At 43.2% G+C, this 72089-nt stretch overlaps 1 protein-coding gene and 1 long non-coding RNA gene across 4 annotated transcripts; one reads left to right on the top strand and one right to left on the bottom strand.

Moving 5' to 3' along the window:
* Positions 1-30559: 30559 nt before the first annotated feature.
* On the bottom strand, positions 30560-44884 carry YPEL5 (yippee like 5). 3 transcript variants are annotated; one of them, XM_032239202.1, is made up of 4 exons: positions 44734-44849; positions 43247-43542; positions 33993-34157; positions 30560-32459 (listed from the first exon to the last, which is right to left on the bottom strand). In XM_032239202.1, the coding sequence occupies exons 3-4, from the start codon at positions 34131-34133 to the stop codon at positions 32235-32237; spliced, it is 366 nt and encodes a 121-aa protein (XP_032095093.1). In that variant the 5' UTR covers positions 34134-34157; positions 43247-43542; positions 44734-44849; the 3' UTR covers positions 30560-32234. The 3 variants fall into 3 exon arrangements, with proteins under 3 accessions (XP_032095093.1, XP_032095092.1, XP_032095094.1); XM_032239201.1 differs by lacking the exon at positions 43247-43542 and having other exon boundaries at positions 44734-44884; XM_032239203.1 differs by lacking the exons at positions 43247-43542; positions 44734-44849 and adding an exon at positions 43697-43828.
* Positions 44885-46663: 1779 nt separating this feature from the next.
* LOC116524111 lies at positions 46664-48768 on the top strand. The gene is made up of 2 exons (XR_004257182.1): positions 46664-47507; positions 47755-48768. It is a non-coding gene; the product is annotated as an uncharacterized LOC116524111 (long non-coding RNA).
* Positions 48769-72089: the final 23321 nt, after the last annotated feature.

Genomic DNA, 72089 nt, shown 5'->3' with positions numbered 1-72089 from the left:
CCCTCTGGCTGGTGACAGAGGTCAGGAGAGCGCTCTACTTGAGCAGGATAGCTACAGTGAGTGCATCAGGGAAGCTGTCCCCGGTCACCCACACCGGGGCAGCAGTGGCCTCTGCTGGACACACAGGCAGGAGAGGCCACCTCTAGGTTGACCCAGGCTGCATATTGTGATGAACTCAGACCACTAGAAACAGCTAGAAGAACTGGGAGATGCATGATGGATCCAAAAACTCGAAATCACACCGGGCAAGAGATCAGGCGAGTCTGAAAGGGCTGCTGCCCTTTGTCTTAAGGAATTCGATTCAAGAAACGCTTCGGAAATGTTTGTGTTGTGCCGCGTATGGGGGTGAGGACTGATGCATGCGCAAGGCAAAGCTGTTTCATCCTTTGAGTAGATCGCATCTTTGCTGGGGAGCAAGGCCCACAAATGTGGATCCTTCTTTGGGGACAGGCTCCTGAGAGCTGGCCACGCCTTCTCCTCCCCATTATAAAGAAGATGAAACTGAGGCCCAAAGAGGTGAAGACCACTAGATCAAGAGCCAGACTGCATTAAGTGCCGTGGGCAGTGACAGGAAGAGGACACTGATGAAGGCCAGTGTGGGCTGGACAGAGGCAGAATCTAAGCCGGGCTTAGAAGAGAAACAGGAGGAAGGACGAGAGCACCATCCAGGTGGTACAGAGAGAAGGAAACAGGGCCTGGGGACCCTGGCGCTCACTGAAAGGTAGGAAGAGAGACCTGAGGGGAAGGCCTGGATATATAATTTGATGCAAATGCAAATAAATAAATACATACATACATACATACATAATACAGAGCCCCTGCTAGGTCAGAAAAGCATTTTCACCTTCCCATGGTGTGCCAGCTGCCACCCAAGCAAGAGAGGCCAGGTGATTCCCCCAAGGGATGACAACCTCCATGACTTGGTAACTGCATTGGGGTGGGGGGAGGTTCTGGCTAAGTCGCCTGTGCCAGCCCTGAAAGAGGACAGCTGCCGACTTGCCTGGTCCCAAGATGTCATGGCGTGTGTGTCTGACCCCAATCCTCCCATGACTGTGCCCAGAAACGTGGGTCTGTCCCTGCTGATGTGACCTGGTCACCACCCTGGGCAGAGGATAGCAGTGATGGCAGGACAGGAGCGTGGAGGGGAAGGCCAGGCAGGGCTGGAGACCAGGAAGTGGGGAGGAGGGACCAGGGGAGCCAGGACCCGGGAAGGCAGCAGTGAGAGGGACAGGGAATGAGACGAGGCTCCACTTACAAAGCACAAATTCAAAGAAAGAATTATTAAGAATCTCTAGATAGCCACTGCAGAGCATTAAGTCCCAAGCTCAGGGGGCCCCTAGGTGGCTGCTCTGGTCACACACACGTCCGTGAGGCTGGCCTTGCCTGGGGAGTGTCTCTCTTCCTGCCTTTCAGTGAGCATCAGGGTCCCCAGGTCCTATTTCCTTCTCTCTGTACCACCTGGATGGTGCTCTCGTCCTTCCTCCTGTTTCTCTTCTAAGCCCGGCTTAGATTCTGCCTGTAGCCCTGGCTCCATCCTGGGGGCCTCCCCTGCCAGCTTCTGGGAAGGCACAACTGGTTATAACCACAGTCACAGCCCAGTGAAGAGGGAACAGAGGCAGCGAAACCAGAGGCCAGCGCAGCCGTGCACAGAGGAGGTGCCCTTGCGGGAATGCAGTGGAGATGAACAGAAAATGAAGTGATGCACAATAGCCACCAGGAAGAAGAAAAAGTCTTTCTTCCCCTAATTGAATATCTTCCACAAGTGCTAAATGATTTTTTTTAAACAAAAATCTCTATTTTGATTTTCTGTCTCTACAGACTGTTATTTGAAGTTCAAAACTACATCAGTACCATAAATATGAATCTGCGGATGGTTTAAATAAATCTTTTTGGGGAACTGTAGAAACATTTTCTGTTGGTGAACATTCTTTGTAATCCTAGTCTGAAGAATATTTACAGGACTATAAATTTGTGATGTTTTCTTAGTTTTAAATGTCAACTTACAAAATAGCGGACTTTTTTATATATACAAAAGCTGCCTATATTTATAAAGTGCTATTTTCATTTTATTGTTTACAAATGCCTTGTCATTTGACAAATATATAGTGACATGTATCTACATGATGGCATCATACAGAATAGCTTCACAGCCTAGAAATTCTCTGCTCTGTATATAAATCCCTCCCGGGCAACCACTGACCTTTCCACTGTCTCCATAATTTGCCTTTTCTTATATCAGTCCTGTGAATGAAGGGGCAGGGAGGGAAGAAATGGCTGTAGAGAGCCCGCTGCACTGCAGACAGTGTACTGCACCCACATGCCTGGCTCTGTGACTTTGAGCATCAGACCTCTCTGCTCCACAGCTTCCTCATTTGCAAAATGGGAACCATTTAACCTCTCATAGACCGTTACTGGGCTTTGTATATGAAGTGAGATGGTGAGCATGGCTGGCACCAAAGAGGCATTTGAATGGCAGCTTTTAATGAAGTCTCTTAAATTCTCCCCCAAATCCTGCGCAAGAGCCATCATGTCTCTCTTCAACAGTCCAGTCAGGCCTGGGTGGGTAGAGGCATCGGGGCCTTGTCTGCTCCACCCTCAGCCAAGCCAGGGCTACCACCGCTACCCACACTCTCAGTGACTAGGGCAGGAGCTAACGTCCCCACCTCTCACGTAGGAATGGAGCCTCAGAGGGTCTAAGTGATAACTCAGGGTCCCACTGCTCTTAAAGAAGTGAGGTTATCTTCAGGCTGTCAGTCTAAAAGTAAGACATGCACATGAGAGGCTTAGCACAGCTCCTTGTAAGGTTACAAGGCAAACTTAGGTGGGTGATGAGGTGGGGACGATGGGGCAGAGAGACGTGTGGAGGCACCCCTTCAGCCCCAGCCCCTGCCACAGTTTTCCCTCCCTCTGGCTTTACCACCTCAAAGGCACAGGGAATTTTTCGGGGCCACTGCATTTCCCTCCTTTATTGCTGGTCAGTCTGCCATCCAGTTCCACAGCCTGGGATTACTGACTCTTCTATCCTCAGCAGGGTGTTCGGTGACCCTCTGGGCACTTTCATTTCAGGGTGACATTGCCACACAGATCTGCTCAAAGGAGTTCATGCTCTCCCATGTCAAGGAAGGCAAGCAGCAGTTCCTGTTCATGCCAACAAGCACGGCTCCTGCGGATCCCTTGTCAGACAAGACGCAGGGTGAGCATCTTTGTGTTTTCAAGCTAACAGGTGCCATGAAGCAGCCAGCATCGCCTCTCCACTGGCAACTCTTCTCCTACACCTGGCACTCAATGGAATCCAACTCACTGGACACTTTTTGCAGGAAACAGTTTGATGACCAGAGAGGGGGAGGCTAGCAGAGGCATTTTTCAATTTATTAATATCAAGAGATGAGCAAGTCCTCAAGCCAGGAATAGAACCTGGATCTTTTGGCTCAAACCAATGCCCTCTTATATCAGTGTCAGCCCAGTTTTCTGTAGCATTGTTGGCAGTGGAGGGTATCCAGGGTCTTGGAGTCTGGAACAAAGAATTGAACAAAATGCACAAACATAGCAAGGAAAGAATGAAGCAACAAAAGCAGAGATTTATTGAAAACGAATGTTCACTCCACAGGGTGGGAGTGGGCCCAAGCTTAGGGGCTCAAAGCCCCATTACAGAATTTTGGGGGATTTAAATACTCTGTAGAGGTTTTCATTGGTGTACTCTCTATGTAAATGAAGAGAATGAAGGAACATTACAAAGTCATTTACTTGGTATACGCCTTATGTGAATGGAGAGGACATTTCCTGTCGTAGCTGAAGCGTTTCCATTTGATTTGGTTCTAGGAAGTCAGTGTGAATCGGCCTTATGTTCCCTGCCTCCAGACCATATTCTCCTGCCACAGCATCACTCTCTAGACCATTAAGTTGTTATTAATGTCAGGGAGGGATAGGCGTCAGCCAACAGCATGGCTATTCTGCGGCATGCCAGCCATCACTGTCAGTTAACTGCAGCCAAAAAGATGAGTTGGCCAGCCTTGCTCCACATGGCATCATGAGGTTCAGGGGAAGAGGGACTCGGAGCCTGCTACCTTCCCCTAGCCCAGCCTGGTCCATTTCCTCTGCCAGAGTTCAGCAGAGGGTTTGGAGCTGGGTGCTCTCCATGAGTTACCATGTTTCATCCACACAGCAGCTGAGGTGCTGCTGTTATCCTTGTTCTATAGATAAGGAAGCCAAGGATCAAAGAAGTTTGTTGGCTTATCCAAGATCATCCGCCCTGTAAACCACAAAAACAAGATTTTACCCTAGATCTAAGAAACTCCAAGCCACGTATACTAGTTTCCAAAGGCTACTATAACAACGTACTACAAACTGCATGGCTTAAAGCAGTAGAAATGTATTATCGTACAGTTCTAGAGGCTAGAAGTCTCAGATCAAGGTGTCCACAGGTCGTGGCCTTCCAAAGGCTCTAGAGAAGAGTCCGTCCTTGCCTCTTCTAGCTCTGGTGGTTGCTGGCAGGCCTTGGTTCTCCTTGGCTTACAGACATACAGCATTCCATCTCTGCCTCCATCTACACCTGGCCGTCTCCCTTGTGTGTCTGTATCTCTGTGTCCACATTTCCCTCTTCTTATAAGGACACCAGTCATATTGGATTTAGGAAACACCCTAATCCAGTAAGACCTCATTTTAACTTCACTACATAGGCAAAGGCTCTACTTTTAAATCTGCTCACATACATGGGTTCCAGAAAGTAAGACTTTAATACGTCTTTTGAGGGGAGACAATTGAACCCATAGCACCACGTTTTCCCTATTGTATTTGCTGCTTCAGATGAAAGATGACTAAAACATCAAATGCTTCACGCTCAGATGTTATTTGTTCTCAGTTTTGCTCGAACACGCTATTTTATGGTGGACAGAAACGAGCCTAGTTCTTGTAGCTCAGCTCTGCTAACCACTGGAAGGGACTACAGGTATTGATCGACTTATGATCCATGCAACTTACGACCATTCGACTTTATGACCACAATCGCTAGCCACGACTGCTCTGCGTCTGGCAGCACAAACATTGCCCAGCTGGGCGTACGACAGCGCGGACCAGCTTCTGACAGCACTACCATCTTCGCGTGCACCATTTCAACTCTTATCCCAGACTCAGTCCAGCAATTTGTGTTTTGTGTCTTGGATATTTTTCATCAAACCCCTCCCAATAAACTTCTTATACATTTCAAAGCAATGGACCCAAACATCGAACGATTTGCAAGGATTGAACGGATGGCGCACGATGTGTTTCGTCCGTATTGTGAAATTTATGAAGAAAAAAAGAAACATACAATTCAGACAAAGCTCACCATGTTTATGAAAAAACCAACTCCAGTAACCCCAACTGCTGCCTCAGATGATGACATCAACGATCTGCAGCCAAGCACCAGCGCCCAATAAAATGTTTGTACATGTTTATATATTTTGATATGTTTTGCAATTGGGAAAATGTTTCCTATGGTATTTTTTACACCTGTATTTTGTATTTTTGTATGCACCTGTATTTTGTAATTTTGTATGTTTTGCAAATATTAAACCAGTTGTACTGGTAATGCAGTGTTTTACTTAAACCTGACGAATGTAAAAATAAGAAACAAAATGGTGTAGAGATGATACAAATGGCATAAAATAAACAAAGAAAATTATGATATATAACAATAATGAAAGAAAATTATGATAAAATATGACTTAAAGATTTTTATAACATCATTTCACAGTACTGTACATATAGCCTACTCAACTTACGACCAAATCGTGTTATGACCGGTCTGTCGGAACCAATCGTGGTCATAAGTCGAGCACTAGCTGTATGGAAGTTACACTAGATGGGTGATAAGGTCTCTTTCCAGCCCTAGATACTGATGTGATGGGCTACAAAGACTATAAAGACAAAATCTCATATAGCGCCTCTCTCTGTCCAAATTACAGCTATTTTAACCCCTTTTGATAGTATTTACTAAGCACTAGGCATCCATCTCTAATTATATTGCTTTTTTGATTTCTCAGGGGCAATGATCAAGCCTGGCACCTAGTGTGGCCTGAAGAAATGCTTGTTAAATAAACAATGTTAATAGAGTGACAGAAACTCAGGAGGTAGGAGATTGGAACATTGAATTATGTTGGTTTGCTCACTCAGTGCTGCAGGGTTTTGCCTTGTTTCCCCAAAGGGAGTGTAAGCTTCCGGCAAACAGCTGCCCTCTGTTCTTTACAATGCCTGAGATAGGGCTAGAGAAAGTAGAGGTGCAATACATAGTTAAATTCCCCACCCCTTATTCATTTTTACATAAACACATACATGTGATCCTATCATTCCTGCTAGCTGTTTTTCATGGTTTTCTTTGGTTGATTTCACCTTTCATCTCTCCTTCATCCTCATCAGCACCCACCACCACCCAAAATACTGCTGGGTAGCTGATGTTAGCAACCTGGTAGATTTCTTTCCATATTGTGCTTTGTACATGCAGACTCGTATGGGCACATATACATGTATGTAAGCATTCACATGCATAAGTGGAGGGTTGTTTGTCATTGTTTTATACAACAGGAGCATGTTGTAGATGCTCTAAAAGCTGAAGTATTTTGCTTTTCTTAATCAATACTACCTGGTGGAAATCCACCCAAGTCCATTGATGTAACTCTAATTTTACTTTTAATGGACACACAATATGTCATAGTGTGAGCGTACTGTAATTTATTCAGTGACTGCCTAGCAGATGGGCAGTATTTGATTTATTGATCACTTGTTCTTGAGAAAGAGAGTTGCTGAAAATTCGCTGATCCTATTGCCAAAGTACGCTCCTTGTCCCCATTTTCCTGCCATTCCTCTTCCCTCTTCCCCACTCAAGTGTTCGCATGGGCACTTGGAGTTCTGATTTCTCCCAACAAATCTAAATCCACTTGGTTCTCAATGTTTCATCTTTAATGGGATCTGAGCTTTTAAAAATGGAATCCAGACTTTCTGGGCTGTTTCCAAAGAAGATGACTTTTTACTTAATGATATCAACCCCAGTAATCCTGCCTGAAATCTAATCACACATCAGACAAGGGAAGAAAATGCTGCGTCTCGAGTGAAATCGAAGGCTCCTTCTATAATAAAATGTGCCTCCTCTTGATTAGGAGCCCTGAAAGGAGAGAACATTTTTCGAAGGTCCCTTCCTCATAGGGCAAGGTAGCAGAGCCAGCGACCAGAACCCCAGCCTGGGAGTCAGGGCTCTGAGCTGCAGCTGTCTGCCTGGGGTTCTGTCTAAAGCCTCCCATCTTCCAGGTCATCAAGAGAGCAGCAACTTCTAAGATTTTTATTTATTTTTAAATTTTTTTTTATTGTAAAGTATACCATAGATACATAAGAGTATAGTATTACATCACTTAACCATGGGGCTACATTCTGAGAAATGTGTCCCCAGGCAATTTCATCCTTGTGAAACATCAAAGTGTACTTACACAAACCCAGGTGGTGTAGCCTACTACACACCTAGGCTGCATGGGCTCAAATAAAAATTACATAAAAATATGTAATGCTTATAAAATTATCTGCACAAGGTCCAGATTCTGAGCCGTGTCCTGACCAGAAACATCCGCAACAACCAAAAGTTTATTTAGAGAAACTCAAGTTGGTCATTGCATTTTTTAAATCACATAAAGGATTTGTCTTAGAAAAGCCTTTATCTTGCGGCCGGGCGTGGTGCCTCATACCTGTAATCCCAGCACTTTGGGAGGATGAGATGGGTGGATCACTTCAAGTCAGAAGTTTGAGACCAACCTGGGCAACAGAGTGAGACTGTCTCAAAAAAAAGAAGAAAGAAGGAAAGAGAAAGAAAGAAAGAAAGAAAAAAAAAAGAAAGAAAGAAAGAAAGAAAGAAAGAGAGAAAGAAAGAAAGGGGGAAGGAAGGAGAGAGAGAGAAAGAAGGAAAATGTGAAACATGGTGAAATCCCTTCTCTCTACTAATGATACCAAAAAAATTAGCCAGGTGTGGTGGCACATGCCTGTAATCCCAGCTACTCAGGAGGCTGAGGCAGGAGAATTGCTACTAAAAATATAAAAAATTAGCTGAGCATGGTGATGTACCTGCAATCCCAGCTACTCAAGAGGCTAAGGCAGGGGAAATCACTTGAATCCGGGAGGTGGAGGCTGCAGTGAGCTGAGATCACGCCACTGCACTCCAGCCTTGACAACAGAGCAAGACTCTGTTGAAAGAAACAAAGAAAGAAAGAGAGAGAGCGAGAGAGAGAGAAGGAAGGAAGGAAGGAAGGAGAAAGAAAGAAAGAAGGAAGGAAAGAAAGAAAGAAAAAGAAAGAAAGAAGGAAGGAAAGAAAGAAAGAAGGAAGGAAGGAAGGAAGGAAGGAAGGAAGGAAGGAAGGAAGGAAGGAAGGAAGGAAGGAAGGAAGAAAAAAAGAAGAAAGAAAGAAGGAAAGAAAGAAAGAAAGAAATTCCTTTCTCTTGGCTCACACCTGACTCCACTTTGCTCCACACCTGAGCGGACCCGCATTTCCTCCTTCAAAATTCCCTGAAAAACTTCTCTCTCAGTGTGTGTCCTGGTTCCTCTTTTCTTTCTCTTGCTCATTCTCTCCTCCCCCACAGGAAAAGCTCCAGAAACTCCCTTGGCAAGGCTGGACCTCTCTGAGCTTCAGAAAGAGGAAGACAACTGGACAGGCAGGGCTCACATCTTCTTTAGAGGCAGTGGAGGCAGTGGAGGCAAGGGACAGCTGGTAACAGGATAGATCACAACCACCACCTTGAAGATAATGCGCCAAGTGCCAGCACTGCACAATACATGAATGATCTCACTTACAACTCCCATGCAAACCCTCTGCCACGGGTGCTATTATTATTCACGTTTACAGGATGAGGAAACTAATTCTCATGCCAGGTGAGTAGCTATGTTGGGGCACGTGTAATTTAAATAGCTAGTGTATCCAGAGACTAGGGTAAAACCTATGACATTAGGGAGATTCCTTCTCACATGCTAGTAGCTTTTGTCCAGTCCCGCTTTCCCTCTGTTGACTTTTCTATGGACCTTCCCAATGTCTAATGATGCCTCCTATTATATTTACAGGCCAAAGCCTCCTTTCCCTACATTATTGTCATCAGAGCATATTTAATTCCTCTCTGGGAGCACTCTGGGGACTCCTGGCTGGAGATGTGCCTAGGCTGGGGGTGACATGGCATCATGAGAGCTAAAGTCTTAAGCTCTTTTGATCCATATCTTCTTCAAATTTCAGCACCTTAGTTTTGTGAGGAAAAAGGAATATGGGAGCAACCTTAAATGCCCTTATTTGTCACTCTTTAATGACCCTATTTGTCAAAATCCATGTAACTATGAAGCCTATGGTTGTTTAAAAACAGGTCTACAAATTCTTTAACCTTCTCCCTTCAAATGATGGCAGCTATTTCTCTTCCTCTTAAATATGGGTAGGACTTAGTGTTATGCATTACAATGAACATAACGGGGCAGAAGTGATACTCTGTGACTCCCAAGGTCATAAAAAGGATGAAGTTTCTGCCTGGCTTTCTCTCGGGAGCCTGGCCCTTGGACAGCCACCATACTCTGCATAAGCCCAGGCTGCCTGGAGAGGCTGATGTTGGTGTCTGGCCACCTGTCCCTGCCGGCCCTTCAGCCTGTAGTCACATCAACAGTCATGTGTGTGAGCTAATGAGTCTTCAGATAATGCCAGCCCCAGCCTTTGCTTCTCCAGCCATGACCTCAGACATAGTAGAGCAAGGACAAGGCATCCTCACTGTGCTCTGCCCTGTCTGAATTTCTGAGCCATTGAAACTGTGAGATATAAATTATTATTGTTTTAAGCTACTAAGTATTGAGGCAATTTGTGAGGCAGCAATAGACAAGTAATACAAAGCTGTTGCCAACCTCTTGAGTGAATGACTGCAGCACAGTTTTCCCGTTTACTGTCTATTCTGCTAGATGGAAAGCAAATTATAGGCTCCTACTCAATGCTTGAGAGTCCTGGATCTTGGACTTGTCTATACCCATTGAGACCTGGAATATCAGAGACCTGCCTTGGTTTCAATGGAGGCCTGCCTGGACCCTTCAGATCGGAGCTCCATTTGTCACCTTGCTTCTTTCTGGCTACTAGAATTGCTTCTCTTTCTTCCTCAGCTCCCTGGTACTAATGGTAGATGATAGCTCAGCAGAACAATGAGAGCCAATACCTTGGTTTATTCACCTCTGCTGTGTACCATGTATTATGGTCTGAAGGTTCATGTCTACCTACAAATGTATTTGTTGAAATCCTAACACCTGGATGATGGTATTCGAAGGTGGGGCCATCGGGAGGTGATCGGGTCATAAGGTCAAAGGCTTTATGAATGAGATTGATGCCCTTACAGAAGAGAGCCAGGGGAGCTCTTTCACCCCTTCTACCATGTGAGTGCACAATGAGAAGACACCATCTGCAACCCAGAAGAAGCTCTTGCCAGGATCTGACCGTGTTGGCACCCTGATCTCAGACTTGCCAGCCTTCAGAATTGTGAGAAATAAATTCCTGCTATTGTGAGCCATCCAATTTGTGAATTTTGTTATAGCAGCATGAACTGGCTAAGAATCCATTGCAGCAGGAACTCAGTGAGGGCATGGGTGGACCTCCAAGCCTTGCTCGTAGGTCCCAGGCAGAAAGCACCCTCAATAGTTACAGGAGGTGTCAATGTTCCCCAAGTCCCTGCTGTAAGGTTATGAATTCAACGTATCAGCCCCAATTGCTATCTACATTGCCATATGCTCCTTTGAGAGTGGTAAGGGCGACCTGCCCAGAGATGCTCTCCCACGTGGCTCTGGGACTGGGACTGCCAGCTCCCCTTTGGGTGGGACCTTGTAAATGCTCATGTGGGCAGCAGTGTCTCTGCTTTGGAGCCTGTTCAGCCTCGTGCTATTTCTGGGGCATGTTCTAACCCCTTCCCAAACATTTTCTCTGTTCCCTAGCACAGGACTCGATGCTAATCCTTCTAATTTCCAGTGGAAAGCAATCTGTTCTGGTGCTTTCCAGGTGTTCGGTCCCACAGGAGCAGCTGAGTCCTCAAGGCAGCATCTGGTAGGCAGGCAGGTTGCCATCCTTGAACCAGCCTGACCATCCGACTCTGATTCCACAAGGGAGTCTTAGAGACTTCTCAATTGAGTGACTCACACTCGTCCTCCACTTGGAACATCCAGTTCTGAACCTTGCTGTCTCCCAGAAATTGTCATTCTAGCCTCAGCCTCATCTCTACAATGTCCTTTTGGCTTCCCAGTGATGTTCCAGGAAACTTGTTCCATGCCTTGTCATCTGTCTCCTCTTTCAGGCAGCCAGCATGGAAATGGAATTTTGGCTTCCATCCAGGGGCATGATTTCAATTCAGGATGCAACTGGGCACTGCCCTTTAACTCCAAAGCCACCCAAGTGGTACAGATATAGAGTGGAGTAAGGATTAATGAAATACAGTGTATCACTCTACTTCACTTAATTTAATGGCTGCATCATGTACCATGGATGTACCATAATTTGTTTAACTAATCCCCTATTGAAGAACATTAAGGTAATTATTATTGTCATTAGATGAGCAGCTGAACCTTGGAAACACACTCTTAAATGCTTTCCCTCTGAAGGAAATGAAGAAGCTGACTCTTTCTTATCAAGAGGATCATGCCCCTTGGAGATGATCATGCCCCAGCCTGAGACACACTGATATCCTCATAGGCTGTTTCCAACCAGAAGGGCCACTGAGGAGTACTGGGGTGGGAAAAGATTGGCTGTCACCACAGCCATTAAGGAATGGATTTTCAAACCAAGAATAGTGAAGGGCAAACCTCTAAAATGTCTACTAATGAAAGAGTAAACTATGGCGTTCTTTTATGTTCCTCTGATTATCACCCCCAGAACCTTCCTGTACCCTGCCATGGACTGTCTTCCTTGAAGTGCTTGTGGTTTGATGTTGCCTCCTTGCAGATGTTCAGAAAGGACTGCTTGCTGGAAAGGAGAGAAGCTGGGGGATGACCACATTCCTCCTGGATGAATTTGGGCTCTGGTGGCTCCTCCCTGTGATGTGCCATGCTCTGTCCCTTGGGACCTTGTTATATCATCAAAGGCAGCCACATTTATGCAGACATAAGAAAAGCCGGCGTCCATGAGAACCGTGCCTCCAGAGGGAAATACTCCATTGACCAGTGTCAAATGGCCCTCATTAGAACCTGGACTTGATGGGGGACCACAGAGAGACAGCCATGGAAGCATAGGGCAGCTGCCAGCAACTACTGCTGCCATGTATGCCAGACACGGTCCTTAACATCTCACATGTCTCAACTCTTTTAATCTCATAACAACCCTAGGGGGTGGGTACTATTGTCCCCATTTCACAGACAAAGGGACTGAGGCACAGCTAGGTTAGATGACAAGCCCAAAGCAAGAACCCGATGGCGCCGGATCTGAACCCAGGCACTGTGACTCAGGCTCCTACCACTGCACTGAGCATCTTTCAATGTGGTGGAAGCAGAGGTGGTCACAACAGAGAGCAGTCAAGAGGAGACAAAGAAAATGAGAGATGGGTTGGACGCGGTGGCTCACGCCTATAACCTCAGTACTTTGGGAAGCCAAGGCAGGCGGATCACCTGAGGTCGGAGTTTGAGACCCCCGTCTCTACCAAAAAATACAAAATTGGCTGCATGTGGTGGCTCATGCCTATAATCCCAGCTACTCAGGGAGGCTGAGGCAGGAGAATCGCTTGAACCTGGGAGGCGGAGGTTGTGGTGACCTGAGATCATGTCACTGCACTCCAGCCTGGGCAACAAGAGAGAAACTCAGTCTCAAAGAAAAAAGAAAGAAACTGAGAGATGGACACAGTTTCATCTTTGTGATCAGCAGGGGACTAATGACATCCACTTTTGAGGGGACAACAAAGCAACCAGGCCACCATAATAACCCTGAAGGACAAGAACCTTGTTCCTGTGCTCCAGCCGGTAGTCGGTTATCTGAATGGACGGCTTCCCAAGCTCTGCAGCCTCAGGTAGCAGGAACCAGTCTTTATTTCCAGTGGCTTGGAAGAGCCTAACTAACTAATTTTATTGTTAATTGTGCAGATAATCACTGAGTTAAATGGTCACAAAAGGCTGGGCATGGTGGCTTACCCCTGTAATGCCAGCACTTTGGGAGGCCGAGGTGGGCGGATCACGAGGTCAAGAGATCGAGACCATCCTGGCCAACATGGTGAAACCCCATGTCTACTAAAAATACAAAAAAATTAGCCAGGTGTGGTGGCACATGCCTGTGGTCCCAGCTACTCAGGAGGCTGAGGCAGAAGAATCGCTTGAACCCAGGAGGCAGAGGTTGCAGTGAGCCGAGATTGCGCCACTGCACTCCAGCCTGGAGACAGAGCCCCTAAAAGAAAAGAAAAAAATGGTCACAAAAGGAAGAGCAAAATATTAGGGTAAGTAAACCAAGAGCTCCAGGGCCCAGCTGAATAGCAGATCAAAAGACAAAGGAATTCCATATCCCGGGACTTTTAAGATTGGTAACTATAGTAGTAGTCTGTGCATCAACAACTATCAATTATTTTCATTGTGTTTTGCAGTTTCAATAATTGTTCATGTCCTATATTTATTTGATTGTCGCATCAGCCCAATAAGTCATACCAGGTAGGTATTGCTGTCTTCATTTTACAAATAAAGAAGCTGAGGCCCAGGGAAGATGTGAATTGCAAAGGGTCTTGCAACTAGAGATCAACCAAGCCGGAAAGAGAACCAACGCAGCATTTTCGTTCTTAGTTCCAAAGTACCAGTAGGACCAATGGGAGCCGGGTTATGCTGGCTCATGAGACGCAAGTGTGCACACCATTCCCAGCTCCACATTTAGGGATATCACTTTGGTAGGTTGAAATCAGTCATGGTAAGATTATTTACACCATGGGAATTGTCGAGTGCTACAAATCAGGGTTCCCCAGCTCCCCCTGCTACACCCACACCACTGAGAATATTCCCAATAATTTCTTTCTTTCTTTTTTAGATGGAGTCTCACTCTGTTGCCCAGGCTGGAGTGCAGTGGTGCGATTTTGGCATACCACAACCTCTGCCTCCCAGGTTCAAGCGATTTTCTTGCCTCAGCCTCCCGGGTAGCCGGAACTACAGGTGCCCGCCACCCTGCCCAGCTAATTTTTGTATTTTTAGTAGAGACAGGGTTTCACTATGTTGGCCAGGCTGATCTCAAACTCCTAACCTTGTGATCTGCCTGCCTTAACCTCCCAAAGTGCTGGGATTACAGGCATGAGCCATGGCGCCCGGCCCCGTTAATTTCTCAAGTTGGTGCTAAAGAATATTTTATGGTCCTTAAGATCAAAGTCGATGCATAATAACCAAAATAGGAAGCAGCAGAAATATAAGAACTAATACTGATTTTGTGCTTGCTAAGTGCCAGTCTCTGGGCTATATGCTTTACACATCATCTAATTTATTCCTCATCATCACCCTTTTCAAAAGATGAGGATGTTTGAAAAGCTAAGTAAATTGCTCAAGGTCACACAGCCAGAAAGTGGTGAGACTGGGATTCAAATCTAGGTTTCTCTGCTTCTTAATCATGGAGCCACCATCTTAATTGCTACTATAATTTCATAAGTAGACATCTGTTTTATGGCACCCTATCTTCCTCCATCTTGTAAACATATAATGGAATTATAACTAAAATCAATCAAGACAACTAATTTCTAACACACAATGAATATTTTAAGGGCCATCTCAAATCTCAATAAAGTTCCATAACGTATTAGACCATTTTAGCAATTTATACTTATGGTCTATAGGGAATGTCAAAATTAATATTCCTCTCTCTTATTATTTTGACCATCAGAGATATCTCACATGATAATTGGCTCTTAACAGCTGCAATCCAATTTAATTTATTTATGGATACTTTGTATTTATATTTAATGGACACTGTTTTAATTATTAAATCACTACATCTTAGAAAGAAATGTAATTTTGTTATAGAGCAAATATTCTTCATGTTGACATCCCTAATGTCATTTTAAAAGTGTATGAGGACAAAAAGATCGCCTAGGTTTCAAAGGCAAAATTTGTTACATTTTGCTGAACATTTTTTTCAGAAAATAAATACCTTACATGCAGAACTATTTAGAGAGCTAAAGTAACAATGTTGATGATTAAGGGAAAAACCACCTGCTAATGGGCTCTGACCTGGACTACCCAGAATTAACATCCTTATTCAGAGAGATGGCTGACTGGAATTAGCTGAGCCAGGAGGGCAGTAAGTCTGGGGTTAATAGCAGAGACCTGGCTTGAAAGCCCAAAGCTGCCATCGTCAGTCTGTATGACCTTGGGTAAGTTACTGAGCCTCCTCTAATCATAAGTTTTCCATTTAAAAAATGGGATTAATGAGGCCAGGCTCGGTGGTTCATGCCTGTAATCCCAGCACTTTGGAAGGCTGCGGCAGGTGGGTCACCTGAGGTTGGGACTTGGAGACCAGCCTGACCAACATGGAGAAACCCCGTCCCTACTAAAAATACAAAATTAGCTGAGTGTGGTGGCATGCACCTGTAATCCCAGCTACTTGGGAGGCTGAGGCAGGAGAATCGCTTGAACCCAGGAGGCAGAGGTTGCATTGAGCTGAGATTGTGCCGCTGCCCTCCAGCCTGGACAAGAGCGAAACTCCATCTCCAAAAAAATAAAAGGTCGGGGGGTGGATTAACAATACCTACCAAACAAAAGGGTTATGGTGAGGATGGGACTGGCTACATACTTTGCAGTTGCAGTGTAAAATGAAAATGTAGGGTCCTTTGCTCAAAAAGTATTATAGATTTCAAGAGAACAACAGCAGAGCACTAAACCAAGCACAGGGCCCTTCTGAGTATGCAGCCCTGTGCCACAGCAAGGTCACGTATGTCTTCAAGACAACAATGGTGAGGATTACATAAATGCCTCATCCCCCTTGGGAAACTGCATCCCCTTGGGAAGTGCCTGAAGAATGGCAACTATTTGTGTTTTGGCTCAGTTGGCCACCTTTTATGCTACACAGAAAAGAATCTAAGAAAAAAATTATTGTTTTAAAAGATAGGTACAGGTCAAGCTTCACAGAGTGGGTTCCTAGATATCTAGGACTGAACAGATTCAGAGTGGAGTAGAGGGGTCCAGGCCCCAGGAGGCTGATGTGCCCCCAACATCCTTTCCTTTTTAGATGTATGTCAATTTTTGCAAGAGAAATAGAGAATGCAGGATTCTATTTCCTAGCGAAGGTCTTGAAACCATAAAGTTAATCTCATTGGGCTTTGCACTACATTGAATTAAACTCCTAATTCTAATTTCGCCAAATAGGGTTACCGGGAGAACAGGAAGTGAAGCTTGATAACTGAGTTCCACTGTCCAGAGGGAGTCCAGAGGGAACAGAAAATCAATTTCGTGACTGCTGAGAAGCGGGTGAAGCTGTTCCAATCTGCTAAGGGGAGGTTGCTTCCTTGTAATGAGGCAAACACATTTCTGACAAGAAGTTTTTCACATAGAGGCAGGCCATAATGGCCTTCTAAATATGTTTTTGGGGCCAGATGCTGTGTCTCATGCCTGTAACCCCAGCATTTTGGGAAGACTGAGGTAGGAGGATTGTTTGCTCTCAGGAGTTTGAGAACAGCCTGGGCAACATAGTGAGACCCTGTCTCTACCAAAAAAAAAAAAAAAAATTAGCCAGGCCTGGTGGCTGGCACATGCCTGTGGTTCCAGCTACATGAGAGGCTGAGATGGAAGGACTGCCTGAGCCAAGGAGGTGGAGGCTGCAGCGGGCCGTGACTGTGTCACTGCACTCCAGCCTGGCAGACAGAGAGAGGCCTTGCCTCAAAAAGAAAAAAAAAAAAATGTTTGTTGGGGGATTCTCTTCATCCTGGGCTGATAGAGCCTCTGCTGATTTTCTTTGCTCTTACCTGCTCCAGGAAAGAGCCCCTGACAGGACTGGGGATTGGAAAGGTGAACGTGCCTGGGATGGAAGCATAGACATTCCAAAGAGCTCCTTTTTGGGTGATTTTCCTAAAAATATGTAAATGTGCAGCTTCTTCCCAAAGCCTACCACTTAGACGCTCATAATTCTCCACTTTCTTCCCCGGGCCAGAAGGGACCACCCCAGCCTCTTGATGGCTATAGAGCACCTTTCATTTTGCACACAGCTGTGTTCTGCATGTAAGTAGTGACTTAGTCTTCTGGAGGGTCCTGCACAGCCTTTAGCATAGTGCCTTACACATAGTTGGCGCTCAGTCATGATTTGTTGAATGAATATATTCCTACGGCATGGTTTCTTTTATCTACTTAGTTTTAGCATGCCCTCCAGACCATAAGCCCCTCAAAGCATTTACTTATAAAAATATTTATTGAGTACCTACTACGTAACAGGAAAATTCTGAAAACAAAAGGGATGAATGTGGATTAACCCTATTCACATACTAAAGCCTTTGCTATTCTACAGTAACAACAAGGCGCATCTGGAGAGGGAAGGTGACTCACTGGGCAGGCAGACAGACTGGTTCAGTCACCTTAGCACATCTTTCTAGGGGCGGGATTTACTTCACTGCTAGAATTGAGATGGGGAAGGGACCGACAAAGAGGGTCCCAGGGAGACACAGGATAGAAACAATCATCTTTGGGATACTTGTGACCGCAACTATGGGATCAGACTTGTTATCAATGGGGGCAGGCTTGTTCTTAAAAGCCCCAGGAATGTGTGATAAGCACAGCCTTGAAAGTCCAGCAAGATTATTTCTTCCACTGCCAGCTGAGCTCTCTGGGCAAGTTATATAACCTTTCTGAGCTGTAGTTATCTCACCTGTGGAGTAAAGGTACCTACCTTGAAGGATTGTTGTTAGAAGCAGAGATTAAAGAAGCACATATGGAAAATACCTAATAGCTGTCTCTAACATACCTAAGAAACTGACCATAGGGCTGATATAAGGATGGGCTTAGGATATGTACCTGAGTGAAGGTTAAATCATTATCTATGTCTGTTCCAATCAGATCTATATAATGATAACAATGGCATCATTTTGGAGCCAATAAAGGAGGTTCCCATTGTAAGGGTGGATTGCCAAGGGGTAGCTAGGGCAGTAAGTGATCCCTCCATAGTTGTGGTTCTCTACACAATCAGAATGAGTGCCCATATTTTATAATAAATACGTTAGCGCCACCCTTACAATGCTGAAATCCATAATTATTAAAGTCTGGCTTTATGCATAATTCCAAATAATTACAAATAATGTGCTGTAATATAAAGAAGACACTAAAAGTAATTTATAATGTTACTTCTATGTATATATTGCAATGTGTAGATGCTTAAACATACCACATTATGAGAAAAAAAAAATGCCTCTGTTGCATTTCCACAAGTCCCCTCAGGGAGGAGGGTGGTCCTGCTTCCTATCCAGTCTATGGGAAGGGAGAGCAGGTATCAGGGATCATTCCTGGGGCTGGGGCTGGGGCTTCTCGAGGTAACTTAACTTTTACCCTCTCACCCCTTGTGATGACCTCTCACCTCCAGCCCCACACACCAACAAGGAATGAGGTGAGGCATCCAGGATATGTCCAACTCTTTCCTCCCTCTCCTGCAAAGTGCTGCCTTTACTGGGCCAGGGAGACATAGCAGAAGGACCTGAAAGGCCTTGTGTCTCAGGCTCTGGGGAAGTGTGAGCCATAAGGGCTGTCTGGTTTTTCTGAAGGACATAGGAAGAAAGCGGGGGGTGGGGGGTGTGTTCAGCTGTCTCACTTACCTCTTCCACCTCCTGGAAGGAAGTAGGCTGTGCACTCTGCCGCCCTGATTCCAGCTGGCTATGTGGCCCTCTTTGGGTCTGGCTGGTCCTTAGGTATGGTCTCTGATGGTCTAAACTGATGATTAGAGTAGATTCATAGCACCTTTTTTTTTTTTTTTTTTGAGATGGAGTCTCGCTCTATTGCCCAGGCTGGAGTGCAGTGGCACAATCTTGGCTCACTTCAACCTCTACCTCGCAGGTTCAAGTGATTCTCCTGTCTCAGCCTCCTGAGTAGCTGTGATTATAGGTGCGTGCCAAAACACATGGCTAATTTTTGTATTTTTAGTAGAGATGGGGTTTCATCATGTCGGTCAATCTGGTCTCAAACTCCTGACCTCGTGATCCACCCACATCAGCCTCCCAAAGTGCTGGGATTACAGCTGTGAGCCACTGTGCCCAACCAACAGTACTTCTAAGGTTGGGGCAGATCCAGTTGGGGCTGGGTTTGATCCCCACTTGGGTTTGCAAGGGGTGCTGGGGAGGGACAGTGATGCCAGAGTCTGACAAGGGGTCCCAAAGCTTCAGTCATGAGATGCCTATGCCCACCTACAGCCAGAGACTCACATGCTAGTTATGAAGCAACCACAAGGGTAGTCACTGACAGCGATGGGGGCTGGGGTTGACACAGGACAGCAGAAGGAGCAAGACCTGTCTCGTGGGCCAGGTCCTCTGTCCTTTTCTTCTCAAGGGCAGATGAGTAGCTTAGAAAGCCTTTCCCCAGGTGATGCTGCTGGCCATGGCACCCTTCTTGGTGTCTTTGCTCAAGTCCAAGAACAGGAGCATCTCTGGCCACTGGGGAGTTGTATTCAAGCCTGCCCAGAAACTTGCTTTCAAGCCCATGAAGCAAATCTCAGAATCATTCTCTGGGCTTCCTGGTACAGGGCAGGAGCCTGGCCTGAGCTGGTTCTTGGGATTGAATGTTCTCCTGGGGCCACCATCAGCTCACTGATGGAGCAGGGGCCTCTTCTTTAATGGTCTGGCCTCTCCTGTGGCCTAACCTGGGTGTGCTCACTGCCTTAGTGAGGAAAATACCCACACAGCCAGACCAGAATATGGTGCAGTGACTCTCCTTGCTGACCACGTGCTGGGCTGCATGGATTTGCAGAAGGAAATGCCAATCTGTTTTCTCTCACTTGGAAGGGAGGGGGGACTTTTTATTTTTTTTAAGCATTGTATTAATTAATAATCAATGAGTGGCTTAAAACAATAAGAATTGATCATGCAGTTTCTATGGGGCAGGAATTTGGTAGGTACTACGGTCTGAATGTTTACATCCTCTCTAAATTCCCATGTTGAAACATAATCCCCAATGTGATGGTATTATGAGGTGAGGCCTTTGAGAGGTGATTAGGTCATGAGGGTGCAGCCCTCATGAATGGGATTAGTGCCCTTATAAGGGGTAGAAGACACCAGAATTTTCCCCTTCCACTGTGTGAGGACACAGCAAGAAGGCACGCTCTATAAGGAGGCAGGTCCTCACCAGACACAGAATCGGCTGGGGCCTTGGACTTCCCAGCCTCCAGGACTGTGAGAAATAAATGCTTTCTGGTTATAAGCCTCCCAATTTATGTGTTTTGTTATAAGATCCCCCAAGGAACTCAGACATTTTGGCTGGCCAGTTCTGGCTCTGGGTCTCCCATGAGGTTGCCATTCGTACATCAGCCGGGGCTGCAGCCGTCTCCAGGCCTGACTGGGCCATCTTGGCCACCACAAGTACCTACCAGGAGCTAGGTAGTGTACAAGTAATACAAAGCAACAATAGTCATAATATACAGCTGGAAGTTATTTCATGTTTATTATGTGTCCAGATGTTAAGCGCTTTCCCTGAGTTACCTCCTTTATCGTCACAAAAACCCTACAAGCTTGGTCTGGCTACCATCTCATCGAAGAGGTTAGAAAATTGGGGCTTAGAGAAGTGAGGTACTATGGTCACACAGCCAGTAAGAAGTTGAGTCAGCATTCACACTCACAAGACTGTGCTATGTTCACCGTGCTTGAATGCCTCCCTAGGCATTTCGGGATAACAATCCAGGAGGTATGCACAGACGAGGAAATTGAAGCTCAGGGAGGTCAAAAACGTGGTCGAGGTCACAGAATCAGTCAGTGGCAGTGTCAGGATGTGAAAAGAGGCCTGACTCCAGAGCTCGTGCTCTGGGCACTCCATCAATTTGCTCCAAAACAGAGGAGACAGACACAGAAAGGAGAGTATGCAAAAGTACCAGGTAGCCAGCCCTTGCAGCACCTCTTGCTTATTAGGTGCTTAGCTTGGAGAGCTCAGTCCCCACTCCTGGCCAGAAAGAGATCTGGGTGAGACAGCCCTGGGGAAGGTAACAGGAGACAAATGGGAAAGAAGTAGCTGTGAGCAAAGGAGGATGCTTGCAGAAGAAAGAAGAAGAGAGAAAACGATAAACAGAAATAAAAGAGAAGGGAGAAAGAAAAATGAATTACCTGATGAGGAAAGAAGGAAAAAGAAGGGACAAAAAAAAAACCAAAAAACCCCAAAAAACAGAAGGCCGGCTGTGGTGGCTCACACTTGTAATCCCAGCACTTTGGGAGGAGGCCAAGGCTGGAGGATCACTTGAGCTCAGGAGTTTGAGACCAGCCTGGGCAACCTAGGGAGGCCCCATATCTGCAAAAGTTAAAAAAAAAAAAAATAGAGCAAGCATACGGGGTCTGATTGGCCCTCCCAGGTATAGACTTGTGTGTGGCATGTGTGGCAAGGGAGTGTGACTTCTCCATGTGTGGCAAGGGAACCCACCAGGGTGGGGAAGCAGGAGACCCAGTGAAGAGTTTGAGGTCTCCTCTGACTCCAGAACATACATTCTTCCCCATGCCCTTCCCTTTCTGGGTCGCAAGTCTGGGGAATTAGGGAGAAGAAAAGACACTCCAGCATGTATCTGGCCAGAAGAAAAAAGTAGCTTCAGTGAAAATGGGGTGGCAGCAAGGTGAGCTGCCTCCTGGGTAACACAAGGAAACCCAGTTCAGAGGATAATTGCTAGAGCATCAGAGAGCTGATTGATTAATGGATTAAACAGAAGATAAAATCAGCTGCTTTAGGTGGCTCATGCCTGTAATCTCAGTGCTTTGGGACGCCAAGGCAGGAGGATCGCTTGAGTTCAGGATTTCAAGACCAGCCTGGGAAACACAGAGAGACCCATATCTCTACAAAATAATGAAAAAGGAGACAAAATAGGAAAGCATGATTAATGATTTCACCACTGCTTCTCTTTGCAGTTCGGTTCCCAAAGCAAATGGCTTCATTGGCAGGGCTAATGTTGATTATCACTGGCCACTGATGAATCAATGTCTGTTTGCCCTTGTGCATGAATTAGTCAATTCTTGCTCTTCCCATGAGGGTATTGAGTGAGAGCAACCATCTGGAGGAGCTGCTAATTTGAAGTAAGTGTAAAGAGTTATGAGACTTGAAGGCAGGAAGACCTGGATTTGAGTCCTAGTTCTGCCAGCAGCTGAAGATCAGGAACACCGCACCCACCCCCCTGTTTCCAGTGCTCCCATGATTCGGCCTTCAGTGGGCTGCCACTCCTGAAAGCTGGCCAGCCTCCAAGAGGCCAGTTCTCTAGCAGGAGGGTCGAGCAGAAAAATCATTATTTTCCTGCCTCCTGCCTTTCCCTGTTCCAATAAGGTCTCATAATTGCCAACTGGCTTTCTAAAAAATATATTTGAGCATTTCACTCTTCTATGTATAATCCTTGTATGGCTTCCATCTATCCATAGCACTAAATTCAAATTCCTGAGCATGGCAGGCCAGGCCCTTTACAGTGTGCCTGCCCCCTCACTACCTTGTTAGTTTTCTATCAGTTCCTGTGTACCTTGTTATCTGGGATTTTTCTTATGCTGTTAGTTCTTACTGAAACCACTTCTCCCTCTGCCTGCTTGACACTCTGTTTCAACCTTCAGCTTAATCATCCATATATCCATCCATCCATCTGCCATCTAACTATCCATTTATCCAACCACACACACAACTCATCCTGCACTTATTAAAACTCTGTTTCAGCGCTTATCAAGCTTGTCTGCATATTGGAATCACCTGGGAAGGTTTAAAAAATACTGATGGCCTGTTTCACCTTCAAAGATTGTGACTTAATTAGTCTGAAGTAGCCTGGGCTTTGGAATTTTTGAAAGATACTTAGGTGATTCTAATGTGTCGACAAGTATTGAAGCTCTTGAAGACTTAAAGTTGGTTGAGACTAGAAATTTAGTATAGGAGAAATAGGCCAGGAAATAACCATACAACAATGTACACAAGTGCTATGAAAGGGGTAAGCCAGAGTTTCTCGGGAAGGGACAGGAAGAGCACATAACCCACACTAACTGGCACGAGAGATAGGTGGCCCAAGGAGTTGAGTCTTCAAGGACAAGTAGGAGAATTCCAGGGAAAGCAGGGAGTAGGCATCCTAGTCAGAAGAAAGACCGAATGCAGCAGAGCAAGCTGGAGAGAGCGTGCATGTCACTCCTGGGGTGAACGAGGACTTAGTATGACTGAAGCTTTGGGGGCAATGAGCCTATGGAGGCAGATGGGGCCTCGCAGGGTAGGGAGGGGAGGTGTCAGGGCTGTGACTGGTCCAACTCAGCAGCTGTGAGGTAGAGGAGGTAAGGCGGTTGGTGGACTAGGAAGGACGACGGTAGAACCTGGTGGCTAGGCTTTCCCTTCTCCAGAGAAGCTGTCCTCACTTTCTTCACCCACATGCTCCTGCTCACGACAGAGACCCTGTGCATCTTTGTTTCTCTGGCCCACAGCTCTGTGCCTGGCAGAGCATAAATGCTCATGCCTCATGCTGCATGGTGAGATAGAAAAATCACAAGACAAAGAGCTTCAAAGTCAGACCAGCTGAACTCAAGATCAATTCCACTCCTTACAAATACTGTATCATTGGATGAGTCAGTCACATGCTCCGAACTTGGTTTTCTCTATAAGAAAATGAAGATGATGCCACGCCCATAAGCTTAATTTTAAGGATTAGAAGAGGTATGTCGGTGGTTCTCAAACTGTGCTCTCTGAACTGGCAGCACCAGCATCATCTACTGGTTAGAAATGCAGGTTCTCAGGCCCCACCCAGCCCTGAGGAATTAGACAGAACCTCTGAGGGTGCAGCCAGCAGGCTGTTCTAACATATCTGCGGGTGATTTCCTATGCATGCTCAAGTCGAGAAACACTGATACATGTCAACTACATCCTTGCTTGCTTTTCTAGAAGCCTAGCTACTCTTGAGAAGTGGAAACAACTGGTGCCTCGCTCTGGCCTCTGTACCAATCCCTCCTTTTGTTTTCTTTCCCAAGCCTGGTCACTGCAGATGTGGGGCTTAGGTGGACAGGCTTGGAAATCAGACATCTAAAAGGGAGCTCCACACCAGCTGTCTGTGTACATGCAGACACTTGATCTCTAAGCAAAAGTGTGTGACATTAACCTCTGAGCATACATTTTCATCTATAAATGGGAGTGATAATAGTTATGGGCCAGTCATTGGTCTAAGCACTTTACATCAATTACCTCATTTTAGCCTCACAGAAACCCTAGGAAGTTAGTACTGTTGTCATCTCTGTTTTGGAGATGAGGGAACAGAGGCACAGAAAGGTGAAGAAGCTTGCCTCGGGGCGTAGTTATCCTGTGTGAAAGCTGGGATTCAGGCACAGACACTCTGGCCTCAGGGTCCTCAGTCTTTGCCAGTATGCCTCACCAGTTTGTTTTGAAAATATTACTACATTTTTAAGACGGTTAGGCTGAAATGTCTCACCCTGGATACTCATCTCTCTCTGCTCCTTGCGATGAGAACTTAGCTTAGTCACTTCACTTCTCCTGGCCTTAGTTTGCAAATGTTTAAAATGGGAGGTTAGACTAGCTTAAAGGATATAAACTGAAGCCCCTATGGCCCAAAGAATGAACTGTGTTTGGCCAGAATTTTCTCTTAAATTGAAAGTGATCATCTTTCGGGGTACATGCTCTCCCCTGCTCACCCCGGAAGCCCTGGTTTCAGCTGTCTACCCCAAGCCAACTTCTTGAGTGAACTGACACGTGGTAGCATATAAGTTGAAGATCACTGACATTGATCACAGCCAATGGCTAAACCTGAGGTCCTACAAATGTACTGTTCTTTCAATTTCACTTCTCTTCCTCCCAGCAACCTACCTTCATGCTTTACCTGAGATGTTCCTTGTGCAAAGGCAGCTCTGAGCCTTGGCTCCCTGCCCCTCACTGTTACAGAAGTCTTCCAGTTGGCCTGGCTGCCAGAGGTGTCAGTGTTCCTATTGGCGTATGCCCCAAAATTGCTGATTTATATTTGTTTCTGCAAGGGAGACAGATAAGGCTTGTTTTAGGGTGTATGGTTAATCTAATTTCAGAATCTCTTACACATGGAAATAGATTTATTTTCACTTAATCTGAAAGGTTTCCTCTTTCCTAATGCAGACTATTAAGCAATTGCTGGAAAAGGGAAGACCTTTTATTCTGCTTCATGAGTTCATGTACCCCTACACTGAATGCCTTTCATTTCCTGCAGCAGAAATGCATTCAGTATTTTTACTGGCTTTGCAAACATCCTTCATCTGGCCGCTGGGAAATAGGTGCCAGGTGTTGCTGTATTACTTCACTGCCTGCCACACATAACAGGCACTCAAGCACTGCTGACTGGAGAAATGAACGAGCAAATTCTTTGTAGCAACTGGAGCCCACGCTACCGGTTAAGTAACACTGAACCTCATTCAAGTTATAGAAATATATATCATTTTTAGAATTCCATATGGCTTATAAAGTGCTCACACATGTTCTCTAGAAATTATTTTCCCTATTTTAAAGTCAAGGAAATGAAACATACAGAGGTTAACTTCAAAGTCACACTGTGACATTCAATTTTCTGAGACAGGTTACCAGTACCAAATTAAAGCCAATATTAAAACATAGTTTTTGATGAAAAGCATTTTTGAAGTTGTGTAAGTTAAAGCTTTAGATACTAAAACACACATGGCAGAAAAAAAAATCGTCTCACAAAGTGGAAACAGTACTATTGCATAGCACTTGAGAATCTGCAAAGAATTTTCTCCATAATTCGATTCTACCCAATGATGTCATGCCGTTTCGGTAAGACCGTCCCTTGCATCAGCACCTGGTACTGCACTCTAGTGGACTAACTGCAACAAGAACTGACTGCCCAAACGTTCCTCTTTTCCAAAAGATAGGTCAGAGCGGTGGTTAAGAATGGAATTTCTTGCACACTCATGCCACCTACTGGTACTTTTCTGGTAGCAAAGGTTCCAGCTGATTTATTAAAAACATTTTTTTCAGTGTAAATTTTAGCAGGATCATTAGAATGTTTTACTCCTTATTAGCCAAGTTCTTTAAAAAACCGCCCCCCCTCAAACTTTAAAGCTCACTTCCCGTTGTTGCCCTAAGGAGCCTTCTCTAACACAGAACCTGACTGACTCAGAAAGGGAAATATTTTATTCCTTTTGGCATATTGACAAGTTTCTGAAACGCCTCTGAGCACCTTGCATTGGGGTGGGAACCTGGGATAAGGGAGGTGGCTTAGCTGGCAAGAGATTATACTCGTGGAATTTTCTTGAGTTCATAGTAATGCCTCCACTTTGCCCAGTATTTTCTGGGAGGGCTCCAGGTAGAGTGGGATAGTTGAGAAGGTGGTGGCCAGTTGCTGACAGCTTCCTCCATGGCAGCTCGACTGCTGGGAGGAGAGTGAAATTCTGAGGAGTGGCTGAAGCCAACCTCCTTTCCTGGCTCAGGCACACCAGGGGGTTTTTCAAACTGCACCGTCCCTGCAGTTTGAGAAAATCTCTGGTCTATCCTCAAGAACACAAATATCACCTTCTGCAAAGCTGATCTTTCAAATTTGCTTTGGATACAGGTTTTTAAAATTATATAGAATGTGTCTTTGTATTTTGCTTTAAATCTAGGAGCAAGAGATAACTTGTTCATCTGTAGGACATATCAGAAGAGGCATATAAACCGTTTGTCTCACAACTTTAGAATTCTTTAAAAAGTGGACAAACATCATCATAGCAATAGTATGCAGTAAGATGAGACCAACATAGGAGAAAGAAAATGAGTTAGTTGCTATTAGGAAAAGCTCTGGCAGATTCTCAAAATTAGCTTGTCTGGGGGTGGCGGGGGAGGTAATGGTGGCTTTTTAATTACCATTGATACTATATTCAATCAGAGTTTTACCTTTTTTCTCTTCTGCTCCATGGTAGGAGAAAAATAGAAGCTTTCAAGGTTTTTGAAAGCAATGTAAAATTCTATTATAGCAGATTATGAAAAATTCCTTAAAGTGAAAAATCATGATGGTAACATTTAATAAAATGCAGATTTCAAATCCTCATTTGCTGAAAGGTTTAACGGTACATGTTAAGTACAGAAATGATTTAAAGAACTTGGAAAGCTTTCTAGTCATTCTATAGTTTAGAATAAATTAGGTTAAATTATGAGGAATTGTTCAGTATTACTGAAAAAAGTAGTTATTCCAGATATATGCATACTGCTTATCAACACGTTTTTATGGTCTATATTTCACTATGTTCTGACAAGATTTAAGACAGGGCTTGCTTTGACAATTCGTGAGAGAACTAAGGTTCAGAGGTTAAGTGACTTCCCAAAGTCACACAGCTAAAGTTAATCAGCATTGAAGATATGTCTTTAGATTTTACACGTAGCAGTCTTCCCAGAAACTAGATGCCTCTTTTCCAGGGACTCTTCTGCTCCTTAAAGACAGTTGATATAATTGGTGTATTAAACCATTTAAATACACTTTTTAAAGCAGATGGAAACCCATATTAATGTTTTTTTTTTTTTTTCCTTTCCATACTTCTTAGCCTATCAGCCATTTGTGACAAACACAGGCTACTATTATCAGGTAGTAATACGCCACAACTATAAATGTTCTGATTTTCAATAACTCTTTGAATAATGATTCTCATGTATTAGTGACGTTCTGTAGCAGCAAGGTTGTATGAGGTGCCCATGAAAATGGGGCTTCCTTAACTATAGCATTGGCTGTGACCTGGGTAATGGGCATACATGGTGCATGAATATCCCAATCATAAAGCCAGTCCCACATGGCTTGCACATGAAGCATATTAGCTGCTTTATCTTGGGTGTTCTGCTTGGCATTTACAGGTGAAGCTGGACAGTGCCATTCTCAGGGTGAACAGACCTTACAGAGGCTTTTATCCACTGCACCAGACTGGCTATTCCCTCAGGAATAACCTCCTGTGTGCCTGGATCATGTTTAGCCATCTGCAATCTTTCAATAGGGAGCTGTGGGTCCTCCATCAACCCAAACATGTTCTTCCATTCTGTGGCATTTAAAACAAAAGATACTGTCCCTAAATTAGTTACCCTCATAGTCCATTTTAGCAAAGGTTCCTCAGAAAGCTGGTGATAATGATCTACAAAATGCAACAACTCCTTGTACACTATACCCTCATGTTTCACAAGTTACTTGCTTTTGTCTTTCCCGGACATTGACTACCTTCTTGGTAACCACAGATCTGAGAGGTATTTTGTTGTTGCTGTGTAACTTTGCCCTTGTGGGTGGCTTGAGGCTTGTGGCTGAAGCTCAGCCTGAAACCTAGGCTTGGTGCAGCATCAAGGTTGGACCCAGCAGTCTTGTTTCATTTTAGCTATTATAGATAATAACTATATAATACTTTGGTTATTATACTACCAAGGTATTATATAGTTCACTTTTCTTATTAGCTTGCATTTCCTTATGCATCCAGTGAACCACCTCTACGAGTTGGATCCATCTCTAAATTTCACTGGTAACTTTTAGGAACTGAGTTTAGCTGCAGCTCTATACCATGGGTGGCCATGTTCTGACCCATCACCCTTCTATCATTTTTCTTGTCCACCTTTCCGAGCCAGGGCCATTCTAGCCAATCCCGCCTCTCTGACAGCAATTAGTAATCAACTTGGCCTACAGCCCTTCTCCCCTCCCTGGAGGTGACTCTGTGAGGCTGGAAGTACCAAACCTCTCTTCAAGCCTGTATCTTTCCCATGACCAGCTCTACCCTGGCTATCAGTCAATATTAGCTTACAAAAAAGAACACACTTTGAACACTCCAAGGATTGTAGGGATTGTATGCTAAAAAATGGGGAGGTAGACCAGATGACCAAACACATGCTTCACAGTATCAAAGAGACAAGTTACTTTTGGCATTTGGCAAAAAATAAAAATAAAAAAACCTGGATTTTTTTTTTTTTTTTTGGCTCCAACCCATTCAGTACAGGGGAAGGGAATGATGACATAGTTCACATGTTTAACAGGCCTCCCAGGTGGTCATGCTGCAGATGATTTTTAAAACCTAAATATGCAAAGTGATGTCCAGGATTACAAGCTTTAACAATGCTTTGAAATGTGTATTTTATGCTTTACCACAGAAATTTCAATTTGAGAAGCCCAGTATTTTAAAATAAAGAAGCCATACAATTAGAGTATCCACCCTAATTTCTATTTAGTTCTGCTTTCTTCCTATCAGTGCAACATGCTGGCCTAATAGAGTCCTTCAGTTTAATCCTGCTTTATTCCCAATTCACACCCTCGCTAGAAGTAAATTTAATATGGCTCCTGGTGGGAAGTAGGTGTTAATCAGATCAACAATTAGTGGGTATCTGTTTAAACTGAGATATTTTTCTAACTGATGTTTAGAAATGAATCACCATAAACTTGCTTGAATATTTTATAGCCGGTAGTTTCTTAATTCTGCCCCACCAAAAATTACCTGTTGATTGACTTAAGCCTGGGCTTAGGCCTAGACTCTGATTTAAACATCCCATATGACTTCATGAGTATGTAAATTTAGGAAACAGTACTGCTATTTTCCCCCTCTAATCCCAAAGTAACAACTCCTAACTATAACTTAAATTTTCATGTAATTACTAACATTATTTTTAACCAGAAATGTTCATTTGGGTGTCTCTCTAAATAAAAGCACTTTGAAATCAAACCAGCTTATGGTTACCATCACCTAAAACTAAGAGGAAGAATGTCCCTCTTCAGTCAAGGGGAAAAAAGCTTATAAATACCGTATGTATATTCCTTAATAACCTACCTAATAAGTTCATCTCTACTTGGTTAACTCTCCCACCTCAAAGCAAAAATCATTCCTATTAATTAGTATTCCCATCGCAAAAGAACAATGTTTTTCTGTAAGTAATCCAAAGTAGGCCTTCCAATATATATACATATATATATATATACACACACACACATATATATATATATATTTTTTTTTTGCAAATTTAAGTTTTTATTTATTATAGTTCTGGGGGACATGTGCAGATCTTGCAGGACTGTTACATAGGTATACATATGCCATGGTGGTTTGCTGCCTCCATCCTCCCTTCAACTACATTAGGTATTTCTCCTAATGTTATCCCTCCCCAACCTTCCCACCCCAAGCCCCTCACCCCTCAAAAGACCCCAGTGTGTGATGTTCCCCTCCCTGTGTCCATGTGTTCTCAAAAAGGCAGAGGAGTTTGTTGCTGGTACCTGCCAATCGCCTAAAAGTTAACCTAGTGATATGTTTTTTTTGTTTATATATACTGAACTATAGTTAATGGTATCTAAGGCAAAATGATCTCAATATTGGCAAAGTAAATGTCTTCATGCATGAATTAGGCAGTTAATCAAGTCAGAATGTCACTATCATTGCCAACTGAAGAAAGCTACAGCTACTCAAAGATACCATGTAGTCAGATAAAAATTAACTACAGAACAACAGTGAAAAATAAGCAGCAGTACTGCACCAATGCAAGACAAAATATACTTTATTGTGACAGCAAATGCACATAGTGCTGTAGGTAAGGCATGCTACTAGGAATCTGCATATAATCAAAAGCCAGTATGGAAATGAATGGGAATGAATGCTGTTCTTAGATTGAGTCCATGGTGGAGAAGGGATAGAGTTTATGTCCACTTATTTCAAATGCAGTATCATACCTACTTAATCTGTTACCTATGCTTCTAACCAAGAGCCCAGTGGCAAATAAGAGGAAATTAACTGTACTCAGAAGTCACTTCCAGTATCAACAACAGAAATATTTCACTAATTCAACTGAGGCAAATTTCCTTTCTAGACAAAGGATCTAGAAATTGAGCATGCAAAACATCCATTCATTCACTCAAATAATTAACCAGTTTCACTGTCATTTAATTCCATCAGAAGCAAATACTAGAATATCTAGAAGTAGTTTGGATAAAGAAACATTTATATTTTAATACTTTGTAATGTCATAAATTTGGGGCTAAAATAACACCAAGTCAAACTTGATCCCTTTCCATTTGAGGGTACCAAGTACAGCTGTGATTTCAATAGCTGAACTTCGGAGGGAAGAGCGCTGAAAAACATGCTAACAAGAGATCTAGGCCTTTGATGGAAACTATTAGGCTCTACAGACTTGTCAAAAATCAATGCAAAACTGAGGGGAAAAGGCTGAAATGCTTTGTAAAGCAGTATTTTTAGATAAGTTGCTTCATTTCCCCCTTTTCTATAACAGATGCAGGTTAAATTTTTTCTGCATGAATGCACACTGACATTCTGTTCAACTGTTTCTAAATGCAATACTGAAGGTTTAAACAGTATGCTTTCATTTAAACAAAGAATATTATATGCATGGTCAATTTAGCTTAAGAGATGAAAAGAAACACTTTACAACTATGAAAATTGCTTTTCAAATACTCTCCTCTTTTATAAGGTGTTTGTAAAAGCAACACAGGACCAAAAACATCCAACTATTACTTTATTTATATTACTATGCTTAAGTTACATGGAAAGACAACGCAGCAGTTCTGTCCCGTCTCAGAAAAAGTTTCCAATCAATATCAATTATGTGGTGACAAATAACTAGGAATGGTGACATTTTTGGGTCAAGACTGACAAAGAATGGGCTCTGGTGCTACGGTTCATCTCCAACAAGAATATGGCACACCGGCCAGCACAAGCCATGCTAACACTGAGCCTTTAGCGCTGGGCACAGATTCGGATCTTTTCTCTGAAGCTAGCAAATCAAGTGAAATAACTGGGTTTAAAAAAAAAAAAAAGTTTAAAATGAAGTCCAAGTTTAAAAACCATACTCCTAACATTTTAATCCTTTCAAAATTTACATAAAACATGCTTTTTCACTCTAACAGCCCAGACTTTTTTCCTTACATAGCCCACCACATAGCTGCAGACAGATTCTGCCTCAAGATGTAAACATAGGGTAAAAAATTAACAGCATCTGCATAATATTCTGTCTACACACTGCTGTTGGATGGAAAATACAAAATTAAAAAAAAAAAAAGAAAGGTTCCATCTTAGATTCTCACAACCTCTTGTTCCGCAGTTCATGAATCCGACTCTGATGCTAAGGTGACAGTGTATGTAAGTAGATTTTTGTTTTCAGTGAAGGAGACCTGGGAAAAGATGGATTTATCTCTGTTTCTTCAAGAGTTATCAGATGGTACATGCTCCTCAAAGCCCTCACTTTCTCGAACTAGAGCACGTTCCAGGATCACGCGGCCTTCCTTATATCGCTGGCTGTCTTCAGTCGCAAATTCATAGATCCATCCCAGTTTGCTATTGCAGTTTTTGCAGCTCACATCTCGAACCATGTGGCGGCCAGTGAGCATGACCCGATCTTGAACTTCACTGTACTGCAGGTTAACTACCTAAGAAAGGACAAGCAAAAACAAAATTGCAAAGGCATATAAGTTATTTGCCAAGTGAGTACAAAATATTATGGTTAATGCAAAGCAACTTCAGAAAAGGAGAGAGAAGTTGTTACTTTAGTCAAACGTATAATACCCAACACTTATCTACAGAAGCTGCTGGGACAGGCAGACATCTGGAAATTGCACTACACTAGACATCTAATGTGATCATACATTACTGTACTAGCCTAAGTCACAGTATTTAAACAAACTAGTTACATTTCTGTGTTGAAGGTAAGAAAGAGTCCTGGAACCGGAGCCATAAAATGTTAGGTTTGGGTCCAATTGTAGTAATTCATTATTCAATGATGAGTGCAAATAATACAATGTAAAAGAACCTGGTGCACCATAGTTATTCCATAAAACAGTCTGTCAGTTTGTTTCTGATAAACAAACTGGGACAGATTATGCTTACTACAGACCACACATATGCAATGCATAGCTTTAAAGTGAGTTCAAAGACAATGGACACAGTGAAGTGGGTCTGAGACAGTCTGTGAAGAATTTCCACTGATTCTGAATACCCAACAATCTTCTACACTTTCCTTTTCTGTAAAGGGCCAGATAGTACATATTTCTGGCTTTGAGGGCTATGTGGTCTTTGTTGCAACTATTTAACTCTGGCACTGTAGCATGAAAGCAACCACAGACAATACATAACGCACATGCATAGCTGTGTTTCATTACATTTACAAAAGCAGGCAGCTGTCCCGCTGCAGTGTGCCCTCCTCTGCATCTAAACAAAGGTCAAAGAATATGCTCCATCAGTTCCCTGAGAAAAGCTGCTTTCCACCTGGAACAGAGAAGTGTCCACTGGGGAAGTTCATCTGATCTTCTAAGAACAGCACCCTAGACTAGCTATGTTCCTTAGCCTAAAATACTTGGAAGTTCAACTTTTCTATTATACACTAGATTCCAGGAAGCAGAATCACAGCATCCAATTTTAAGGCAAGCTAGAAATGGGAGAGACAGGCAGACTGGGTACATACGTGCAAATAAGAAAAACACTCTTCCAGTCAGCAAATGCATGTAATAAATCAAATCAGAATTGGAAGAATGATTGCTAAGCATGAATTAGAGCAAGAAAAGTTGGTTAGATGATCCTTATCTGCTGTCAAGTTATAATAGTTTAATGGCCACTATCTCCCTATATGGATAAATCAGTGACATGTAGAGAAGGGAGGTGGGTATCTTGAACCCTTCCTTCTATAGTCTCTGATGAAGTCACTACCAAATTCTTACACTGAACATTTCCTAAGGCAACAGAGACCACGCTTCTTATATTTCTTCAAACTTCCAAGGTTAAAAATCACATCCTAGTAACACGTTCCTAAGGTCCCATTCAAAGACAAGCTAGGGAACAATCATTTCTGTAGATTTCAGCTCTCATTCTGACTCTTCCCAGTATCTCTAAACTCTGAGGGGTGTTCTGGTGTTGCTGTTAAATATAGCCAATGATGCCACTTAGGAATTAAACTTTTTCTTACTAACCTTGTTAAAAAGAAATGCTCTGCCAGTGGCACCTGTGAAACGAGTGGAGATGAGTTCTGAGCGGTTGGTCAGGATCGTATCACAGTTTGCACAAGAAAACAGACGGGTACCACCGATATGATCAAGGAAAATTCTGCCCATTTTTATGGCTGAAGTTCTAAAAACCTAAGAACAAATAGAAAAGGAAAACAAATGCATTATAATACACATCAGTACCTACTTGGGGGTGTCATAGAGTACCATTTATATATATATATATTTATGTAATCTCTGCTTTGTAGTACTCGATATGTGAAATAGCTGATCCTGAACAAAAAGATCCAAAGTTCACACACTGAACAAATAAAGAGGTATACCTAAGCTAAGAAGATTCTAAAAGCAGTGAGCCAAGGAAGTAAACATATTAGCCAAGGCCAAAGAATGGTCTCTTATGGCTGGTGTGGAAAAAGAAAATGAAAAGTGGAATTTCAGAAAACGAATGTAAAGCACTGGTAGAGAGGAAGAAAAGGGTTTAACATAAATGTTAAGTATATGTCCTGAGCATATATAATTTGAGAAAAGAATTGAGAGATTTTCATTGGGATAAGAGTAGAAAAAGGGGCAATTAGAAAACAAGAGAGTAGTCTGGTTTGAAAACATGGGGTAAGTGTGTGGTCACCAGGTGCAGTTACAACTATACAGAGGTGATTACTAACTTTAAGTCAACGTCTAGGGAGCACTATTACTAGGTGCTCATTTCAAAACTGTCATAAGAACTCTGTGAGGTGGTTACGACCTCTTCATAGATCATCCAAGTCAAGTCTAAAAAGGTTAACTGGTCAAAGGTTACAAAGCTGTTAACTACAGAAAAGTACAGGATGCAATTCGTCTAACTCGAAGTTCTTCCATGATCCTACACTGCCTCCAAGATGGTCCACGCTGGCATAAGGCTAAGGCAATGACAACAGAATAAGGGAAAGAAAAGCCTTCCCATACATTAACTTGCTTATCTTTAAGAAATCTTACTGATTCAGTAAATCGCAGAATCGCTGAAACACTGAAAAGACGTAAATTTAAAACGTGTCTGAAACTAGACTAATGCTTTAGTATTTCAAGTTAGGGGAGTTGCTATATGCAACTTCTTAAATTCATTACAGCTAATTCTCCTAAACAGTAAGTATTTTTAAAGAACTAGAGGTAGTCAAGAATACACCACAGTTTTCATTTAAAAAATAATTTATTCTTGGGTATAGTTATCAGCTCCTGTGTTTTAAATATTTATTATACATCTTTCCAATGGCATGCAGAGCCTATATAACTGCCACTGTGGAAACAAAAACCTCCAGAATGCATGTTTGTCATGTTTGTAATGAGAATCTACTGTTGTCTTAAGATCGGGGAAATTCCATTACAAATTTAGAAGGAAATTCCATTCCTTCTACATCTATGAACTTCCCCAGCCATTAGGCAGTCCTAATGTCATCACAAAAATCATTATGACTCCCCTTAAACATTATGAAAGTTTAATAGGGAATAAAAAACAAATGGTGAATATAATTACAATGTGCAGCTAGTAAAAGGAAAACCAGCATATTAACAAGAGTCACAACGAATAAACCGTGCACTAAAAAACAGATTTAAGGTATAATATTTAACTTTCTGATATATTTCTATAAAATGACAACAAAAGGAAACACATATTGCCTTATTTCAGTCTTTAAGATTACTGCATTATTTTTTTACAGATGATTAAGAATACAATACTTGGCCAGGCACTGTGGCTCACGCCTGTAATCCCAGCACTCTGGGAGACCAAAGTGGGCGGACAACCTGGGGTCAGGAGTTCAAGACCAGCCTGGCTAAGATGGTGAAACCCCTTCTTAACAAAAAATGTAAAAATTAGCCGGGCATGGTGGCACATGCCTATAGTCCCAGCTACTTGGGAGCCTGAAGCAGAATGGCTTGAACCAAGAGGCAGAGGTTACAGTGAGCCAAGATCGTGCCATTGCACTCTAGCCTGGCGACAGAGTGAGACTCTTTCTCAAAAAAGAAAAGAGAATACAACATTTATTATTTATTTACATATAAGTCAGAAGGTGCAAATTCGAGGCCTACAGGGTGAATTCATTTGGTAGCCCAGGAATACAGCAGTCAACAGATAAAAAAGCCCTTCCTTAAAAAATGTACGGCCGGGCGCAGTGGCTCAAGCCTGTAATCCCAGCACTTTGGGAGGCCGAGGCGGGTGGATCACGAGGTCAAGAGATCGAGACCATCCTGGTCAACACGGTGAAACCCCGTCTCTACTAAAAATACAAAAAATTAGCTGGGCATGGTGACGCGTGCCTGTAATCCCAGCTACTCAGGAGGCTGAGGCAGGAGAATTGCCTGAACCCAGGAGGCGGAGGTTGCGGTGAGCCGAGACTGCGCCATTGCACTCCAGCCTGGGTAACAAGAGCAAAAAAAAATATAAATCAAAAAAAAAAAAAAAAAAAAAAAAAAAAAAAAAAAAATGTACGTGGACATGTCTGTATTATTTGGGTCACGTAGTTTTTAATCTTCATCTTAAAAAGTTGAAACGACACTTAAAATTTGGAAGGTCTCATTAAAGAGCCCATAGTTTGGATTTCTTTTTAACAATTGGGAGAACACATACTCTCCTATGGTAACAACAGATTACAACTGAGCTGCACCCCCTAACTCCCACCAGGCCATTTTATTTGCTCAGTTTCCACTCTGTTTCACACAATTAGTTCACCTGTTTGGTCCTTGTACCAATATTTGAATTTATAACTCCTGATATAAATAAAACATTCAACAAACCTGTGAGCAGTTAAGTTTGGTCATGTTTCTGAATCTTGATCATTAACAGAAGGGAATTAATGGCAAGGTTTTGGAGTCTCAGCAGGTATAGGCCTCAGATTCTATATGTCTTTGAAGCCTAGTATTTGTGCAGTCATTTGTAACCTCCAGCAGCTAGGGCCTTTGGGACTCATTATTTTAAAGCCAATTTCCCTTAAGACTTTTAAATACAATATTCATGTTGTAATTTATTTCAACCATAATGGAGAGTAACTAGCTGTTTCTACAATGACCACTGTGAAACCAAACTGTTGTAGTAAATGCACTGGACTTGGAAATGAACTCTCCCTATACCTTATGCCTATATCATTTTAGCTTTGGCTAAAAACTACTGTGATCATTTCCTACTGAGGGTAAATAAAGTTAACATGCCTTCTTTTCCCTGATTCCATCTATTTTTTGTCTTTACCCAAGTATTTTTACTGGATTCAATATGATTCATTACCAAGACCAAAAATATCTGAGCAAAACCTTATGTTACACTATTCCTAGTTGTGGTTGCCATTTATAGAGAACTATATATATATAGAACTGTAAAATGTAGTTTATGTTTGCCAAGAAAGGTAAGTTAAAATGCCACATAATCTAGCAGAAGCAAGCAAAACATCACTTGCTGTCAAAGGTCTTCAGGAAGCAGAAAAACCTCTGCATGGTCCTTAGGCTCCAGTAGGTAGCCCTGGCCTTTGCAGGGTTAGAAACTCAACCTAAAGCTGTCACTATTCACTCTCAAGAGACTGATATCCATTAAAATGCCACTGCTATGGTTTCAATGTTTGTGTACCCCTCCCAATTAATATGTGATATTACCAGGTGATTAGGTCATGAGCACAGAGTCCTCAAAAACAGAATTATTGTCCTTATAAAAGGGTCCCAGAGAGCTGCCTTGCTCCTTTCCATCATGTGAGGACAAAGCTAAAAGGTACCATCAACAGACACTGAATCTTATCTTGGACTTCTGGCCTCCAAAGCTGGGAGAAATAAATTTGTTGTTTGTAAGCCATCCAGTCTACAGTATCCTGTTAGAGCAGCCGGCATGAACTGACAGCCACTTTATTACTTAAGGAGGGCAGTCATTAAAAAGCTAAGATATAACGCTTCAATCAGGCTTCTCTGGACCTGAATAACATATTGAACTCTGCATTAGACCTAATAATTATTTAGTGTCTATGCTGTATGGAACACTGTACTTGGTACTTACATACCACATTTATAATTTTGACCATTTTTAAAGTAGGTACTTATTACCCCACTTTTATAGATGAAAGAGACTGTGACTTTCCAGAGTGGCCAAGCCACTGCATTCTATTCTCTCTTTAGTGATTAGAGGGCTGTCAGGTTTACTCTCTTCCTCAGGGTCTACCATCAGCCCCTTGCCTCTATGCTGTTCCTCCTGTATTCCCTGTCTTGGTTGTTGCCAACTGTAACGACAAACTCTCCTATACTAGAAACCCTGGTAATTTATTTAAAAAACTGCAAAATTAGCAGAACTTCCAAAATCACTTTTGGAAGTCTTTCTCCCTCCCCTCATCATCTTACAATCAAACTCTCCTCACATCTGGATAAAACTTTCAGGGTCAAGGAGTGTATACTGTTAAACCCAACCTACATTCATACCTGCCACTTCATTTCTGCTACACAGAGCTACAAAAATATGGTCAAAGGCATGTGCCACCCCTTTCTAAAAGCTCAGAGACTGCTCCTTTATAAATTTTGTAACTTTTTTTCTGACAGAAAATTGCTGATTATTTTAAAAACAGAAAAAAAAATAGCTTTATTAAGGAATACTCTACATGACAAAGTTTACTCACTGTAAGTATACAATTCAATGATTTCTAGTAAATTTATAAAACTGTGCCACCATCAACACCAACTGGCTTTAGAACGCTTCCATCAGCCCCTCAAAAATTCCCACACACCAGCCTGCAAGCAATATCTTCTCCAACTCCCAGCCCCCGGCAACCACTGATCGGTTTTCTATGATTGCTTTTATATTCAAAATATTTCCCAGGTATGCTAATCACCTTGCTTGGACTTAAGAGTAATCCCAGATCTCTTCAGTCACATATTTCTAAAACATCTTAAGAGTGAGCTGCTTTCACAGACAGCTAGTGTTTGGTGTTGACTCTGGGGGCACCTTACTGTGTCCTTTAGTAGTAACACGCATGCTTTGGTAGCCATCAGTGCTGAAGTTCAAGTTTATAGCTGAAACCAGAGCTACACTCATCACTGAGTTTTATGTAAGATGTTTCCTACTGTTTAATGTTATAAATAAGGCCTCTTTGGTATTATCCTTTTGTAGTTCCACGTTATAAAAATCCTAAGAAGGTTGAATAAGAAAAGTCCCAAGCTTGATTGTTACCTGAAAGCCTATTCTTAGTTTGAAATCACCTGAAACAGTGAGGGGCTGAGATAAAAACAGAAAAATATAAGTGAAATTTAGAGATGATTTCATTGATCATATTTCAGTATTATTTTCAATTTCCTCTCTCTCTCAAATAGCATATTTAGTTATCCAGAACTTCCAATTTTTATTTTGGTGAAATATTAACATTTTAGGACCTCTGCTGCATTACACATTTTTTTTTTTTTTTTTTTTTTTTTTTGAGACGGAGTTTCGCTCTTGTTACCCAGGCTGGAGTGCAATGGCGCGATCTCGGCTCACCGCAACCTCCGCCTCCTGGGTTCAGGCAATTCTCCTGCCTCAGCCTCCTGAGTAGCTGGGATTACAGGCACACGCCACCATGCCCAGCTAATTTTTTGTATTTTTAGTAGAGACGGGGTTTCACCATGTTGACCAGGATGGTCTCGATCTCTTAACCTCGTGATCCACCCGCCTTGGCCTCCCAAAGTGCTGGGATTACAGGCTTGAGCCACCGCGCCCGGCCTGTATTACACATTTTTAAATTACATAATCTAAGAGGGGGAAAAAAGATAATTCTCTTCAGAAATCTGTTAGAATCTCCAGGAATGCATTGTTTTAAACTGCAATGGATAAGATGGACTATATAATTTCCTAGTTTGCTTCCACATCAATAAAACAATTTTCTAGAAAGACTATTGGTTTATTTTACACATACATTAACAAACAAGAAACACAGTTATCTGTTCACTTGTCTAGCTCATTGCTAATTGTTATCCTTAAAAGTAGGGGTCATCAAACTAAGGCTGTGGGTCATCTCAGCTCTCCACCTGTTTTTGTACTGCCTACAAGCTGAGAATGAATTTTGTACTTTTAAATGGTTGGGGGTGGCTTGGGGGGAGAATATTTTCTGACATGATTATATAACATTCACACTAACAGAGTGAAAGTTTTTAGGAACACAGCCACACCCACTTGTTTACACTTAACTCCTTCCACATTACAATGGAGAGGTATGAAGAGCTGCTACAGAAACCTTCTGGCTTGCAAAGTTTTAAGTATTTCTTACCTGACTCTTTACCAAAAAAACTTTTTCCCTACTTACAGACACATTCTGACAGGGAAAGAGCTTTGCATTTAGAAAGCAGTCTTTCTCAGAAAAAAATGGAAACTTGGCTGGCATTTGGGTTTAAGGCTCAACAGGAGTATTGAAAAGATCAGTTTAATCCCATTCCCCTTTTCTTTACGGATTTTCTAACTAAAATCCTTAACTTTCTCTAACTAGTTCAGCATGTTGAAGATCAACTCTAATAAAGATTATAAAAACAGGTAACAACTACCAGCTGCTGTCTCCTCTCTCCACCTGCAGGACTTAAATTGTGGAGCTGAGATACTTGAACTCTGGAGACTCCTGGGTTCAAATCTCAGCTTCCCCTTTAATAGCTTTGGAAACACTGGGTGAGTTGTCCTCTCCTGTTTCATCTGTAAAATGGAAAGAGCAGCAACCATTTCTGAGTTACGAGAAATTAACTGGAGAAACTATATTCTGAGAACGGTGCATAGCACACAGTGAATGCTCAATAAAGGTCAGTAAAATTAGATTACCTTTTTCAACATTCGCCATCCCAACTTGCCACAGATAAGAAAAGCATGGTTCAGAAAGGATATGAAACGGTAGCAATTAACTGGCTTTACTTTCTGTTAATTATGCTAAAGCTAAGCAACCAGATGATAGAAATTGGAAGCTGGAGGAAAGTTAGAAACCTTCTGAAGCATGTCATGGTTCTAGGTCTTAAAATAGTTACTTGCCATCCCTATAATTAATAATCCAGTTTGTTTTAAACCCTAGCAAGTGGAATTAGCCAAGGGAGGCACCACTTCCCAGCCCTTAAAATACCAGGGAGGGTAGGTATCTATTTGCATCTCATAGGACCTTCTGATGGAAAAACACCCAGTTCACAGATATACTTTTCCTTAGAAATGGAAACCATCCCCTCAGGGCATTTCCATAGACTACACACTCCACCAGATTCCCAGTGTTGGAGAGACCACAGTGAGTTTTCCATTGCACCAGAAGATAGGACAAAGACAAGGTACAAAGACTCTGCTGCAGGGAACAGGGTATGTAGGCATCTAGTGCAGAAAGGGTTAAAGGAACCTGCCCCTAGCAGAGGTGGTTTTGTTTTGCAATGATTCTGCTAAAAAGGAATCTGGTGGAAGCAAGCTTTCATATCTCATTTTTAATCTCCTCCCTCACCAAAACAAAGGATAAAAATCCAAATAACTTTCAAGGGTGCTGGGTTGATTACTATAATAAACACTTACTGCTACTGTAATTTCATCCAACTTTTTATACTGAGTTGTGACTAAATGCTATTAGAAAATCTACATGGGAAAGCAGTTTGATCCATATAAACAACTTTCCAATTTTTGTGCAAAATATGTAACAAGCCAAGTTTTCAGTGACACAAGCAATCTCTGCTATCTTCTTGTATTACCTGACCAATTTACTTTGCTGTGTCAAATGATGTCCTGGTTGTGGAATCAGGTATTTATTTGCAGTAAGTTTTAAGGATATGTTTTTGTTCTCTCCCTCAATAATGCCTTATTTTTTCTTGTTTTGTTAGATGACTTCCAAGTTCACTATATTTCAGTAATACTTATATTTAATTATTAGAAAATAGACTAGTCATTTAACTCAGGAAGCCAGTGTGTTAGTGCATAATGAGTTGGTTATTTCCCCAAAACCCTGGCAAGACAATTTCATGATCTCTTGTTTGTTGGATGCAATACCAAAAGCCTCTAACTAGATAGACTGAAATGTAAGTTAACTGTCTTGGCTTCCTGACTCAAGTGTCAAGTAGCAAATTCATGTCTAGCTAAGGTTCAGTTCCTGCATAACACTGACATAATACACAGGATCACCTTAAAACCGATATTAATCTAGATAGGCATTCACGATTAAACCTCAAATGATATTTTGGGCACCAACATACCTAGGACTATCTTCATGTCTCATGGACTGTTTTTCGGAGGGTAGTAGCTGGTTTAATTTCTTCTTTTCATAATTTTTGGCCTTATTTCCTTTCACTTTATTGTTTCTAAACCTGTTTATTTTTCCCACTACTTCAACAGAGAACACAAAAGGGAAATTAGTCTAGAGAAAAGTTTGCAATGATCCAACCAGGTAACATTATTTTCCAAGCCACATATATTTTACTAACCTTGTTTAGAAAAGTGACTGTTAAAATTCAATTTTCTTAGTTTTCTGGTTTAGAGTTAAATAACTTGAGCACATTTCATCATGCCCCTTTCCTAGAAGATGATTGCTAGAGATAAAATGTAAAAAAGGTCTGTACAGGACACTGGGCTGGGTGAGGGTGTAGTAAAATAAACAGTTGGCTGGGCACATTGGCTCATGCCTGTAATTCTAGCACTTTGGGAGGCTGAGGCTGGCAGATCACGAGGTCAAGAGATCCAGACCATCCTGGCCAACATGGTGAAACTCCGTCTCTACTTAAAAAAATAAAATAAAATAGAATTAGCTGGGGGTGTTGGCGCACACCTGTAGTCTCAGCTACTCGGGAGGCTGAGGTAGAAGAATCGCTTGAACCCAGGAGACGGAGGTTGCAGTGAGCTCTTGCCACTGCACTCAAGCCTGGTGACAGAGCAAGACTCTGTCTCAAAAAAAAAAAAAAAAAAGAGAAACAGTTCCTTTTAATAAGCCTACATTCTACCTGGTGCTCCAATACATACCGAGAGATAAGGGGACTATGTGGGAAATATTTTGTGTGCCAAATTCCTCTAGGTCTGCTTTTTCTTCTAGGCCCCCATCTGCCCAAAAGCAACCCAAAGCCTCTTCCTCATTTGCTAGATCAACACCAATCCATTTCAGAATGCTTTCTACTTCTACTGATTTCTCGAATTCTTGTAACATCTCACAACTTACTAAATATTTAACTTTGTATTGTTGCTCGATTGCATTTGTCCATAACTTCTGATTAAATTGTAAGCTTCTAGAGAAACTATTCTAAATTCTTTGTAATTTACTTCTTACCTAACCCAGTACAAGTATGCGATAAACTTTCAGGAAACGAATCCATCAAGGCACTTCACAGATGGCACGAATATGTACCCCGGAAATACTACCTGCCTTCTAGTTCCTCTTTGGTAGAATGCAGCTGCCCGCTGTATATGTGGCTATGCAAAGTTAGCTAATATCCTACTACTCCCAGTTTCTTCACCACCCAGTCTACTAATTTTCCAAAAACACAAGGTTAGCCCGAGGTTACTTCAGGGTTTCCATCTGTCAAGAAGACGTGGAATAAAAATCCTCAGATTATCAACAGATCTCTGTAAACAGAAAAAGTTTAAAAATAAATGAGCTGTACAGCGTCCCAGACTCTCCCTTAAAAGGGAGATTAGTTGGTGTCAGGATTAAACAGATCTTTGTAGTATTTCAGTTTCCCACTCCCGTTGATCCCGACACTCATTTGTCCCCACCTACCTGCAGAGGAGGGTACCGGAGAGGAGTTGCAAGGGCACGCCCACCCTCCCAACAGCGAGCAGGGGGCAGGCCGCGGCCCGAAGTCGGCAAAGCTGGGTCTGCCCGGGCGACCCCCGGGTGGGCTTGGCCGGCAGCCGCTGTTGTACCCGCGAGCGCCCCCGCTCGCCCAGCTGATGGCGGCCTCGTGACGCCTGCCGGCCAATCGGGAGGACCCGGGGCGGCGGAGCGCGGGGGCGGCGGCGGGGCCTCCCTCGCCACAACAAACACCAGCAGGAAACAGCTGAGCCGGCGGCCAGCGGCCTCCCATGGTCCGACACCCGGCGGGCTGCCCAACTGTCACCCCGCGCGGTCAGCCTCGGGTCCTCCGGGCAGGAGGGCGGGGCAGGCGGACGTTCATACTCTGGGGCCAAAAGGGAGACGCCGCCCCCGCCCGGGGGCTGGGCCGCTGGGGCCGGGCGTGGGCCCTGCTCAAGATAGTTCACGCCGGGCGGTCATCGCAGCCCAAACAACTCGGTCAAGTTCCGACTCGGCTTCGGGGCGGGGCCCGGGCGACCCTGCGGGCGGAGACCGGGCGCGCCCCCGACGCTGCGGCGGGTGGGGGCAGGGCGGCCGCGGCGCTGAGGGTTGGGGGTCGCGGCCAAACGGTCCGCCCAGGGGGCGCAGTGGGCCTCGGCGGCGGGCCTCGGAGGGCGCGGCCGGGAAGCGGGGCGAGGACGCGGGCTCCGCGCGGAGGGGTCGCGGCTGTTGTCGCTGCGGTCTCCCGGCTGCGGGGCGGGGGCGGGCCGACTGCGGCCGCCGCGCCAGGCCTCACAAAGAGCAGACAGCCCCGGGCTTCCGCCTGCGGTCCCGGTGCCGGGGCCCACCCTGAGGGGCCGGAGGCGGCCGCGCCGGGACCCCGGGAGAAGCGCGGCGAGGAAGAGGCACTTCCTGCCTGGGCCCCCTGCCCTGGGCCGATCCCGAGCGCCTCGAAGCCGCCCAACCTGGACGGGCTCCTCAGCGCCCCCGGCCCCGAGCCCAGCCCCTCCCGCGGGACTCACCCTGAGCGGCGGCGAGATCCGCGGCTGCCAGCGGCTCCTCGCTCCTCAGCTGGTTTGAAGCCCCTCCGCCACCAGAGTCTCCAGGTTTAGTCAGGCCCCGGCCTTGGCCCCGCCTCTCCCTGGTTGGGTCTCAACGTCAGTCACCCGGCGTGGCTCCGCCCCTCCTGCAATTGGCTCTCCCGGTTGGCCCGGAACACTCTTCATTTCTAGGCCCCGCCCCTCGCCTCGGCTCCCGGCCTTTTCCGCGGGACCCCGCCCCTTCTCTGGCTCCCCCTCCCCCACTCCCTCACCCCTCCGCTTCGCGGCCCACCCCTCCCAGAAGCCGCAGACCCAGGGCAGGCTGGCGACAGCTCGCCCCGCCCCTGACCCCCCTGGCACCTCGGATTCGTACAGCCAATCAAAGAGGTTAACTCTGCCCCCTCTCCCGAGGCGGCCAATGCGGTGAGACGGAGGACCCACCTCCCCCTTTCAGCTGAGAGCACACAACACTGCATCCACGTGAGTCAGCTTCTTAAAGGAGAAGGCTCCGCCTGTCTAATTGCTGCAGCTGCGAATCATTAGCGTCACCAGGTGGTGGCTGGGGCCGAGCTTCCTGATACCTAGTGAGGCCCAGTGATGACAAATGAAAACAAGTTTCCTAGACAAACAGCTACCTAGGTAACTAAAGTGCACCGTGTAATTTGTTTCTTTGAGGCCGTTTCCCCTGACCACCCCTGGTAGAGGGCTACCTTTTGCTTTCAAACCCCTAGCCCTTCGAGTCTGAGCACATAGACACGCCAAAAAAAAAAAAAAAAAAAAAAAATCTGTGGATAAAGGATTTTTCAACTGTGCCTGACTTTGTTTACAATTCATTGAGTTTTTTTTTTTTGGGTAGTGGAAATGATTCTCAAAAAGATGAAAAAATTCAGTCTTCTATATGACGAATTTCTGCCTCAGATAGTGAGATTTGCTTATTGAAAAGGGCAGCTGTTCCCTTAATCCTCATCAACGCTTAAGATGGAAGGTTTTGCTTCTCATTCCATTAGAGTTGCCCAGGTAATTACATCTCAGTTGGCTGACTTAGGATAAAGCAAAAATATTTGATGACGCGTACCTCTCACATGTAAAATGTAGGTTAACATTTGGGGCTAGTTTGCAAGATATTTAAAGTCATTCTTGGTGGAAGAGAAGTTCCGGAGCAAATTCTAGCGCTTGACTCCCGCTTACCCCCAAATCCATAAGTATTTTCATTCAGTTCGTATAAAGTTAACCTGAGCACCAAAGGCAAAAGGACTGGTTATCTTTTGATAAGTGAGTTTTCCAGGAGATAAGGACATTTTAGACAGTATTTTAGTTTCTATTTTCAATTAACATTAATTAAAAGTTATGCATTTATTGTAGGAAGGTCATACTGCCTCGTTTGATAAGAGACTTCTGTCTTCTGTTAACAGCTTCATGTGTATCTTCTGTTCTTCCCAAACTGAATGTATTATACATAGGAGCTTCTTGTTCTTCAACCTGCTTTTTTTTCACTCAACAGTGTGCTATAGCCATCTTTTCATGTCTGATGTATATTTTATCTACAAATTTACCTTTGTTTCCATAGTTTTCCATGGTAGGCGTTCACCATTTTTTTTTTTTTTTTTTTTTTTTTTTTTGAGAAGGAGTCTTGCTCTGTCGCCCAGGCTAGAGTGCAGTGGTGCGATCTGTGCCCGCTGCAACATTGGCCTCGCAGGTTCAAGCAATTCTCCTGCCTCAGCCTCCCAAGTAGTTGGGGCTACAGGTGCCTACCACCATGCCTGGCTAATTTTTTGTGTTTTTAGTAGAAACAGGGTTTCACCATGTTGCCCAGGCTGGTCTCAAACTCCTGGCCTCAGGTGATCTGCCCTTCCTGGCCTCCCAAAGTTCTGGGATTACAGGTGCGAGCCACCGCACCTGGCTTTCTCCATCTTTTACTAAACATTTTTCTACTGTTTTACTAAACATTTTTTCATATGCACCTTGCCTTTAGTCTTTGGAATTAAAAATACTGTTGTAATCGACACCTGTGTACATGGATAAAATATTCAAGTATTTCTGAATATAGTCATTTGAAAAGAGAGTACAGTAAGTACTTTACATGTATTGTTAAATAAATATTGTCCCCACTGTTTTACCTGGTACTTAAAGTGTTTATTTGTATCAGACAAATTCATAAAAGTTATTACTAGTTTGTAATGTTTCTTTTTATAAAGAATGGGCATACAATTTTATTAAATATCTTTTAGTGTCCTTTGAAATGACCATGTTTTTTCCCCTTATTCTATTTTTATATGTATTACAGTAGTCCATCTCCACCATTAAACTAGCTTTGCGTTTCTGGGATTAAAAACTCATTTGTCATTTGACATATGCTAACGCTGACATTCTTTGAGTAAATAAAATAAAAAACAGGAGTATACCAATATCCACCAACATACCCTGCTGCTTTATTCTGGTTACTGACTGTGCTTTCTGTCTGAAATTGTCTGCTGTGTCCCCAACAGATGACTCTATTTAGTAACTACAGACCCTGAGTCAGGCTTTCAGAATACCCTTCTTTTTATTTATTTAGTAGAGATGAGATCTTGCTATGTTGCTGGCCTTGGTCTCGAAATCCTGGCCTCAAGTACTCCTCTCTCCCCTGCCTCCCAAAGTGCTGGGATTACAGGCATAAGCCACTGTGCCTGGCCAGAATGCCCTTCTAATGATGCTTCCATGGACTTCTCGTTTACTCTGATTTTCTTTCTCTTGTTTTTGAAGCTGTTCCTTTAGAGGTGAGACCATCTTTCAAGTGGGTGAAATCAGCTGTGAATCTCCCATTGCCTCTGTGTGCTTCCCACAGCCTAGTAAATCTTCTCCTTGCTCCTCAAGCCCTGAAACATTTGGGCCTCCACTCACCTGTCTTACTCTCTGTGGGGAGCCTTGCCTCATAATTTAGAGTCAGATGAAGACCGGTGGAAATGAACTGCCTCATATTTTCTCTGTCTCAGCATATCTTCCTGTGTCACCTATTTTCTGCAGGTTTGGATAAAAGTCTCTCCTGATAATCCTCAAAGCCTGATGGGGACACCTATTCCTGGAGAACACTCTGCATTCTGAAACTCATTCTGTCCTAAATGGGTCCCGTATCTCCTCTCAACAGCAGAGAAATACAACAAACATTCCTGTAGGCCTGGGACTGTCACTTCCCTTGTATCTGTTCATGGACCACAATACCTTGCCTGCTTCAGGGCCACAAGTGTTTATCATCTCTCTCTTGTCTGTGCCCTGCATAGAAGTGATCTGCCCTCACATCCAACACTCCAGTTTAGACTCCAGTAAACTCTTACTGGTCGGTTCGAATAGCCTTTTAATAACTTCCCTCTATCTTTCCACTTGCTTTATATTGACATCATATTCATTATTTCCCCTGCATCTTGCTGCCTGTATCATGGATGATGTCTGCATCACAAGGACCAGGATGCCATCTAGGAACAATAGGGCAGTGATCTGGGAGGAACCCAGGTCCCGAACATTGTGTGGAGTACAGCTGTCCTAAGCCTGGGACTGCACTGTGTGTGTGTTTACTTTAACCTGAGCTTGTGAGAGCTCTGGGTAATATAAATAGAATAGCTCCTTTAGCAAGTGTCTTATTCAGTTTGGGCTGCTATAACAAAAACGCCCTATACTGGTGGCTTAAATAACAATTTATTTCTCATAATTTTGGAGGCTAGGAAGTCCAAGATCCAGGCACTGGTAGATCTGGCATCACGTGGGGGCCTGCTTCCTGGCTTGTAGAAACAGAAAGTATAAAATGGTATTTGCCAGGGGCTGGGTGAAATGAGTTATTGTTGAATGGGTATAGTTTCCATTTTGTAAGATTTAAGTTAAAAGAAAAACTGTAGCCAAATTAAATTTAAAGGAGTTTAATTGAGCAACGAATGACTCGCTCCCAGAATCATAGCAGATTCAAAGAGACTTCAGTGCAGCCACATGGTACAAGAAGATTTATAGACTAAAAAAGGGAAATGATGTACAGAAATCGAAAGTGAGGTACAGTACAGCTGGATTGGTTACACGTTGGTGTTTGCCTTATTTGAGCACCGTTTCAACACAACAGTGTATTCCTATTTGAAGTATGGCCTCTGGGATTGGCCAAGACTCAGCCGTTGTTACAGGCGCACACTCCCAAGTTACGTTTTCAGTCTTATCTACGTATTAAAAACGTAGGTGGCACTTCATCCACAGAGACTCACTATATAAGTACAGAGTCCTTCTCAGGCCATATTAGTTCACTTTAACAAAGATGAAAAGTTCTGGAGATCTTTTGCATCGCAATGTGAATACTTAAAGCGACTGAACTGTACACCTAGAAATGATTGAAATGGTACTGTTTTTTAGATATGGGGTCTTGCTTCGTTGCCAAGGCTGGAGTACAGTGGCATGATCAAGCTTGCTGAATGTAACCTCGGACTCCTTGGTTCAAGTGATCCTCTTCCTTCAGCCTTTCAAGTAGCTGAAACCACAAGCGTGTACCACTATGCCTGGCTAATTTTTATTTTTATTTTTTGTAAAATAATAAAACAGTGAGACAGGTCTCACTAGAGTGCCCAGGCTGGTCTTGAACTCCTGGCCTTAAATGATTCTCCCACCTTGGGTTCCCAAAGTGCTGAGATTACTGGAAGGAGCCACCATGCTGGAGATGGTACATTTAATGTGTATCTTATCACACTTTAAAAAGCTAGGTTTTCTAATGAAAAGGAAGATAGGAGAGTCAGAGAAGGAGATGTGACCATGGAAGCAGAGATTATAGACGTAGGGCCAGGGGCTGTGGAATGCAGGCAGCCCCTAAGAGCTAAAATAGGCAAGGAAATAGTCTCTCCTAGAGCTTCCAGCAGGAACACAGCTCTGCTAGTTTAGCCTCTATTTTAATTTGGTAAGCTCCATTTTAGACTTTTGACCTCCATAACTATAAGATTATAAATGGGTTTTGTTTTAAGCCACTACGTTTGTGGTAATTTGTTATGGGTGGTGATAAGAAACTAATATATTACGTATTTTCCTAAAGTCATATTTTATATTTTATTACTTGGTGCTGTATATAATTTATTTTAATTTTGTAATACACATAACTGTATTCTTTCTAACGTACCTTATTTCCAGAAACCTGACTCGAGCTAATGTTCAAGTGGTCAGGGAAGAGAGCCTTAGTTCACCACCCTGTAGCTCTTACCTGCATCTGGTTGAGCCTACCAAGAGGATAATCTAATATTTCCCCTAAATTATGTTAAAAACAAAAACCATAATAAAATATCGACAAACTTTTCCAACAATAAACACTTGACATTTCAAAATCTGAGTCTTGGGATAAGGAGTGACAAATGTCGCAAGTTAGGTGGGACGACTTAGCAGAATAAAATGGTGGTGAGAAAGTCAAGCTTTAGAGTTAGTTAACCTGAGGTCAGACCTCAGCACTGACAGACACACTGTCTGACCATGGGCAAGAGCATCACATAATTACTAAAAGTAGTCGTAACTTAGGCAATTGTGGGCATTAAATAATGCAGCTGACTTAAATGTTTAGGCAACGTCCTTAGCACCTATTATGTGCTCAGTAAAAGCTGCTGCTGTGTTGGTACTTATTGTTATTTCCGTGATTCTTGATTATGAAGCCGAGTGCAAGGTGAGCAGCTTTTGCTGTTTTCTGTGTACCATCTACATTACAGAGTGTTAAGGTCACCTCACAGACTGCCTGCCAATGCATGATAGCTGTCTTTTGTGGCTCAACCCTGAATGGAGAGAATACTTGAAATATTGCCAAAAGTCTGACCTGATTTATGTCATGGAAATGAAAAACTAGTCATTTGACTTCTTTCCACACCTATCTGCACGCAAAAGGTCAATAGAAAGATCTCTGGGCTCTAAACTAGAATCCTGTCAATGAGATTACAGTAGTTCCCCCGACCTTCAGTATTATATTCCAAGAATATTAAATGGAAACTTCCTGAAATGAACAATTTATAAGGTTCCCCCCCACCACATAACATGGATGTACAATTTATAAGTTTTAAACTGCATGCTGTTCTGAATAGTGTGATAAAACCTGGCTCTGTCCTGCCCTGCCCTGCATGGGACATGAATCATCCCTTTGTCCAAGCTGTATACATTACCTGTCCATTACTGTACGGGAAAACACATGGTGAATATAGGGTTCAATACTATCCATGGCCTCAGGCATCCACTGGGGGTCTTGTAATGTATCTCCCATGATTGGGGGTAGGATTACTGTGCACACACTCCTAGTGACCACCATTACCAACGATAGTCATTTAGGAGGACACGCTTTAAACATAAACATTTAAGACACAAGCAAATTTTTGGAAGAGAAGAACACAAAACATATTTTAATGCCCCAAAACAAAAAACCCACCAAGCAGATTGTATGAACTGATATATTATGATGTTCAAAAGATGTTATTAATTGGGGAATGCAAGCTATATAGAATTATATGTAAGGTGTGATTCAATTTTCGTGAAATAAGATCATATATACTTATGTATGTACAGACATCTGAAATATTCACTTTCTACACTGTCCTGGTTTTCATAAACATATTTTACAGTGCATATGTTTAACATTAGCAATTAGAAAAGCGGTTAAGATAAATGTTATTGCCACAAGCATTTTTAATTTCAGTTTGTCCTTGGCTGTTACAGAGAACTGATACAAAAAATGATCCTGTGAAGAATTTACATCTTCTGCAAAACTGCCAGTATCAGTCAGCACTAGTAGGTTGTACACAGCAGAAGGAAATTTATTGGCCCTTATCACTGAAGAACAGGAAGGGTGGTTGGATCTGGCCTTAGGAAACTTATAAGCAGCCAAGATTGGCTGGCTCTGTCTCTACTTCTCTTTCTCTTTGTAGGTTGACCCATTGTGCTCCATGTTTACATCCTTGTGGCTTCCTGACTGGAAAGTCTTATCCCTATAAGCACAAGTCGAGAGAGTCCCAGAGAAGGATTCTGTTTGGCTTGGCTGGATCGGGGACTAATTGCCAGGGTTAGGTGTGTGGAGTCTTCTCATTGGCAGCCCCCATACCTCCCTAGTATCATAAGGCTAGAGTTGGAAAAATGGCATTTCCCAAAAGAAGCATGGCTCGACTCTGGGCAGACAGAGCTATATTATTATTATGTAACTTGCAGGGATACCTTGCAGCATCTGTTATAAAAGTTCCTCGGCAATTAACTTGCCCTTGAGCAAAGGCTCTGAGACAGGACGGGTTAGCGTGCATGGGAAAGACAAGAAGATGAGGAGCTCTGTTTAATACAGATATTATTCTGTATAAGAAAGTAGCCACAGACAACGTTGAAAGCTTCTCAGGCTGAGAACAGATGGTAGACAGGCCATAAGTCCCAGTCAAAGAAGTTTAACTAGATTAATTCATTTCTTTTAAAGTTTAATTATAAGTAATTTTATTTTTTAACCCAAAGATTTTAAAGTCTTGAGAGCCTCAATTTCAAGTTTTACAAAACCTGGGTTTTCAGGACCAGAAGCCTCACTATTGGAAAGTAAATACTGTATGTAAATCTTTATTGAATGTCAATTAAATGATTCTGTTAAACATGTGACAAGACTGAGTGACTAAGGAGTTCTATCAAGATACCTTTACATCCTTACTGTAATTCTGAATTTTAACTGGTACCATCTAAATAAGTTTTGATATGAAAAGATTTTATCCTATGGAGTTCATAGGAAGCTCTTTGTTTAAGGTTGTAATCGTATCAGTAAGCTGAGAAGTGGCTCATGGCTAGTACATTTTTTTATCTCTATGGGTGTGTTCCTTGGCTCCAGTGGACTTTGGAGAATGAGTAAATGGATGGCTTCTTGGGGGGAGAAAGAGGGAGAAAGAGAGAGAGAAAGGGATACAGAATTTCAAAGATAAAAAGATAATAACCACACAGTGAATGGAATCACAGATCAATGTTTGTTTATGTAATTCTAAATAGCCTTCTCTTTCTCCAGCGCCATGGCCATTGTGTTCCACTGTGTTCCTGGGAAGCCTCATGTCATCTAACATGTACAGGAAGAGAGGGTTAACTGTGTCCACTATAACAGCACTGTTTCACTAGTGCAGCTTGGGTCAGTTAGAATTCTGCAGAAAAACTTAAAGCAGGGCTGAGCTTTGTCTTTTGTGGACTGGCTATCTGAATTTCTAGATGAACACACCACAGATAACAACCAGTGACTCTGGTGATGCTGCATGGCAGTTCAGTACACTGGCAGCCTTGTTTCTTTTCTATTCTTTTTTAGCATTTTCTCAGAGCAGTGCTATATCATGGTGTTTATTTCCTAGAAAGCATTGAGAAATATTAGGGTTTTCTTTTTTTAATCCAATGAGTGATATATCTTGAATATAGAATAGACATATATGTACTATAGTATATTGTGTGAGCAAAGCTGAAAAGGAAGACAAAGGGTAAGAAAGCTTTGGCAAAGGGAAGGAACTGGTTAGAGAACTTTTTTAAATTTCTGAAGACATGAGGACATTTTTTTTTTTTAGCAAAAAAAGTATCAAGAAGTATTTAGTATTTAGTTAGCTCTGTTCTTCACGAAGTAATGCTTTATGCTCCCAAATAAATTACAACACCATCATAACCATAATGATAGTATTGGTATAGTATTTACTATGTGCTACTCAGTATTTTAAGTATCTTTACCCATATTGATTTATGTGATCCTCACAACAACCGTATGGAATGGATCTATTATTGACCCCATCTTAGATGCAGATGGAAAATCTGAGGCTTAGAAGGGTCAAGTAATCTGTTTATAACTGAGTACCCCATTTTTCTAAGAGAAAGAGAATGAGTTATTTTTTAAATTCTTTTCTTTTTCCTCCTTTCCCCCATTCCCCACTTCCTATTTATTTCTTTAGAAATGTAGTTATCACCTTTACCTTCCTTTCACTAGACAGTCTCTACACAGCAAGCTTATCTAACTGTGCTTACTTAGAAGTTCCAGAGCTAGAACCTGCTCCCACTAGGAGAGTATCTCAGGAGACAACAGTCTGTTTACATTTATAACCGGAAAGTATGCCCACGACAGGACCCTCCCCTACCCAGACAGTATCGCAGACAATGGCCAGTTTACGATCTAGCTCTGCCTGCGATAGCACCAGCTTGACCTCTCGGTAGATATAAGGCACCAATGCCAGTCACACAGACCCCCACCTGCATGCTGCTTATGCCAAGAAACCTGCTTTCTGCCCCAAATGTGAAGCAGTACCCTTCAAGGCAGGAGCCTGTACTTCTTCCCCTAAGCTAGCTTTGGAATCAAAAGTGACTTTCTGTATAGCAGACCTTGCTCTTGTCCATTGGACTCTGCAAGCAGCAAGTGACTGAACACGTGGTTCAGTTACATGTCCATGGCACACAGTAAACAGTGGTGCCTAATAGTAGCACTCAAGCAGGGTGGCTCCAGAGTCCTTCCTCTTGACTAATACTTGATCGACAGTTTTTCCTTTGCTACATAACTCAATGTTCTAGAAGATACTTAACACACCCATGATTTCACATGGCTGTATAGACACTGAGGGGACTTTTGCTGAATCTCAGAGACTCCAGATCTCACAGAGCAAGTACATGGAAAGGATGAGATACAAACTCAAATAGTCTCAAATGAACCCAGCCTCATTCTCCTAGTCCACGGTTTTCTCCCTAAAGGGTAGCAAAACTCTAAGCCAGCAATCACACTTCTTGGAACTTAGTGTATGAAACGTTTATACAAGGGTACAAAAATATACATATATAAGTGAAAGTTCTTTAAAGCCCTCTTTGTAATATGAAAAAGAAAAAGCTGGTAATGATCTAAATGTCTTTCAGTAAGTAAATGGTTCAATCATTATAATACAGACATACTATGATATCTTGTGAAGTGTGTTTATATGTGCTAACATAGAATGGTATTTGTATAGTATTTTTAAAGTGAAAAGAGCAAGTTAAAGGAGGAATTAAAGCCATTATTTAAAAAAGCCTTGGTTATAGGCTGGGCGCAGTGGCTCACACCTCTAATCCCAGGACTTTGGGAGGCCAAGGTGGGTGGATTGCTTGAGCCCCGGAGTTCAAGACCAGTCTGAGCAACATGGTGAAACCCCATCTCTACAAAAAATACAAAAATTAGCCTGGCAACGGTGGTGTGTACCTGTGGTCTCAGCTCCTCGGAGGGCTGAAGTAGGAGGAACCTTTGAGCCCAGAGGTGAGCCATGATCACGCCACTGCACTGCAGCCTGGGTGACAGAGCAAGACCTTGTCTCAAAAAAAAAAAAAAAAAAAAAAAAAAGAAAGAAAAAGAAAAAAATCTTGGTTATATAAATGTGTTTTTATTCTTTCAATAAATATCATTAGAGCACTGACTATGTACCAAGCACTGCTTTAGAAATTGGGGATGCCATGCTAAGACCAAGTCCTTGCCCCTCATGGGTGGTGGACTATAGGGAGAGAGAAACTGAACAAGGAAATAATTAAATACTTTCAGACGATTGCAGGTGCCCTGAAGAAAACTAGGCAGTGGAGTTGGGGTAGGGCGGCTATTTGAGGTTGTGTAGGAAGGAATATTTGAGGAGGGGCAGTGTGTGCAGATGGTAGAAAAGAGCATCCCAGACAGAGGGGACAGGAAATCGGAGGTCCCTGAGTGGAAGGAGCTCACATGGCCTGGGAAGGTTTGTGGGGCATAGGCAATGAAAGGAAGGGGATTGACAGTGGGGCAGATGCCAGATTTTGTAGGACCAAGGGGGTCAAGTTCTATTCCAAGTGTAATGGAAAGACAGTGCAGTAGGCCAAAGCTCATTTTCATTTTGCATTTTAAAACAATCCCTCTGGTTCTCCTGGAAGCATGGAGATCAGTCCAGAAGTGAAAGTGGTGATCTAAGTGAGAGCAGATGGGGCTTACACCAGGGCTGCAGTATAAGGGCATGGGGAGAAATGATGGCATTTGGGATATATAACATATTCTGGTAGACAGGACTTACTGATGCTTTGGATGTGGGATGTGAGAAGAGACGCCTCAAGAAAAGGCATCTCTGTGAGCAGAATCCCGCATCAGGCAGAAATGGCACCCACCAAATGCTCAGGCATGGGGAGGAAGTGCCAGCGACAGTGTGGCTCTGTGGCAGGTCTGTGCGGGAAGCTGTGCCCCCTGCAGCTGGCTCTTTTGGAGGGAGGTCTGAGGCCACCACACCGCCTCTCTACTGCCTGTACTGATCTTCTCCCTCCTGCATCCTCCACTGTGGGCCTTTTCCTACCATCCCCTTCCTACAGGTGCCTGATGCTATGACCATGTTACACTCTTGGCCACTCTGCAGAGCTGCCCACTGTCCTGTGCTTTGCACCCATTCTTTGCAGCCTCCTGGAGAACCTCTGTTCAGCTTTCAGAACTCCCCTCCCTCCCTCCCTTCCTTTTAAATGCATTTTAAAAATTGGAGATGGGGGTCTTGCTTTGTTGCCCCGGCTGGCCTCCAACTCCTAGGCCTAAGTGATCCTCCTACCTCAGCCTCCCAAAGTGCTGAGATTCAAGGAGTGGTCCACTTCGCCTGGCTGGGACTTTTGTTCTTGATATAACTAGTCAAATTTAGAATTTTACATTTTTTTGTTTTTATATATAATGGCATTTTTCTCACTACTGAAACTATCCAATATATTCATGGCACTTGCCTTCAGGGCATGTTCAAAGCTGTGTTCTTGTTCTAAAAATGTTCAGCCGAATCAAATGAAATTTCATATCTCTGTGTACCCACTCTCCATATATATGCCCATCCACCCATCTGTCTCTCTTTCTGTTTCTACCTTTCTGTTTCTTCAAGCCTATTGTTGTCTCAATGTCTTACTCTTGTATGTAGTGTTGGAACACAGAGGTTGTCCTATGTCTGAGGACACCTTCTTTTCCACATTTTCACTGTTGTCATAAATATGACTCTAGGAGAATTTTTAAGACCTAATGTCTGTGTTGAGGATACAGGCAAACACACAGGGTCTCATACTCTGTTGATGATGGCATAAATTGATACAATATTTGTGGAAGGCAATAGGCAAAATCTATTACATTTTAAAATAGGCAAAAACTGTTTGGTCTCACATTTTTTACTTCTAGGAAATGAGATTAGAAACACATTAACACAAATAAATAGTTGTTTTCAGCAATACTGGTAATTTTGAAAGGAAAAAATTTATATTTCCACCATTATAAGAAATGGTTAATCATGACACAGCCATTCAGTAGAATATTGTGTAGTTATTGATAGCAATAAAATACTGATATAAAAAAAATGCCCAAAATACATTGGATAAGAAAAACAAGTTGTAGAACTTGTTTTAATATAATTCCATTTTTGGTTTTAAAAATGTAAATTATATATAAAGGTAGATAGATATTTTAGGTTATGAAAAAATCAGACTAAGCCAGGTGTGGTGGCTCACACCTGTAATCCCAGCACTTTAGGAGGCCAAAGTGGGTGGATTGCTAGAGTCCAAGAGTTCAAGACCAGCTTGGGCAATATGACAAAATCGCATCTGTACAAAAACAAACAAACAAACAGACAAAATTAGCTGGGCGTGGTTGCATGAGCCTGTAGTCCCAACTACTTGGGAGTCTGAGGTGGGAGGATTGCTTGAGCTTGGAAGGCCAAGAGTGCAATGAGCTATAATTGTGACACTGCACTCTAGTCTGGGCCACAGAGCAAGACCCTGACAAAAAACAAACGAACGAACGAACAAACAAAAAAACCAGAATCAGAGTAAAATATATCAAACCATTCATAGTATTTCTCTAAAGGCAGTGTGTGTGTCTGGGGGGCATAGGGAGAGGGGGTGAAGGGAATGAGCGGGGTCTGGGTATCTTATAAGAAACTTTTTACTTTATACACTTCTTTAATGTTTATTTTTCAACAAATATATATGACTTCTTCTTTTTAAAAATTAAAGTCATGTTGAAAAACTATGTTACAAATTCACAACCAGTTTATGAACATTGATATAGTTAAGATACTCTCAGAATGTCTTCCTTGAACAAGTAAAAAAATAAAGAAGAAAAAGAAGATACAGTTAAGATAGAGAACATTTTTCCACAACCACAAGGATGACTCATGTTGACATTTATAGCCACACCCACTTCCCTCTCACCCTATTCCAGCTTTAATTCCTGGTAAACTACTGATCTGTTCTCCATTTCAAAAATGTTATATAAGAGGAACCACACAGTATGTAACCTTTTGGGAATTAGCTTTTTTGTCCACTGAGCATAATCCTCTGTCTATTCCTCCAGGCTATTCATGTGTCATCAGTTCATTCCTTTTTCTTTTCTTCTCTCTATTTTTTTATTTTTTGAGAGGGTCTTGCTCTGTTGCCCAGGCTGGAGTACAGTGGCACCATCTCAACTCACTTCAACCTCTGCCTCCTGGGTTCAAATATTTCAGCCTCCTGAGTAGCTGGGATTTACAGGTGTGAGCCACCCAGTTCATTCTTTTTGGATGATGAATAGTATTCCATGGTGTGGATGTATCATAGTACATGCAATCATTTGTCATTGATGGCCATCCGTGTTGTTTCCAGTTTTGGACTCTTATGAATAAAACTGCTTTAAGTGTTCATGTACAGTTTTTTTGTGAACATGGTTTGTTATCCCTGTGGGATGTATGCCCACGTATGCAATTGCTGGGTCATATGATAGTTGTATATGTAGTCCTTGAATCCACAAAGCTGGTATGACTCTCCGTTTATTTAGATCTTCTTTGCTTTTCGTAAGTATTTTGTAGTTCCAGCATACTAGCCTCATGTTTTGTTAAATTTGCACCTAAGCATTTTATTTTTTGAATGATTGTAAATAGGTTTTTTTTTTTTTTTTTTTTTTTTTTTGAGATGGAGTCTCACTCTGTCACCCTGGCCGGAGTGCAGTGGTATGATCTCAGGTCACTGCAACCTCTGCCTCCCTGGTTCAAGCAGTTCTCCTGCCTCAGCTTCCTGAGTAGCTGGCATTATGGGCACGTGCCACCATGCCTGGCTAATTTTTTGTATTTTTAGTAGAGATGGAGTTTCACTATGTTGGCCAGTCTGGTCTTGAACTCCTGACCTCACGTGATCCACCTGCCTCAGCCTCCCAAAGTGCTGGGATTATAGGTAGGAGCCACTGCACCTGGCCAGTATTCTATTTTTTAATTTCAGTTTTCACATTTATTGCTAGTATGTAGATGTATTAACAATGATTATATTAATTGATTTTTGAACACTGAACTAGCCTTGCATCCTTGGAATAAACCTCATTTCTTTTTTTATATTGCTGAATTGTTTTTGCTAATATTTTGGTAAGGACACTTGTGTCTATATTCATGAGGGATATTGATCTGCAGTTTTCTGTTTTTGTACTGTCATTGTTTGGCTTCGGTATCAGGTTATACTAGCTTCATAAAATTATTTGGGAAGTATTCCCTCATCTTCTATTTTCTGGAAAAGATTGAGTAGAATTGCTGCTAATTCTTTTTTTTTTGAGACGGAGTTTCGCTCTTGTTACCCAGGCTGGGGTGCAATGGCGCGATCTTGGCTCACCGCAACCTCCGCCTCCTGGGTTCAAGCAATTCTCCTGCCTCAGCCTCCCGAGTAGCTGGGACTACAGGCGTGCGCCACCATGCCCGGCTAATTTTTGTATTTTTAGTAGAGACGGGGTTTCACCATGTTGACCAGGATGGTCTCGATCTCTTGACCTCATGATCCACCCGCCTCGGCCTCCCAAAGTGCTGGGATTACAAGCGTGAGCCACCGCGCCCGGCCACTGCTAATTCTTTAAATTTTTTATAGCACTCTCCAGTGAAGCCACCTGGACCTGGGGATTTCCTTTCTGGGAGTTTTATATTTTTATTTAGTAGTCATAGGGCTATTCAAATCACCTATTCCATACTGGGTGAGTTGGGGTAGTTTGCATTTTTTGAAGAGTTGATCCTTTTCATTTCAGTTGTCAAATTTATGTATGTAAAATTCCTTATCGTATTCTCTTATTATCATTTTGATATATGCATGGTCTGTGGTGATAGTCCCTCATTCACTCTTGATATTTGTAACTTTTCTCCTTTTTCTTTGTCAGTCTTGCTAGAGACTAGTCCATTTTATTGATCTTTTCAAATCAGCTTTCTGTTTTATTGTTTCTTCCTATTGTTTTTTGTTTTCGATTTTACTGAATTCTGCTCTTGTCTTTATTATAGGATCACTTCTACTGGTTTTGGTGTTTGTTTCCTGTCTTCTTTCCCAAGGTTCTTAGGTTTGTAGCTAGATTATTGATTTCAGGCTTTATATCTTTTCTATTAGAAGTATTCAGTGCTAAAAAAGTTATTTTCAGTGGTGTTCTAGTGGTGTCCCACAAATTTTGATATGTTGTATTTTGACTTTTATTCAGTTTAGTATATTTAAAAAATTTCCCTTGAAACTTTTTCTTGGCCCAGGAGATATATAAAAGTTTGTCGTTTAGTTTCCCAGTGTTTGGGGATTTTCTATTTTTCTACGATTATTTTTTTCTGTTTTTTCTTTTTTTTAAATTTTTAAATTTTTTTCTATGATTATTTTTTAGTTTGATTCCATTGTGATTAGAGAATATACTCTGTATGATTTAAATTCTTTTAAATTAGTTGAGTTTTTATTTTTTAAATGACACAGAATATAGTTTTTCTTGATATGTTGCATTGGCACTTGAATGTGTATTCTGCTGTTGTTGGCTGAAGGGCCCTCTAAATGTCAGTGAGATCTTAGTATTGATGGTGTTGAGTTCTATATCTGTCCTGATTTTTCTCTCTTGTTTCCACTTTTGAGAGAAATTTAAGTCTCCAGCCATAATTGTCCATTTTTCTTTTTAATTCTATTAGTTTTTGCTTCACATATTTTAGCTCTGTTTGGGGCATAAACATTTAGGATTGCTATGCCTTCTTGGCTGGACTTACTCTTTTATTATTACGTGATGCTCCTCTCTGTCCCCTGGTAATTTTTTTTGCTTTGTAATCCACTTTATCTAATGGTAGCATAGCTACTCTTGTGTTCTTTTGATTAATGTTTTCATGGTATGTTGTTTTCCATTCTTTTACTTTAAAAATCTATAATGTTATATTTGAATTAAATGTCTAGTAGGCAACATAGAATTGGGTATGTGTTTTAATCCCTTTGCCAATCTCTCTTAATTAGAATATTAAGATAATTTGAATTTAGTGAAATTATTGCTATGTTAGGACTTAAATGTGCTGGGGTTTTCCCCCATCTTTGTTTTCTGTGATTTTTATTTTTTCCTCATTCCCGTGGGTTACTTGAAAACGTTTAAAAATAATTTGTTTTCTTCTATGGCACTTCTGAGATTTTTTTTTTTTTTTTTTGAGATGGAATTTCACTCTTATTGTCCAGGCTAGAGTTTAATGACGAGACCTCAGCTCACCTCACTCTCCGCCCTAAGTTTCAAGTGATTCTCCTGCCTCAGCCTCCTGAGTATCTGGGATTACAGGCATGTGCCACCACACCTCACTAATTTTATATTTTTAGTAGAGATGGAGTTTCGCCATGTTGATCAGGCTGGCCTTGAACTCCTGACCTTAGGCGATCTACCTTCCTCAGCCTCCCAAAGTGCTGGGATTATAGGCATGAGCCATGGTGCCTGGCCTTGTTTTTGTTGTCATGTTTTAAGACAAGAGTCTTGCTGTGTTGTCCAAATGAAGTCTCAAACTTCTGGGTTCAAGCAATCCTCCCACCTCAGCCCTTTAAGTAGCTGGGATTAAAAGTGCATGCCACGGTGCTTGGCTCTCATTTATACTTTTTGAAGGTATGTCTTTGATAGCTTTTTAAGTTGTTTCTCTAGGTATTTCATTATATATACATAACTTATTACTGCCTGTTGTCAACATTTTCCCAGTTAGGATGAAGTATAGAAACCTTGATTCTTTTTGCCACTTCCATTTATAGTTGTCTTAAATATTTCCTCTATATAGATCACTGCATCAGAGCATGTATAATTTTTGCTTCAATGATCAACTAATTTTAAAAACTCAAAAGCATGAAATATTGTACTTATCTATATTTTTGCTTATTTTTGTGGTGGCTGCTTTAAAAAGATATTGTCAGTAACATCTTTGTCATCTTGGTGTTGGCGTCTTTTTTTCTTTTCCTTTTTTCTTTTTTTTTTTGGAGACAGGGTCTCATTCTGTCAGCCAGGCTGGAGCACAGTGGCATGATCACGGCTCACTGCAGCCTTGACTTCCCAAGCTCAAGTGATCTTCCCACTTCAGTCTCCCCAATAGCTGGGAATGCAGGCACACATTATTATACCCAGATAATTTATTTTAATTTTTTGTAGAGACAGGGCCTCCCTATGTTACCCAGGCTGGTCTTGAATTCCTGAGCTCAAGTGATCCTCTCACCCTGGCCTCCAAAAATGCTAGCATTGCAGGGGTGACCCTCAGCACCCAGTGGTGGTGGCATCTATTGATTGTCTTTTTAATTCAGTTTTAGATCTTCCTGGCTCTTGGTATGATGAATATTTTTTCTATCAGAATTTGTATATTTTGGATTTTTATGTTATAGGATTTTTAAATCTTGTTCAAACCTTCTATTTTAGCTGGCTCTAGCAAGTGCTGAGTAAAATCTAGTGTGGGTTCAGTGGGGGAAGGGGAAAGTGATGCCCATTTTGCCATGAGTGGGGGTAGAAGCCCAGATTCTCCAATTGTCTCCATTGACACTTATGAGGCAGTGCTCCTCAGTACTGCTGGGTGGAGATGGGTGTTCTTGATTCCTTCTAGGCTTACTGACACTCGCTGGGAGGGTCAGGAGTGCCACTGCTCCCCACAGGGCTTCCACTGACCCCATGGGAGGAGGTGGCTTTATTTTTACCAGGCAGTGGTAAAGGTCTTAACTCTCCACCAGGCCTCCTTCAAGCCTCTGGCCCCTCCTTAGTGGGGAGAGAGAGGGCTGTCTCATTACCGCACGATGGGGCAGAAGTTGGGGTGCCCCATATGGTTTCCACTGCCACCACATGGCTGGATGGTGGAAGGTAGGAGGCGTCTCTGCTACCTGGTAGAGATGAAAGTTCTGGCTCCACGCTTGGCTTCCTCTGATACCACCCTGGCAGGGGGTTTGGGACACCTTGATACAGCCTGGTGAGGTTGGAGGTTGAGGCTCCCCACTGGCCTTAGCTGGTGAGGGTGGGTATGGGGCCACCGTTGCTGTTGCTTCTTGTAGCATTTGGCTGAAGCTGAGTAGTTGTTATTTAAAGGTTTTCTCCTTTGCTAGACTGCCCTTTCCCTGGTCCTTTGCTAAAGAAAGCAGGCTTTTGTTGGGGATGTTTCTGTGTGTGCCTCCTACCATTTCTGAGTTGCCAGCTCCTTTATCTCCAAGACAAAAATAAAATGCCAGGGACTTACCACTGTCTCATTTCTTGTGGCCCAAGCCCCCTAGCCCGTCTGCCTCCTTCTCTCCATCTTCAGATTCTCCTGTTTTACATATAATGTCCAGGGTTTTTACTTGTATTCAGAGGGACAAATGGGGAAAAGTATGACTACTCCATCTTCCCGGAAGCAAAAGTCCTTGTGTAGCATTGAATAAAGGGCAAACTGTAAGAATTGAATCTAATGTCAGCTCAGCCCTCTGTTTACTCAAGAAGCCCCGCAGGGCCCACAGCAGGGATTGCACCAGGAGATGTGAGGAGGGGGAGCAGGTGAGGCTCCTGTCACAGGCTGAGTTTTTCTGGAAGCAGACTCAGAGATGGAGTTAGCACGTAGGGGCTCAAGTAGGGAGTGCTTTTGGGATCGAAGCCTATGGAAGGGAATGGAAATGGAAAGGAGAGGAAGGGGAAGGGGAGAAAGAAGGGGAAGGCAGTGAAGCAGGATTGTGTAGAGGGAGATGCCAAGGCTCTATGGAAGCCACCCCTGACCCGCCAGGGCAAGCTGAAGGTGGGATGAGCTTTCACAGCTGTCCTGACTTGGGAAGAGACGGTCAGGCCTTTATACACCTGTATTGTCAGTCACAGGGTGTGTGTTACCCTGAAAAGGGATGTGACCTTTGCCAAGGCAGCCTTCTTCACTGAGGTCATCCCCAGGGGTGGTGACAGTGGAGGCTGGCCTTGCAGCAGCCAGGGGATAAGTCCTTCATTCTGAAGGTTGCTCTGGGTGACATGCCACGAACCTGCCACACTTACCTTTCTTCAGTGGGCTACTGACAGAGAAGTCTGATCACAATGCTTCTCTGTGGCCAGACCTGGGGATTGATGGTTCCCTGTTGATCTATGTCCTTGATGCTGCTCTTGAGGAAGGGGTAAGCCCTGGATATGGGATGCTTTCCCTGGTAATATAGCCTGGATTCCAGCAATGAGTGCAGAGTTCTTACCCTGTTCCCTTCCATCGTGTCTAGCTCCAGCCAACTGGCTTTAATTTAATCTCTGTTTTCAAGACTGAGCTGCCACCGTTAAAGATTATTGTTCTTTTTGTTAACAGTACTATTGTTAACAGTACTGATAATGTAATTGATTGAGCATCACTATGTTTCAGTCAATTCACGTATTTTATTTTATTGAGTGCTCATAACCACTCTCTGTGGTAGAAATTATTATCGCTCATTTTGCATATGAGAAGACGGAGGCTCAGAGAGGCTAAATCACTTGCCCAAAGCCTACAAGCTACTAAGAAGCAGGGTCAGAACCAAACTGTTGGGCTTTTCCCACCATCCAGTGCTGTCCGTATCCTGTTCAGCGGGGTCTCAGCCGGCTTCACAGAGCCATTATCATGTGGCAATATAGCACATTCACTTTGTCCTCTGTACAAAATGAGACTGTCACAGGCAATTTCAGTTTTAAAAAAGAATTTGGAAGAAAATATTTCAAAATATTTACTTTGGTTACCTCTAGACTAGTTAGGGTTACATATGATTTTGAAAAAACTTTTTAGCATTTTCTAACAATTTTATGAGAACATGTATTCCATATATAAATAGGAAAAAGAAAAACCTTTAAAAGGGAAAATAAACATCGAGACCACAAAATTTGTTCAGAAGTGAAGCCAGCTGTCAGTGGGCATGGTGTGAAAGAAAAGCAGCGGAGCCTAAGAATAGACACAATTTGTGGACTCCGCCCTCATTTATCAAAATGCTTCCATTTATATACTAGATGTTTCTGAAATGTGGGTGCTAAATCCAGTTTTCTAAGTCAGAGTCTATTTTGAATAGACTAGGGAAAGTGTTTATATCAATAAATATCGTAGTCGTTCCCTCATAAAGTTGTAATCGTAATCTATTTGCACTTTACAGTTTACAAAGCATTGAACATATGCTCTCTAGTTTGATCCTCCCAACAATAATGTGTAAGGTGTTGCTTTCTTCTTTCTACAGGTATACATTCAGCCTGAGATTCCAGAATATTCTGTATATTGACCACCACAGCAAGAAGCAAAAGTCCATGTAGGACTGAAATGTAAGTCTTACGGTTGCTCAGCCTGGACTTCTCTCCACAATACCACCTTTGAACTGAGTTATCTCACAAATAATAACGTTCGTGTCTACTTGAAGTGGATTTCTTTACAGGGCATTGCTTTCATTAATTCATTCTGAAGCTGCTGAGTGCTAGGGTAAGCCAGGCTTCCTCCCTTGCCTAGGGATTCAGCAGTGGACAAAGCAGTTATGATCTTCCTCTCTTGAGTTTTAGTCTGCAAGCCAGGAGTGGGAGTAGGAGAGGAAACTAGAGGGTCAGGGTCGTTTCCAGTGGGGGCTGAGAGTGATGAAGATGAAAAGCATGATGCTGGGGGAGAGAGAGACTTGTTGGGGTGTAGGGGTGGGGCCACTTCAGGAAGGGTCTTCAGGGGACCTTTCTGAGGAGCTGGCATTGACGCAGTGCCTGGAAGAGGAAGCCAGTAACCACTGGGGGGTCAGAGCCTTTGGGTAAGAGGGAACCATAAGAGAAGACATCCCAAGGCTGTGGGAATGAACTTAGCTTATTTGAGGGAGCAAAGGAGGGTTTGCCTGACTGGAGTGGGGGCCCTTGGAGGGAATGTGGCCTGTGACTTTGCTCCCACAGTGAGGAAGAAGGCCTCTTCTCCAGGGCCCTTTGAGTTGCCGTGGCCAGTGTGGTCTGCTGGTTTCCAGCGCTAGCCCTAGCATTCACTCCGTCCCAATCTTAGGAGAACTGGCCCCTGCACTCCCAGCCTCAGTTTCCCTACCAAGAAGTACAGGGTTGCCACTGTCCTCCTTTCCTACTGAATTCATTTTTCCCCTTCCTCACAAGACGACAAGCTCTGTGAAGACTGTAATGAGGTAGCTTTCTATGTAATTTCTCCACACTCCCAACCCATCCACCCATCCACACACCTACACCCAGAAGCATCCAGGCCATCTGTGTTCAGTTATGGCAGATCAACTGATATACAAGCTAAGGATTTAAGAAATACGTAAGAGTTGAAATAAGCTGAATTCATGGGCCAATCGTAAAAACTGGTACTGATATTTATTAGCTATAGAAAGAAAAACAGAGGCCTGCTTAGGCACTATAGCCAACTGCTATCTCCCAGCCACCCCCATCATCCGGGCCTGGGGACAGAGCCCACTCTCCAGTCCTTTCCTGCCCCCAGGGATGACTTGCTGGAAGGATACATGCTATCTTGCCTGGGATTTACCCATTTGAACAGCCCATATTTCACACCTGTGGCTCCCGCTAACTGCACCTCCTCTGAAGAATTAGCGAAAGGAAGGGGTCTTGTGGGAGGGACAGGTGATGTTTGCTTAGCTTCACGCCTAGGGATAAAAGAGTGAGCTTTCTGAAATTCCAGTCTGATCTGTACTCCCCTGTTTCATGCTGGTCTGGGCTCCCCATTGCTCTCAGAAAGAAGTTCCCTGTCCTTACGCTTTCAAGTCCTCCCAATTCTAGCCTCTGCCTCCCTTGGGGTGCCACCACTCCCTGTTCTGCTTCTCTGGCTCTGTCTTCTGGCCTCTCTTAGTCCTGGACACTGGCCATTCTTGCCTCTTCCCTGTGGTTGAGAATTCTCTGTGCTTTCCCCTTGCCTCACTCTTGGGCAGGTGAGCTCATTCCCACTTTCTTCCCTCCTGTCTCAGTTTAAATCTGACTGCCTTGGGGAGATCCCCCTGGGAGAGGTGCTTCCTGTTCCCTGTTCCCTCAGCCCTCCAAGCCCCATCTTTGGCATCTTAATAATAATTTGCCTGTAATGGCTGGCTTCCCTGTTGGCTATAAGACCCTGAGGACAGGGGCTGCATTTGTCCGGTTCCCAGGTGTTTTTTTTTGGGGGGGTGAAGGGTGACAGGATGTCACTGTGTCGCCCAGGCTGGAGGGCACTGGCGCAATCATGGCTCACTGCAGCCTTGACCTCCTGGGCTGAAGCGATCCTCCTACCTCAGCCTCCCCAATAGCTGGGACCACAGACACACACCCAGCTAATTTTTAAAATTTTTGTAGAGATGGGGTTTTGCCATGTTACCCAGGCTGGTCTCAAACTCCTGGACTCAAGCAATCCTCCTGCCTTGGCCTCCCAAAGTGCTGAGATTACAGATGTGAGCCACTGTGCCTGGCCTCAGGTATCCTTCCTGACTCACACAATGTCTGGCATAGGAGCCATAAATCTTTGTTGCATGGATGAACAAGTGAGCCAGGAAGGCCTTTGAAGCTTTTCATCACTGCTTAGGTTTCAGGGTGAAATTTGGGGGATCTCTTGAACTTCAGTTTCTTAGACTCTAGCAAACAATAGGACCTATAACTGGGAAGTAAAGGTGAGAGAACCACAATGACAGGAGCATTTTCAAGCTCTGACCTGCTAGCCTAGAGCTGAGTGCCAGGCCCTGCTCTAGGCTCTTTGCATGAATTATCTGGTGAATCTCACAATTGCTGTTATAATCTCCATTCTTTAGCCAGTCCTGGGAGTAAAGGGAAGGGTATGTGAGTACTAGGTGGGAAGAAAAGCAAGAAGTAAAGTAGGTGGTAGAAACTCTAAACAGAAAGAGAAGCAGGCTCAATTAGGGGGGTCTGCTGGAAGGAACGGAAGAGGCCCCAGGACTCTGGCTTCAGGGCCAGGGAGTGAGTCTGGGTTGCTTGGTGGACGGACAGGCTTTACTCAGAGCTGACCAAATTCTGGACACTGGAATAAGAGGGCTTTACATGACTGCTTCAAACAACTGCACAACAGCCCACTGAAGAAGGGAGCTTCAGAACAGTTAAGTCACTTGCTCAGTGTCAGACAGCTAGTCGCAGAGTTGCAACTGGGAAGTCTACTTGCTCACTGGGGCATTCCCAAATGGTCAGTGAAACAGCAAGTTCTGGTTTGCTTCTTGAGTGTAGCCCAGATGAGTTCGTTTGAAGCACTGACACCATCTTAGAGAATTATAGAAACATCACACTGCTCAAATCAGCAAGGGCGTGCCTGTAAGAGCAGGTGCAGAACCTGCCTTTGTTCCAGTAACTGAGATTCCTCGGTCTGGAGGCTGCCAGAGAATCCCCTGAGCTCAGCCCAGCCTCTTGGTCAGTACATTTTGGGCTAATGTCCTATGTCATTTCTCTGCTGCCTGACTAAGCCTCCTCCCTCTGATAACCATCTCTAGTGCCGTCTCTACTATAAAAACAAGTTTTCTTCTAAAGCCGTCTTCCACCCCAACCAGAAGCCCAAGCCCTCTTATTTCTTACAAGTTTCTGCTCCCAGATCCATTTTATTTCTCCTTATTGGATGATCAATTTGTCCCTCTCCGCCTAGGACTATTCTGCTTTTAGGACTTTTACCCTTGGTCCCAATTAAAAACCAGGATGGCTGGTCACCGCTCTACACAGGGCAAGGGTAGAAAAATGTTTTAAAATTCTCATCCATACATCATTTCTTTAGCTGCTTAATGTATGCAGCCTGTCTGATTTTGTGACAAACTGTCACCAGCATTCCCAGAAATTGGCAGGTCACGTGCGGCCTACCTGCCCACCCTAGTCGACTTGTTGCATACCTGCACTTCCGCGGTTGGTCACTAGATGGTGGCCTCGCACCCTTGTTTAAAGAAAGTGCGACACTGAAGTGGCCTTTTAGAAGTGCTGGGCATTTGGGAAGAGTATGGGCCAGAGAGAAGTGAAAAAATATATGCTTATGGGACAGACTGAAATAAGCAAACCAGTGTGCAATGGCAAACGCCAAATAGGAAAAATATCAGATCTGGCTTAAAATTCCTTCAGCATTTAGACTTTGGGGTGGGAAGAAAGGCTTGTTTATTTCACTAGGAAGTGGGTCTGCTTTCACAGCTGTTCTGAATAACTTGTCCACTGTGTCCATCATGTAAAGGAGAAAAAGCTGACAAGTTAGGCAGATGCAGGGTACATCCGCTGGGTGGGTTTAATTACAGCTTTGGTGCCCTAGGTGAGTGAACATCCCAATGCCAGAGCCAGAACTGTGGTGTGCTTAGCCAGCCCAGCCAGGGCTGAAGAGGCTGACAAGACCAGAGGAGGCCCCTCCCGAGGCTGAGTGACTCACGCCACCTGCAGAGAACACAGTTGCCATGAGCCTTGCTCATGCTCTCGAGCAGTTAGCTAAATTTATATTCTGAGAACAGAACACTGTGGCGCTGGAGCTGTCAGGAGGGAACAGGGAGAAGATGGGAAGGAAGAGTGTGATTGCCTTGCAGCGGGCTCCGGGGGTGGAAGTGGATTCACATTTTAAGGGCTTCGTAAGTGAGCCCGCAAGGTTTTTCATGGAGAAAGTGGTGTCTGAGAAATTATAGTTTTCTTTAGTAACCCTAGTAACAGCTGTCAAAGTCAAGGGAGAATCTTCTCTTTCACCCTCTGAAGGTTTGCTGAAAAATCAACTCACAAAAGGCAGATTAATAAGAGAAAAGGCTACACATGTATTAGCATGCACAAGGCTGAATCAGAGTGACAGCCCATATCCTGGTGGGGCCCAGATACTTGCCCAGCCTAATTTCCGGGAGAAGCAGGAAGATAGGGAATATAGGTATTTCTGTCGAGAAGCCAGAAATGGTTATTAGGGAGAATGAATGGATCAGGAACATAGATTAACTCGTAAATGGTTCTCTTTGGAAGTTGAATGAGCCTGAGAGACAGAGGTTATCCTGTGAAAGGGTCTCTTCAGGTGTGGTTACATTGGATAGATGATAACAGGAAGAAGAAGGAAAAACAATTATTTTCCTTGGTGGGTTTATTCAGTCTTTATGCAGATAGGAGAAAAGTCTCTTTTAGCACCTGTTGATCTCTAAGGGCCTTTAATTCAAAATACTCATTATAGGCTAGGGGTGGTGACTCATGCCTATAATCCCAGCACTTTGGGAGGCCAAGGTGGGAGGATTGCTTCCTTCAATCCAATCAAGTTGACACTCAATATTAACCATCACATATGCCGCTGTATAAAACCCCAAGTCAAGAGGTCAAGCCATGCACTTGGTCTCTCCAGTCACCCTCTTGGCCTTCTTCCAAGTGCACCTTCCTTCCTTTCATTACCACTCTACAGCTTTTAAGCATTTATTTATTTATTTATTTATTTGATATGAGTCTCATTCTGCTGCCCAGGCTGGAGTGCAGTGGCGCAATCTCAGTTCACTGCAATCTCCACCTTCTGGGTTCAAGCAATTCTCCTGCCTCAGCCTCCCAAGTAGCTGGGATTACAGGCGTGTGCCACCATGCCCAGCTAATTTTGGTATTTTAAGTAGAGACGGGGTTTCGCTATGTTTGTCAGCTGGTCTTGAACTCCTGACCTCAAGTGATCCGCCCACCTCAGCCTCCCAAAGTGCTGGGATTATAGGTGTGACCCACCACGTCCAGCCTGCTCTATAGCTTTTTAATAATCTTTTACTCCTGCCCTAAAACTTGCCTTGGTTGCTGGGTGCAGTAACTCATGCCTGTAATCCCAGCACTTTGGGAGGTTGAGGTGGGCGGATCACCTGAGGTCAGGAGTTCAAGACTAGCCTGGCCAACGTGGTGAAACCCTGTCTCTACTAAAAATATAAAAATTAGTTGAGCATGGTGGCAGGCAGTTATAATCCCAACTAATCAGGAGGCTGAGGCAGGAAAAAGGAAAATCGCTTGAACCCGGGAGGTGGAGGTTGCAGTGAGCTGAGATCGCGTCACTACAATCCAGCCTTGATGACACAGTGAGACTCGGTCTCAAAACAAAACAAAACAAAACAAAACTTGCCTTGGTCTCTCCTTCTGCCTTATGCTCCTCTGTCAAATTCTTTCTTCTGAGGAGGCAAGAATTGAGGTTGCTGCGAACCCAGAGGGATAACTACCACTGGTAACAGTAGAGGGAGTGAGCCTTGAGCAGGAGGAAAACAAGGTTGGTTCTGTTGACTCCCCTGAGTCCTGTTTTCTTCACCTCTAATGTTAGGTACAGTCATAGAGGCTCTACCCACTACCCAGGGTCATTTTGAGAAACAAGTAAAATGATGAAGGTGACCAGGTGTTTTAAAACAGGAAGTCAGATATTTAAAATGGCTCGCAGTTTCTGAGCACTGACTATGTTAAGCACTTTCCCACCAGCAGTGGTACTTCTGTGGTGGCACGTCTCACGAAAGTGCCCATGAGAAGCAGTGACACTGTGACACATGCATGCCGGAGCCCTGCATTAGGCTGGGTAAGGGCTGGGACCCGGGTATCACCCAGGCATGGGCGTGGGCCTGCCTCTAGCAGTTCCCTCCTGGGTGTGATGCTGAAGGGGGTCCTTCACGCCTCTGAGTCTCAGTCTCCTCCAGGCCATACCTAGCTCATAGGATTGTGTTACAGAATATCCAGGAGACCGGATAGACCAAGGGGTGAAACAGGAGGATTTTATTAGGGTGGCCACCGGCTCAGCAGATTAGCATCCCAAGGCTGAGCCCCGGAGAAAGAAAATGGGGTACTTTTTATATATTCAGGGTGACATAGCAGCTAACAGGTTTACAGAAGCCAGAACAAAGAACAGTTAATTAATTTGTAACATGTCTTGTGATGTACAGTACATTTGAAAAATAGCATTTTGAGAAATGCATTGTACATTCTTTGGGTGTTAGCTTGCCCTGTGACCTTGCAGCTGGTCAGCTAGAAAAATAGGAGTCTTGAGACACCTGGGAACTTTGCTGAGAATGTGGGGAGACTAGATGAGGTAGGTGTTTTGCAGGGAGTTAGCTAATTTTAAGCAGAGCTGGGGGTTAGGTTTTATATTAAACAGTACACAACACAGCAAAATTTATTATATAGCAACTACAATTGTAAGGTTTTGTTTTTACTATTATTGCTATTATTTAATTCCCTTCTTCATTTGTGTTTCTATGGATTAAACAAGACACAGCAGTCCTCCCTTATCCATGGTTCTGTTTTCTTTGTCCAAAAATATTAAATAGAAAATTCCAGAAATAAACAATGT

This window comes from Sapajus apella, unplaced genomic scaffold (assembly GCF_009761245.1).
Source record: "Sapajus apella isolate SASKATOON/1434 unplaced genomic scaffold, GSC_monkey_1.0 scaffold44, whole genome shotgun sequence".
Lineage (NCBI taxonomy): Eukaryota > Metazoa > Chordata > Mammalia > Primates > Cebidae > Sapajus > Sapajus apella.
The sequence above is the reverse complement of the archived record's forward strand: the minus strand, read 5'-3'. Positions and strand labels throughout refer to the sequence as shown.

Excerpts from the sequence above, each read along its gene's own strand:
- YPEL5 (XM_032239201.1), bottom strand. The coding sequence starts at position 34,133 with ATGGGCAGAATTTTCCTTGATCATATCGGTGGTACCCGTCTGTTTTCT. Across the intron at positions 32,460-33,992 it reads GAGCATTTCTTTTTAACAAG|GTAGTTAACCTGCAGTACAG; the intron begins GTTAGTAAGAAA and ends GTCCTTTCTTAG.